At 41.9% G+C, this 71,917-nt stretch overlaps 2 protein-coding genes across 5 annotated transcripts; one reads left to right on the plus strand and one right to left on the minus strand.

Moving 5' to 3' along the window:
- Positions 1 to 10,451: 10,451 nt before the first annotated feature.
- LOC115273158 (ER degradation-enhancing alpha-mannosidase-like protein 2) lies at positions 10,452 to 40,275 on the minus strand. Of its 3 annotated transcripts, XM_029916083.1 has the most exons (13): positions 40,091 to 40,275; positions 39,770 to 39,880; positions 38,088 to 38,127; positions 34,594 to 34,699; positions 29,727 to 29,852; positions 26,934 to 27,145; positions 25,042 to 25,183; positions 24,570 to 24,608; positions 23,675 to 23,799; positions 17,020 to 17,164; positions 13,888 to 14,009; positions 13,075 to 13,169; positions 11,605 to 11,763 (listed from the first exon to the last, which is right to left on the minus strand). In XM_029916083.1, exons 1-13 carry the CDS (start codon positions 40,195 to 40,197, stop codon positions 11,697 to 11,699), a joined length of 1,437 nt encoding a protein of 478 aa, XP_029771943.1. In that variant the 5' UTR covers positions 40,198 to 40,275; the 3' UTR covers positions 11,605 to 11,696. The 3 variants fall into 3 exon arrangements, with proteins under 3 accessions (XP_029771941.1, XP_029771942.1, XP_029771943.1); XM_029916081.1 differs by lacking the exon at positions 13,075 to 13,169 and having other exon boundaries at positions 10,452 to 11,763; XM_029916082.1 differs by lacking the exons at positions 13,075 to 13,169; positions 24,570 to 24,608 and having other exon boundaries at positions 10,452 to 11,763.
- A 16,585-nt stretch (positions 40,276 to 56,860) lies between these two features.
- PROCR (protein C receptor) lies at positions 56,861 to 60,796 on the plus strand. 2 transcript variants are annotated; one of them, XM_029919280.1, is made up of 4 exons: positions 56,861 to 57,087; positions 59,219 to 59,470; positions 59,908 to 60,186; positions 60,433 to 60,796. In XM_029919280.1, exons 1-4 carry the CDS (start codon positions 57,009 to 57,011, stop codon positions 60,546 to 60,548), a joined length of 726 nt encoding a protein of 241 aa, XP_029775140.1. In that variant the 5' UTR covers positions 56,861 to 57,008; the 3' UTR covers positions 60,549 to 60,796. The 2 variants fall into 2 exon arrangements, with proteins under 2 accessions (XP_029775140.1, XP_029775141.1); XM_029919281.1 differs by having other exon boundaries at positions 60,532 to 60,796.
- The last annotated feature ends 11,121 nt before the right edge of the window (positions 60,797 to 71,917 follow it).

Raw genomic sequence — 71,917 nt, forward strand, 5'->3', positions numbered from 1 at the left:
ATCCGACCTGAGCCAAAATCTAGAGTCGGATAGTGACTGAGCCACCCTAAGTGCTCCTTGATGACATTCTTTGAAGCACAAAAGTTCTTAATTTTGAGGAAGTCCAATTTATGTGTTTCTTTGTTTGCATGTGCTGCTTTGTCATCTAAGAACCCATTTCCTGACCCAAGTTTACAAAGATTTATGCCTATGTTTTCTTCTAAGAATTTCGTTGTTTTAGCTCCTATTCAGGTGTTTGATTCATTAACTTTTTTTAATTAAAATTTTTTTTAAGTTTATTCATTTGTTTTATCTTTTTTAAATATTCATTTATTTTTGGGAGAGAGAGAAAACAAGTCGGAGGGGAAGAGAGAATCCCAAGCTGGCTCCATGCTGTTAGCACAGAATGCGATGTGGGGCTCAAACTCACAAACCATGAGATCATGACCGGAGACAAAATCAAAGGTTGGGACACTTACCTGAATGAGCCACCTCTAGGTGTTCAGGTTTTTGTGTGATGTGAAGTAGCGTCCAAAGTCTCTCTTTTGCAGGCAGATACCCAGTTGCCCCAGCAACATTTGTTTAAAAATTTGCTCCTCCATCGGATTGCCTTGACACCTTTTCCAAAAATGAACTGACCATAAATATTTCTAGATCCTTGGTTCTTGACTCGGGGATTATTTCTGGACTCTTGGTTCTATTCCATCAATTTATATGTCTATCTTTTGCCAATACTACACTGTCTTGACTGTTGTAGCTTTGTAGCAAGGTTTGAAATCATGATGTATAAATCCTCCAATTTTGTTCTTCTTTGTGTGAGAAGTCAGAAGATTCATTTTCAGAAATACCAAATGAAATTGTGCTCTCTAGTTACCAAAAGATTTACAACCAATTGGAATACACATGAAGTCCCCCTCCCCCTGTGATGGAGTCCCAAACCCTTAGACATTTCACTTCCTGGTTCTTCTTTCCTTCTCCATTTCACAGGCTTATTTTTCATGGGCTTTACAATGAACATGCACCAAAAAACTGAAGTCTCTGCATCACCTCAAAAAATGTACATGTGTTCCATTCAGACCACTTTTTGACCTTACATGGGCATAAGCAACTTCCAGGTAAGGGTGTAACTTCTGTAGTACTTGGCCAATGAGGAATCAGAGGAGGGACTTCACGCTGGGAGATAAATTGCCTACTGTCACTGCTGCAAGTGTGCCTGTCCATCAGACACCCGCTCTTGTAAGAACTTTGATTAAAGCCTCACTTCACTGTGCTCTGAGTCTCCGTGTCCCTCCTTTGATTAGGGGCAGTGGGCTTATTTCTCACATTTGTCAAGACTATTTTGGATATTCTCAGTTCTTTGAATTTCTGTATGAATTTTAGGATTAGCTTGTCAATTAAAAAAAAGGCAGCTGGAATTTTGATGGGGATTACATTGAATCTGGAAATAATAATGTCATATTAACAATACAGCGTCTTCTGGGGAGCATGCGTGGCCCAGTTGGTTAAGCATCTGACTCTTGAGCTCATCTCAGGTCTTGATACCAGCTCAGGTGGTGTCCTCATGGTCATGAGTTCAAGCACTACATCAGGTTCCACACTAGCAGTGCAGAGACTGCTTGGGATTCTCTCTCTCCCTCTCTTTCTGCCCTGGCCCCACTCGTGCTCTCTTCCTCTCTCAGAACAGATGACCATTAAAAAAACCAATACTATATCTTCAAATTCATAGACATAGAAATACTTTTCCATTTATTTAGGTCTTTTAGTTTCTTTTAACAATTCTTCATAGTATTCTCTGTATAAACTTTCTTATACCTCCTTTCGTTAAATTTTCCCCAAGTAATTTACTCTTTTTTATGCTATTGTAAATTGAACAGTTTTCTTGATTTCATTTCTGGATTGTTAACTGCAATTGTACAGAAATAAACTGATTTTTGTGTATTGATCTTGTGTATCCTGAAACCTTGCTGATCTAATACTTTTCTCTCATTTAGGAGGATGTGAAGTTAATGATTAACTTCAGACTTTAAATTAAGAACATACACTAGTCAATAATGGTCTCCTGAGAGAAAACAGATAGCTCATTCAAATTAGGAAGTTTAGAGGCAGGTTTAATAAAAATACTATATACAAAGGTATGGGCAGAGTGTGGGAGAACCACAAGGGATAACTCAGTAATGTGAGGCTAGTAATAGCATGGCCATTACCATCCCTAGGCTGAGGGAACAAAGGAATTAGAAAGGTGATCATTACAAGAAAAGACAGAGTTGAGAGAAACAGTGATTTTCAACTGAGAAATTAGCCAGCCTGAAGCAGCCCTGCCAGATGGGAGCCAGGGGAATACATGTCTTGACCACACTCTACTGTCTCCCTCTAATCTCCTGTCTGGACACCCCACTGGCTAATCCTGGGTGGAAGCCAGAGAGCAAGTGAGCCTACTGATGCAGTTCGTGCAGGACTGCAGGAATAGAGAACATCTCACTTTCTTGGGGTGAAGAAGGTGGACAGTACATCTAGGAGGACAAATGGAAGATATCCTACACACTAGGTTATACCAGAGTAACAGCACCCTCACCAGACTCCCTCTAACAAAGTAGAAGGGAGGAAATAATAAAATAAAAGCCCAACATAGGACAAGAGAAAACAAACACACAATGTACAGCAATAACCAAGTCAAAAGTTCGTTCTTGAAAAAAGAATAACAAAAAGGGTCAGCTAAACATACGGTGGAGTAGGAGGTCCCTAAGCTCCCCTCCTCCAAGGGAGACACCTAGATAACACTCACATCAGCGAAAATAACCCAGAAAACGACCTGATGACTGGAAGAAGAAAACCAACAATCAAATGATAGGAGGCCACAGTGAAGAAGGTAGGAAGGGCAGAGATGCAGTCTGGGAACAAATGGACTGGGGCCATCCACAGTGGCATGGAGAAAGATGGAAAACAGAGAGGACAAATCCCCATATTTGCCTTTGAAAGCGTGAGTTCCTACAACCATTGGACTGAAAGCCTGGAATTTAAAAAAGAATCTGCCCTAGGCTCTGGGAGAGCCAGGAGGCCTTAGGAAACAGTCTTTGCCCTTAAAGAGACAGCAGGACAAATAGCACATGCAGATACAGTGCAGAACCAGCAGCTTGAAAAATGCCAGGATCAGATGGCACGGAGAGTGATTTGTTAATCTCAGAGCATGCCCCAGAGAGACAGGGGTCATAAGACCTGTCCATGAACAAAGGACCTGGCAGGCACCATTTCCCTTCCCTGCCTCTCAGCATAAACAACAGCCACCTGCGAGAACCAGGCAGCACAGGCATTGGCTACCTAACTTGCTTACACCAAGCCCCACACTTCAGTGGATCGGCCCTTCTCAGTCGTACTTGCCTTAGTCCCACACTGTGGGCCCTCACCCAGAAGACCAGGGCAAACCCTACCAACACCACATCTCCCAACATGCACGTTTTGTAGAATCCCAGTTCCTGCAGCAGTCGGGGAAGGTCTCATTTCCCAAGCTGATCACAACACAACTTGTTCAAACAAGCCCTGGAGTGCCTGAGTGGCTCCGTAGGTTAAGTATCTGACTCTTGATCTCAGTTCAAGTCTTGATCTCAGGGCTGTGAGTTCAGCCCCATCTCGGGCTCTTCACTGGACCTGGAGCCTACTTAAAAAAAATATGCCTCACTTATGCTGGGGACAAAACACTGCCCACAATAGGCAAAGAGAGCCTCTGCAGACAACTAGACTGAAAGAAAAAGAAGCCAAGGCTCAATAGCTAAGCACACGCAACACACATAGAAAACACTCCCTGAAGTGCCAGGCCCTGGGGAACAGGGGACACTGTACTGTTTTTCATAAGGCTATTATTGTTAAGACCAAGAGAAACAGTTAACATTACTAACACAGAGAAAAAGACACAGAAAGTAAGTTAAAATGAGAAGACAAAGAAATATCCCCCAAATGAAAGAACAGCACTATAACACAGCAAGAGACCAAAGCAAAAACAATTATAAGCAATATGCCTGATAGAGAATTTAAATTAATCATCAAAAACATACTCACTGGACTTGAGAAACAAGTGGAGGACAGCAGTGAGACCTTTAATACAGAGATAAAAAGGAACCAATTAGAGATACAGAACACAATAAATGAAATTTAAAATACACTTGATGTAATAAATAGCAGGCTAGAGGAAGTAGAGAAAAAACCCTAAGAACCTGGAAGACAGTAATGGAAAGTAACCAAGCTGAACAAAGGAGAGGAAAGAATGTCATGCAAATTGAGAACTGTCTTAAGGAACTCAGTGACTCCATCAAGCATAATAACATTCACATTATAGGGATCTCAGAAGAAGAGAGAGAAAAGGGGGCAGAAAACTTATTTGAAGAAATAATAGCTGAAAACTTCCCTAATCTAGGGAAGGAAACAGATGTCCAGATCCAGAAGGCACAGAAGCCTCTCCCCTAAAAATTTAACCCTAGGAGGCCCACACAAAGACATAGTAATTAAAATGGCAAAAAGTAGTGATGATGAAAAAATTTTATTTTTCAAATTTTTAAAAATGTTTATTTTTGAGAGAGAGGGAGACACAGAATCCAAAGCAGGCTGCAGGCTCTGAGCTGTCAGCACAGAGCCTGATGTGGGGCTCGAACCCACAAACCATGAGATCATGACCCGTCCAAAGTCAGATGCTTAACCAACTGAACACCCAGCCACCCCAAAGAAAAAATTTTTAAAGCAGCAAGAGAAAAGAAGACAGCTACATACAAAAAAATCCCATAAAGCTATGAGTGGATTTTTCAGTAGAAACTTTGCAAGCTGGAGGAAGTGGTATGATACAATCCAAGTGTTGAAAGGGAAAAGCCTGCAGCCAAGAATACGCTATCCAGCAAGGGTACCATTCAGAATAGAAGAGATAAAACAGATAATGAAAACTAAAGGAGTTTATGACCACTAAACAAGCCCTGCCCTACAAAAAATATTAAAGGGGACTTTGAGTGGAAAGGAAAGACCACAATAAGTGAGAGTATGAAAAATAAAAAATGCAAAAACAATAAGCATTTCTGTAAAAATCAAATGATTCATAAAATTAAAGGAATATGACACTATATACCTAAAAATGGCAGGGAGAGGCGTAAGAATGGGCTTAAACTTAAGCAAATCATCAACTTAATATAGACTGCTATATGCAGATGTCATATACAAACCTAATGGTAACCACAAATCAAAAATATATGCAAAGAATAAAGAGAAAGGAATCCCAGTATACCAGTAAAGAAAGCCAACAAACCATGAAAGATAGCAAGAAAAGAAAGGATCAGAAGAAATCTATATAAATAACCAGAAAACAAGTAAGAAAATGGCAATAAATATATATTTATCAATAGTTCCTTTGAATGTAAATGGACTAAACACTCCAATAAAAAAATCATAGGATGACAACGTGGATAAAAAACCAAAACCCATCTATATACTAATTTGAGACTCAAATCAGACCAAAAGACACTGGCAGATTGAAAATGAGGGGAAGGAGGGACACTTGGGTGGGTGGCTCAGTCTGTTAAGCATCTGACTTTGGCTCAGGTTATGATCTCACAGTTCATGAGTTTGAGCTCCATGTTGGGCTCTGTGTTGACAGCTCAGGCAGAGCCTGCAGCCTGATTCAGATTCTGTGTCTCCCTCTCTTTCTGCCTCTCCCCTGCTCACGCTGTCTCTCTGTCTCTCAAAAATAAATAAACATTGCAAAAGAGGGGATAGAGAAATATTCATTATGCAAATAGATGTCAAAGAAAGCCAGGGTAGCAATACTTATAATAGAAAAAATAGACTTTAAAACGAAGACTATAACAAGTGACCAAGAGGGATACTATATAACATTAAAAGGGGCAATCCAACAAGAATACATAACAATTGTAAATATTTATGCACCCAGTGTGAAAGCACTCAGATACATAAAACAGTTAATAACAAACATAAAGGAAATAATCAATAGTAATACAATCATAGTAGGGGACTTTAACACCTATTTGCATCAAGGGACAGATCATTCAAACAGAAAATCAGCAAGGAAACAGTGAATTCAAATGACACACTGGACCAGATAGATTTAACAGATATATTCAGAACATTTCACCTTAAAACAGCAGAATACACATTATTTTCAAGTGCACATGGGATAGTCTCCAAAATAGATCACACATTAGGCCACAGAACAAGTCTCAACAAATGTAAAAACATCAAAGTCATACCATGCATCTTTTCTGACCACAACTCTATAAAAGTAGAAATTGACCATAACAAAAAAAGTCTGGAAAAACCACAAATACATGGAGGTTAAATAACATGCTACTAAACAATGAATGGCTCAACCAATAAATCAAAGAAGAAATCAAAAAGTACATGGAAACAAATGAAAATAAAAACACAATGGTCCAAAATTTGGGGGATGCAGCAAAAGCAGTTCTAAGAAGGAAGTTTATAACAATACAGACCTACCTCAGGAAGCAAGAAAAATTTCAAACCAATGACCTTACACCTAAAGGAGCTAGCAAAAGAAGCATAAAACCCAAATCCAGCAAAAGAAAGGAAATAATAAATATTAGAGCAAAAATAAATGATATAGAAACTAAAAAACAATAGAACAGATCAATGGAACCAGGAGATAGTTCTTTGAAAAGATTAACATAATTGATTAACCTCTGGCAAGACTCATCAAAAGAGGGAAGGAGTGAGAGAGAGAGAGAGAGAGAGAGAGAGAGAGAGAGAGAGAGAGACCCAGATAAACAAAATCACAAATGGAGAGGAAATAATCAACACCCCAGAAATACAAAAATTATAACAGGATATTATGAAAGCCTATACTGTCAACAAATTAATCAACTTAGAAGAAATCGATAAATTCCTAGAAACATACAACGTACTCAAACTAAAGCAGAAAGAAATAGAAATTTGAACAGACCAATTACCAGCAATGTAATTTATTCAATAATCAAAAAACTCCCAACAAACAAAAGTTCATAATGCAACTTCATAAGCAAATTCAGAAAAACATTTAAAGAAGAGCTAATACCTATTCTTCTTGGGCTCCTGGCTGGCTCAGTTGGTAAAGCATATGAATCTTGATCTTGGGTTGTGAGTTCAAGTCTCATGTTGGATGTAGAGATTACTTAAAAATAAAATCTAAAAAACAAAAACAAAAACAAACAACCCCTATTCTTCTCAAACTATTCCAAAAAATAGAAAATGAAGAAAAACCTCCAAATTCATTCTATGAGGCCAGAATTACTCTGGTACCAAAACCATAAAGACACTACAAAAAAAAAAAGAGAACTACAGGCCAACATCTCTGGTGAACACAGAACACAAAAATCATCAACAAAATACTAGCAAACCAAATCCATGATACATAAAAAAAAAAAATTACCATGATCAAGTGGGATTTATTTTTAGAATGCAAGAGTGCTTCAAATTTGCATATCAACCAACATGATACATCACATCAATAAGAGAAAGGATGAAAACCTTATGATCACTTCAATAGATGCAGAAAAAGCATTTGACGAAGTACAGCATCCATTCATGATAAAACTCTCAACAACGTAGGTTTAAGGGAACATACCTCAGCATAATAAAGGCCTTATATGAAAAACCCAGCTAACATCACACTCAATGGTGAAAAACTGAGAGCTTTTCCCCTCAGGTTAGGAACAAGACAAGTATGTTCACTCCCAAGGCTTTTATTCCATATAGTACTGGAAGTCCTAGCCACAGCAGTTAGGTGACAAAAAGAAATAAAAGACATTCAAATTGGAAAGGAAGAAGTAGAACTTTCACTATTTGCAGATGACATGATACTATATACAGAAAACCATAAAGACTCCACAAAAAACTTCTAGAACTGATAAATAAATTTAGTAAAGTCATAGGATGCAAAATCAATGTACAGAAATCTGTTGCATTTCTATATGCTAATAATGAAGCAGCAGAAAGAGAAATTAAGAAAACAATTCCATTTACAATTGCATCAAAAGAAGCAAAAAATACCTAGGAATAAGCTTAATGATGAAAGAGCTCTACTCTGAAAACTATAAAGCATTGATGAAATTGAAGAGGACACAACGATATGGAAAGACATCCCATGTTAATGGATTGGAAGAACAAATATTGTCAAAATGTCTAAACTATCCAAAGCAATCTACACATTTAATGCAATCCCTATCAAAACAACAAGAGCATTTTTCATGGTTCTAGAACAATAATCCTAAAATCCACAAATAGTTCCAAATAGCTAAGGCAATCTTGAAAAATAAGACTGGAGGCATCACAATTCCTGACTTCAAGTGATATTATGAAGCAGTAATAATCAAAACAGAATGGCACTGGCACAAAAATAGACAAAAAGGTCAATAGAACAGAATAGAAAGCCCAGAAATAAACCCACAATTATATAGTTAATCTTCTACAAAGGCAGAAATAATATTCAATGGGAAAAAGATAATGTCTTCCACAAATGGTGCTGGGAAAACTAGACAGCTACATGCAAAAGAATGAAACTGGATTGATTTCCTACACCATCCACAAAAATAGACTCAAAATGGATTAAGGACCTAAACGTGAGACATGAAACCATGAAAATCCTAGAAGAGAGTACAGGCAGTAATTTCTCTGACATCAACCATAGCAACTTCTTTCTAGATATGTCTCCAGAGGCAAGGGAAATGGGCAAAAATAAAGTATTAGGACTACATCAAAATAAAGGGCTTCTGCACAGCAAAGGAAACAATTAACAAAGCTGAAAGACAACATACTGAATGGGAGAGAGCATTTGCAAATGACATACCTGATAAAGAGTTAATATCCAAGATATTAAGAACATAAAGAATTTATACAACTAAATGCCAAACCCCCCAAACAATCCAATTTAAAAAATGGAAGAAGACATGAACAGACATCTCTCCAAAGAAGATAAGAGAAATAAAGAGAGAGAGAGAGGAAGAGAGAGAGAATTCCAAGCAGGCTCCACACTGTCAGCACAGAGCATGACACGGGGCTCGAACTCTTGAACCATGAGATCATGACCTGAGACAAAATCAAGAGTTGGACACTCAACCGAATGAGTGTGCCCAGGTGTCCCCATACTCTTAACTATAGAAAACAAACTGATGGTGGGCCACCTGGGTGGCTCAGACAGTTAAGTATCCGACTTCAGCTCAGGTCACGATTTTGTGGTTGGTAAGTTTGAGCCCCGCGTCGGGTCCTGTGCTGACAGCTCATAGCCTGGAGCCTACTTCAGATTCTCCCTCTCTCTCTCTCTCTCTCTCTCTCTCTCCCTCTGCCCCTCCCGTGCTCATTCTCTCTCAAAAATAAACAACAATAAAAAAAAGAAAACAAACTGATGATTATCAGAGGGGAGGTGGGTGGGGGGTGGATAAAATAGATGTTGGAAAAGGCAAAACTACGGGAGCAGTAAAAAAAAAAAAATTAGAGGTTTCCATGAGTTGCAGTGAGAAAGGGATAAACATGAGAACACAGAGGAATTTAGGGCAGAGAAACTCTGTATGAAACTGTAATGGTTTCATGTCATTATACATTTGTCAAAATCCAGAGAATGTACAACACCCAAGAGTGAACCTCCGTGTAAACTGTGGACTCTGGATGATGATGACATGTCAACGTAGCATCTCGATTGTAACAATGCTAAACTTTGGTAGGGGGTGTTGGTAATGGGGGAAGGCTATACAGGTGTAGGGGCAAGGGGTATGTGGGAAATCTTTGCACATTCTGCTCAAGATTCATGTGACCCTAAAACTCTTTAAAATATAAATTCTCCTAAAAACTAATAAATTCAGTTCTTTAGTCACAGTGCCACATTTCTGGGGTTCAACGGCAGCCACATGTAGTTGCTACTCAGTGCAATCATTCAAATATTTCTATCAGAACATTCCATCATCCCAGAAAGTTCTGTTGGAGAGCACTGTTCTGTATCTTGATTACGGTGGTTACGCAGGTGTCTACGTTTGCCAAAACTTATGAAAATGTATGAAGTGGATGCAGGTTACTGTATGTAAATCATCTCAACAAAATTGATTTTTAAAAAAACAAAGGAAGAGGCGCACCTGGGTGGCTCATTTAGTTAGGTGTCCAACTCTTGGTTTTGGCTCAGGTCACGATCTCAGTCGGGTGGTGTGTTCAGGCCCCACATCAGGCTTGGTGCTGACAGTGTGGAGCCTGCTCGAGATTCTCTCTCCTCTCTCTCTCCCCCCCCTCTGCCCCCTCCCCCAATCACACAACATGTGCTCTGTCTCTCAAAATAAATAAACTTAAAAAAATTAAAAAATAAAGAGAGAAAGAAAGAGAACATGTATAGACTAGAAGACTTTAGAGATAGATCAACTAATTGCAAATACCTGTACCCTATTTGGATCCTGATTCAAATTATATTTATAATAAGCAATACAAATTTTGAACATAATTAAAGACTTGGAGATTATAAATGGAAAATTTTTTATTTTCATAGGCGTGTTTGGAGGTATATTCTGAAATACCTATGAAATGATATTTGGGATTTCACTCTAAAAAGATGGCCATGAGCTGACTATCTTTGAAGCTGGCCTTGCTAGAGTTGGGTGATGAGCACATAGGGCGTTATTATCTTGTTCTCCTCACTTCTGTTTATTGTTAGTTTTCCATAATTAAATGTTTAAAAGCTCACTTCTTCAGAGGCCTTCCCTGACCACCCTAAGGTAGACTTCCTCTCCCTACTATTTTCTAGCATACATCCCATTATCTTCGTGGCACTTCCCACAATGCTATTTTACGTACCTACTAGTTTATTTGTCTCCGCTAGAATTTTGTTTTCCAGAGAATAAAAACTGCCTAGTCCACACTGAACACTAAGGCTGAAGCTGATGCACAAAGGTGCTTCATAAGCATGTGTTGTTGCTTGGACAGACAGATGGGCGCGTTCAAGGGCAGAAGCTCAGGTGGGAGCAAGATGTGACGAACACATTCCTAACAACACCCTCCTTGGACATACTGGAAGCGGTGAGCCTTCAAAGGAAGGGAGATTCAACCATCAACCCTTGGGGTCTGTGGAGTGGGCTGATTATGAGTTCAGCTGTTTCTTCAACTGTATGAGAAAAATAAACTAGACTCACATTGTTTTAAAGCCATGAATAATTTCTTTGAATGAAATCTCCTGAGACAATCCAACATGTAAAATAGAAAAAACAGAGCCATCAAAAGCAGAGTTACTGTCATAGTTTAGATCAAACACAAAACAAAAAAGTCATCCAGTGGTTATGAGGAGTCCAGGAAAACCTGCCCCAGCAACGCCAGCTTGGAGGTAAAGGGCTGACTCGGGCAGCTGAGGAGTGGGACTTTCTGCCTGCTAGGCCTCTTTCCCCTTGCCTCGTCTTGGTTTTCAGACGAGGATGTTCCCGGCCGTGCTGGAGGTTGCCATGGCCCAGAGCTCACGGTTTTTTTCTGAAATCTCGACCTGTTCCGTTTGAGAGAGTAAAATTCCCTCATCAAGTCTTCCACTTCCCACTGCTCTTCCTTCAGGCTCTGGCAGCAGTGCAGGGCGGCAGGGTCGATGGGGTGTGCTTCTGTGTTGAATATGTAACCCCCAGCCCCCAGGATGCACTCCCCATAGGGGGTCATAACTGCGTCAAAGGCGGAGCCATTGTTGTGAATGAAGTTGGTTGGGTCAAACAGAAGGTAGAGGTATTTCACAGTCTCGGCCAGGAAGAAAGACTCCATGCGGTTGTCGAGCTTGTGGTCTCGCAGATCTTTGATCTGCCACAAGGAAAGAGGTAGCAAGTCAGAAGTGGTATCACAGGGCAGCAGAGAGGGCCAGGGGACTGCAGTAGGAGCTCCTGCCCTGCCACAGAGCAGCAGAGGGCCTTCGGGAAAATCACTTTACGTTTCAGAGTTTCATCTTTTCCCAAGCCTGGACCACCGACTCTCACCCGGATTGGCACATCTTCCAGCAGGGCTTCCTGCTTCCTTCCTTAACCCTAAAGTTTATTTATACAGTAAGTCTTAGCTGTCGCTCCTCCACTGAAAACCCTCTGTTGACATCCCACTTCATGGTAGACTAAAAAACCAAAGTCCTTATCATGGCCTAATGGGTCCTCATGGCCTGGACCCTGCTCTCTCCCTGACTACTCTTCCACTCCCTCCCTCGTTCTTGTGGTCCAGCCAATGACCGTCCTGTTCTGTGAGCAATCGTGTGTGTACACTCCGCCCGGGTGCTCTGCATGGCTTGTTCTTTCAGCCTGGACCATTCGTCCTTCCTACAGCTTGCTCTCTCCCGGACCCTGGGCCTCTGCTGAAATACTGCCTGATCACCGGGTCTCCCCTAAACTCCCTAGGGACAAGACAATTCCTATCCCCATTAACCTGCTTTTATTGTGACCATACACATACACATCTAATCATCCCCTTTAATGGCACTGTAAAAATGTAGCATTATTTACTTAACAAATCCAAGTTTTTGCTACCATAATAATTAGAAGTGTTTATAAAGAAAAATCCACACTAAGTTTACAGTTGTGGATACGTAAGTTTACTTCCTACATTTATTTTAACATCTCAGAATTTGAGATATATTTTCTTAAAACTAATTCTCAGTGGTATCTATTTTTCACAATGTGATTAAAATATGGACTTGATGTACCAAAAATTATTATTGTCTTGCCTTCTTTGTCAAAGGCCAAGGAGTCCGACGCCTATTCCCATCATTTGCCTTGGAAGACCTCCAGAGGGCTTTCATTTCCAAGGAAATCAGTCAAATATTCCTAAGAAGGCCCCAATGGACTTACCCACTTTGGCTTTTCACAAAATACAACATATTTAGAAACTAAAACAGATCACTGCTTTATTTTCCCTCTACATATATAGGTCTTTTCTTTAAACAGATGTATATATATTTTACTTACAGAATATAACCACAATACAAAATTTTTAGAAAGAAGGAATTTTTTTTTCTTGGTCTTTTTTAATCCCATACCCTAAAAATCCTCTGTAGACTTTTTGGTGAATTTTCTTCTGGACAATTTTCTTACACATCTGTTTTCTACATATCTGTAATGATTGTTTATTTACATCTTGCCTGCTTGGGTGCTCCAAGGATGTGACATGGCTCTTCCCTGGTTTGACCCTTTCAATCCCCTTTCCACAGAGCAGCCAGAGTGATCGTTCTAAAATACAAATCATACCAGGTCACTGCTCAGCTGTCAGTCCCACCAGGCTTCTTGTTCTAAGCAGAACAAAATGCAAATTCTCCTCCAGAGCTTATACAAAGCCCTACATGATACAGCTCCTGCCTCCCTCTGGAACATGATCTCTTCCCCTTTCCTCCGTGTTCATGTTCCTCCAGCCATACTGGCCTTCTGTCTCCCAGATACACGTTCGTTGTTTTTCCTAATAAAATGTCAGCTCAGGGACTTGGTCTTTGTTCACTGCTAGAACCACTGGCCAAACATGGTGCCTGATGTATAAAAGACATTTAATAAACATCTGTGAAAACACTAGGACAGTTTCATTAAGGACTCCTGGGTTTGAATATAAGGCCATGAACTTCCTATTTCCCTTTTAAAATCTACCTAATAGGCCTTTCCACAAAACTTCTCACAAAATTCATCCTGCACAGTAGCCTGTAAGACAGTTTGAGGACTCCTGATGCAGGGACAATGACAAGAGCATAGAGTCAAGATCCCTGAGAATGAACCCTTAGCTCCACCTCTACAAGCTTTGTGAACTTTAGCAAGGCCCCTGGCTTCTCTGTTCTTCAGTCCTGCCATCTATAAAATAGAGGTATAGGTACATCTCTAAGGTCCCTTCAGTGCTAATATTCCAGAGTCTCTTTATCAGCAGGGGGAGACATTTCTCAACTTTTGGGTCTGTGGAAACACTTACTGTTGCAAATCCACACTCCACCTTGCTGATTTTTTCAATGGATTCCACGGCATCTCTTCCAAGTTCTAAGAGGGTGGGATCCCCCGTGGCACGGTAGAGGTACATTGCGCTCTCAATGAGTTCTGTAAAGTCCAAGGCAGACCCTTTTCATCCAGGGGCTGAGCAGGGAAGGCTCCCGGTCCAGCTCAGGGGGTGAGACTCCTCCCCTCCCTACCTTGTCCACAGGGCCCCAACCAGGAAGAACACGGGACAACTCAATGCGGAGTTTTCGAAGCCAATATACCTGAAGCCTGAAGCTTAGGGGAGATCAACATTAAAACTGACCATGAACTCCCATCCTGAGGGAGAGACGGCCAGCTAGGCTCTGGAATAGAGAGGTGGCAGAGGCCGCTCCCTGTCTCCCCATATTTGTCCCCTCCTTCTTCCTTAGTAACAGAATCCTTAACTATAGCCAAACACACAACTGCTTAGACTGACAACTATTCCCAGCAGTCAGGTGTGGGATTAAGGTCCCTGAAACCTTAAAGGCCATTTAAGACCAAAAGTGAGAAAGAAAGAAATGTCTATCTTAATTAAGTACTACTCATTTTCTGTCACTAACAGCCTAACCTAATCCTAAAACTTAAAGAATATGAACCTATTATTATGAGGCCCTTTCTGAGATGGGATGGACAAAAAGTTGAAGGTTAAGATACTCAAGAGCTGATCTTCGATCTAACAAAGAAACAGCGACCAGCTCACTGGGCCCAGAATGAGGCAATAGTCTTGTCCTATTCTACAGCCACAACTGGAATTTGACAGGGATGGGCTCCATTTTCAGATGAATATTAGCCAATGGGAGTTTGTCCTGAAGAGAACGTTTATTCTGGAGAAAAGAAAACTTGGGAAGCTATGTTTACTTCTTTAAAATATCTGAAGAGCCAGTGTGGGAAAGAAAGATTTGACTTCTAGGGTGGCCCCAGGAGGTGGAAGCTGTAGCTCAATAGACATTTCTACTTTTCCACCTGTCTTTTCTCAGAGAGGAGAGAACTCTCTCCTTCCTAGACCAACCTCTCCTCCCAATTTCCTTCCCTGTTTCTTCCTGGGCCTTTACCAGCACTTTTCTCCCTTTTGATTTATTACTGCAAAATCTCTTTCTTCCTTTCAGAAAAAAAAAATCTCTGCCTGTCTCCCAGTTCTCTCTTACCTATCCCTTTTACCCCACAGGTCCACAGACAATTTGCTGATCTAACTGCTCATATTCTAAGACAGAGATTGGCGTACATTTACTTGTAAGTGAACACACTATGTGTGTTCAAAGAAAGAAAAGAGAGGCACCTGGCTGGCTCAGTCGTTTAAGCATCTGACTTCAGCTCCCATCAGGATCTCACAGTTCACGAGTTGGAGCCCCGCATCAGGCTCTGTGCGGACACTTCAGAGCCTGGAGCCTGCTTCAGATTCTGTGTCTCCCTTTCTCTTTGCCCCTCCCCTGCTCACGCTCTGTCTCTCTCTCTCTCCCTCTCAAAAATAAATAAACATTAAAAAAATTAAATTCAAAAAAAGAAAAGATAGTGCCCCCGGGAAGCCTCTTCTGTTGCTTGCAGCTGGCTGGCTCAGTGCACCCAGGGCCAGCCATTTTGTTTTCTCTTTCTCACACATGGGCCTACATATGCTATCACTGCTTTAATTTCTTGTAGATTGGCCAACTCTCTAAAACAGGGTGACAGCTCAAGGCTTAGATTTGGATTTAGGGGGAAGTAAAGACCCTCAGAGACCTTTAGGCTTGGTTCTGTGTTTCAATACTGTGGATCAGATACATGTACCAGAGCGTAACACACTGGCCAATTTAATGAAAGAGAAATACCTTATCTCCCATTGGCATTGTTTCAGGGTAGGAAGGGTGACTGGACTAAGGCATTATTGGATTCCTAGCTGTGATGCCTTACTTTCCATTGACGCCTTCCTGCAAGCCTATCCTGCAAATGGAACAGGGTGCCTCTGTAAGTAGTGAGCTCCCTGTCACTGGTGCTAACTGAACAAAGACTAGAAAAACACTTGCCAGGGCAATGACAGGGCGATCCCATTTAGAAGGCCTCTCAGTTTCCCTCTAACTCGGAGAATGCACAAGCCTATGTCCTACTTCTAGTCCCAAACTGTCTTCATTTTATCTGTTGGTAACACTGGGTCCAACACCTTCTGAGAGCTTTCTCTTAAAAACAAAAACAAAAAAGCCATGAGAATGAACACATGAGAAATACGAAGAACAGTAGCCTCTAGGAATCAAAGTGACTAATTTATTCTTTACAGTTACTGTTCTACTTCCTCTTGTGTTCCCCCTTCCTCAGCTCCCACAACAATCTCTTGATCTAGGGAAGGAAGGAAATAGGGTTGGGGGAGCGGGGCACAGAATGGCCAGAAGCCACCAGAAGGCCTGTCCCACAGCTCAAAGGCATTCAGGTGGGAAGGTGGGAAGAGTCTAACAATGCAAGTGTAATCCACTTTGGGGTGGGGGGTGACTGTGCGTGCTGACTAAGCTTCCTTCCTCTGGCCCCCTTTCCCTTCTCCTCCTCACAGTGTTTAACTTTCCTGCAGTGAATCAGAGGATCAGGGCTGGAAAGGAACTTTAAGACAGTTATCAAGTGTGTAATACCTTCCTTCTCTGCACCTTGACTTCTGAGCTGCAAATGGGGTGGTGGACGAGATCGGATGATTCATTCCTAAGGTCCATTGCAGAGTTCTAACATTCCATACTGTAGAAGCACAATTCACCTGACCCAGTGACTTAGGAAGTTTGTTTATACTTCTGAAATCCTGACGGCAGGAACTCAAAGAGAGTCAAACTGGCTCTTGCCTTTGTACTCATTTGCCGGAGTTTGAAGGAGCCTAAGATTTAGTTAAGCAGTCTGGGTTCCAGTCCTACCTCCATACTTAGCCCTGGGCAAGTCATTTCAGCCCACTAGGCTTCAGTTTCCTTATCTGAAAATATGGGGATATATAAGTCCTGTCAGGAAAACCACCCAGAGCCACTGGAAGCAGAACAGGAAAAATGAACTTGTGAGCACTTGTGAGGCAGGAAGCCTTATAGAAACATGAGGGTCTGGGGTTCGGAGAACAAGAGGCTACAGGTCGTGATGGGCCGGAGATACTGCTTACCTGGCCGAAGAGGGTACCCCTCTCGCTTCTCCACTGTGTATCCCTGAGGAATGTTGTAGAATTCCGGGAGCCCCCCAAACTGCTTCCATACAGTGTAATAGTTGAGGAAGGTCCTCATGGCATTATCAATGTCCCCAATGAGACTCTATAGGAGACAAGCAGTTGTCAGGCAGATAGCCACCAGGCATAAAAACCCACATACAAAACAACTCCACACACCAAATCCCACATACAACCTCAGGGAAGAGACAGCAAAAGCTCTTGGAGACAAAAAAAGCCTGCAAATCAAACCTGATTTGCAGGTTTGGCCTTGGGCCATACACTGACCATCTCTGAACCTCATATATCAGATGCAAAATAAATACCACGTATTTCATTACGTTATCATGAGGGAAAGAGGTTGTATTCTAAGTCCCTGCTCAGTCAATGAAGGCCGCTACGGTTTTTAAATAGCCACCTGGTTCAGATTTTTAAGAATAGGGAATTGATTTTACTAAGTCTCACTCCTACCCTATACCCCAAATCACTCTGTATTAGTTTATAAGCATAAATATGTGTGACTATAGATTATTTTTCCCAGATTAAAAAAATAGCTTATTAAGTATACCGTTCTGCACTTTCATTCATTTAACAATAGATTTTGATTTTTCCATATAAGTATATAAAAAGCTCCCTCCTCCTATTATATAGTTGCATAGTATTCCACTGCTTGGATCATAAGTTAACTAGTTCCCTATTAACAGCTGGTTGGATTGGTTCCAATATTTTGTTATTTGCTGTAAGAGGTAATAGGGTAGTAAATAACATTGTACATATGTTACCTCACACCTGCAAATTTACCTGTAACCTGTATGACAGATGTGCAGAATTAGGATTGCGGGGTCCAAAAATATATGCATTTGTAATTTTACTAGCTGTTGCTAAGTAGCTATTAACACAAGTTTGCAGGGAAAGAGCTGACCCTTTTTGACATCTCTGAATGCTTCACAGATAGAACAAACGTAACGTTTCCCAAACAGGATTCTTGGTTCCCTCACTTCCCCACAAAGTTGCCTCCCTATCATCATCTCTCCCTTAGTAAATGGGACTTAGCAAATGGCGGTCATCCTTGATTCCTCCCTTTGCTCCACCCCCACATCCATTCCCTTAGCAACTCCTGTCAATTCCATTTTCCAAAACATCAAGATTTATCTCGCTTTATCTCCAGTGCCTGGTTTGGTCACCAGCATCTCACGCTGGGATGATCTCCGCCGTCTTCCCACTGCCCCCACCACTTGCCCTCATGCTACTCTCCCCACGCAGCCAGAGGAACTGCCTTACTGCATACAACAGACCTCAGGGCGTCCCGCGGGTTCTGCATAAAGTCAAGACACCTCCCTGTGGCCCTCAAAGCCTTGCATGATCTGGGCATTGCTGAACTTCAGTGATAGATCTTTCCCTCCTTTGGACTGTGGCCATACTGCTTTTCCTTGTTTCTGATAAACACCCAACGCTTTCCTGTCTCAGGACCTTCACACATGGTATTTCCTCTGTCCGGAACATCATTGCCCACATCTGATTCTTGAAGTATCAGCGCTGTTATCACATCTCTGGGAGGCATTCTTCTCTCAAGTGAGGTCCCCATCCAGCATTGTCTCTCAGCCTCTCATCTGTTTCCTTCATTGTAACTTATGCATTTGTCTGTTTAATTTTTTTCTCTTGTGCCCTACCCTCTATAATCTACATGAGGAAAAGTCCTAGAACACAGCAGGCATTCAAATACTGATGAATAAATGAATGAACAAATTAAACAGATCTAAGCCTCCTTTCATCTATAAAGAAACATTTGCCTCCATGCGTTGTGATAATTCTATGTAAAGTGCTTGGCATATAAATCATTTGCTCATAAATAATTCATTTATCACCTCCATGTGTCAGATAGATTACCAGGCACTGATTAGATGTTCAATAAATGCTGGTTATAGTGTGATTATAATCTCACAGAGAAAGAACCCATGATCCTTGCTCAGGCCAGGAAAAGTACCATATAAACGGAGATGAAACTCTTTCCTTATCAAACTCTCTCTTTTATTAATTTTTATTTTAGGAAATTTGAAAAATAAAGGTATATTGGGGTGCCTGGGTGGCTCAGTCAGTTAAGCATCAGATTTTGGCTCAGGTCATGATCTCACGGTTCATGAGTTTGAGTCCCGTATCAGGTGAGCTTGATCTCCACTTCGGGTAAGCCCCACTTCTCATGAGCCCCACTTCTCTCACTCCCTGACCCTGTCTTCCTCTCTCTCTATCCCTTACTCACTTGCACCCTCTCTCTCTCAAAATAAAAAAGAAAGGTATAAGTGACCTTTAACCTCACCACACAGAGAAAACAGTTTTGATATCTACCTTTCCAATTTGTATTTTTTTTTAAGTTTATTTATTTTGAAAGAGAGAGAGGGAGAGAGAGAGAGAATGCGTGAGAAGAGGAGAGGCACAGAGAGAGGGGGAGGGAGAATCACAAGCAGGCTCTGTGCTGATAGCACAATGTCACAGGGCCTGATCTCATGACCGTGAGATCATGACCTGAGCAGAAATCAAGAGTCGGACACTTAACTTGACTGAGCCACCCAGGTGCCCCTCCAATTTGTATTCTATTCAGAGTTATATAAATTATTTTTAAAGCACAGAGGAATAAAAAGATAATTATCTTCTTAATCTTATAGTATCAGCCATTTACATCTTTGTCTTCTTCTGCTCCTTAACACACAAAACTAAAATTCTATAGCATTGTAATCAGAGTACACCTGATATAATGCCTTCATTTTTTGTTATTGTTAAAGCTAAAGAATCAAATTAAAAAAAAATTTTTATGTCTTTATTTTGAGAGAGAGAGAGGCAGAGAGCAAGTGGGGGAGGGGCAGAGAGAGAGGGAAACACAGAATCTTAAGCAGGCTCCAGGTTCTGAGCTGTCAGCACAGAGCCTAATGCAGAGCTTGAACCCATGGACTATGAGATCATGACCTGAGCTGAAGTCAGACGCTTAACCAACTGAGCCACCCAGGCGCACCAAGAATTAAAAAAAAAAAAAAATTATCACTCCAAATTTCTCACTATAGTCTAACAGTACATTTCATTCCTTCATGTTTTCTTAATTCTTGTTCACTACCTCTTCCTGTAACATAGGAGTTTATATACAAATTTTTAAATTAAAGTTGTATCATGACCCATTCTATTAAGATGCAGTCATTTATTTGTTCCTCCAATATAGGGTACTGGATCATTTCTAGGTTTCCTTTGTCATGAACTTCGCTGCTAGGAGTATCTGCATGCATCTTTTCCTCTGGAATTATTTTCTTGGGGAACATCACAGAAATGGAATTCCAGAGTCAAAGGGTGTGATCTGTGGTATGGTTGGGTTGTACAAGAAGGTTTCCCAAGAGGAATGTCGTCACAAATAGTTTTAAGGCAATAGATTTCCCGATCCTCTGCTTTCCCAAAATGGATCTTCCCGAGAAGATGCTTGTAACACAAAGGCAGGCAACCTTTTTATTTTATTGTTTTATTTATTTTTGAGACGGAGACTGAGCACGAGCGGGGGAGGGGCAGAGAGAGAGAGAGGGAGACACAGAATCTGAAACAGGCTCCAGGCTCTGAGCTGCTAGCACAGAACCCGATATGGGGCTCAAACCCACAGACTGTGAGATCATGACCTGAGCCGAAGTCAGACACTTAGCTGACTGAGCCACCCAGGCGCCCCAAGGCAGGGTATCTTTTATTACTGTTTTCTTTACAGTTACCCTTCTGCCATCTTCCAAAAGCAAGGTGTACCTACCAGCATCCTCTAACGACCCTGCGGAATAAAGATTTCCTGAGCACCAAACTAGGTTAAATTTAAAATATCAGTGTACACATTCTTCTCAAAGCTAGAACAAACAATCCCAAAATTTGTATGGAACCACAAAAGACCCCGAATAGCCAAAGTAATATTGAAGAAGAAAACCAAAGTGGGAGGCATCACAATCCCAGACTTTAGCCTCTACCACAAAGCTGTCATCATCAAGACAGTATGGTATTGGCACAAAAACAGACACATGGACCAATGGAATAGAAGAGAGCACCCAGAATTGGAGCCACAAATGTATGGCCAACTAATCTTTGACGAAGCAGGAAAGAGTATCCAATGGAAAAACGACAGCCTGTTTAGCAAATAGTGCTGGGAGAACTGGACATCAACATGCAAAAGAATGAAACTAGATCACTTTCTTACACCATGCACAAAAATGAACTCAAAATGGATGAAGGACCTCAATGTGAGACAGGAAACCAACAAAACCCTCAAGAAGAAAGCAGGAAACAACCTCCTTGACTTCAGCTGCAGGCATTTCTTACCAGACACATCACCAAAGGCAAGGAGATTAAAATAAAGACCTCATCAAGATAAAAAGCTTCTGTACTGCAAAGGAAACAACCAACAAAACTAAAAGGAAACCAACAAAATGGGAAAAGATATTTGCAAATGACAAATAGGATAAATGGCTTGTATCCAAAATCTATAAAGAACTTTAAAAACTCCACACCTGAAAGATAAATAATCCAGTGAAGAAATGGGCAGAAGACATGAATAGACACTTCTCCAAAGAGGACATCCAGATGGTCAACAGACACATGAAACAATGCTCAACATCACTCATCATCAGGGAAATACAAATCAAAACCACACTGAGATACCACCTCACCCCAGTCACAGTGACTAAAATGAACAAATTAGAAAACTATAGATGCTGGTGAGGGTGTGGAGAAATGAAACACTCTTGCACTGTTGATGGGAATGCAAACTGGTGTAGCTGCTCTGGAAAACAGTGTGGAGGTTCCTCAAAAAATTAAAAATAGAACTACTCTATTACCCAGCAATAGCACTACTAGGAATTTACCCAAGGGATACAGGAGTGCTGATGCATAGGGGCACATGTACCCCAATGTTCATAGCGGCACTTTAAACAATAGCCAAATCATGGAAAGAGCCTAAATGTCCATCAACTGAGAATGGATCAAGAAGATGTGGTTTATATATACAATGGAGTATTACATGGCAATGAGACAGAATGAAATCTGGCCGTTTGCAGCAATGTGGATGGAACCAAAAGGTATTATGCTGAGTGACACAAGTCAGTCAAGAAGGACAGATATTATATGTTTTCACACATATGTGGATCTTGAGAAACTTAACAGAAGTCCATGGGGGAAGGGAAGGGGGAAAAATAGTTACAGAGAGAGAGGCAAACCACAAGAGACTCTTAAATACAGAGAACAAATTGAGGGTGGGGGGGACGGGGGAGAGGGGAAAATGGGTGATGGGCATTGAGGAGGGCACTCGTTGAGATGAGTACTGGGTGTTGTATGTAAGCCAATTTGACAATTAATTATATTAAAATAAAATAAAATATCAGTGCAGGGTTGAAAAAAAGGAAGGCCTCTAAACACTGTGTGACAAACTCTTTTGCATACCAGATGGTTTCCAATTCTCTGCCTTCAAAAAAAGCTGAAAGAGGATCTGGTCAAACTGTCAGCAGAGAGATCATTAAAAATGATTTGTGATGACAGATTATATGATTATTTTTATCATATAAAGAAAGAACCGTATAATACTGCCCTTTTTGAATGGCTGAATACTGGTAGTTTTATACGGTTTAATCTATTTACTCAATGACTACAAAGAACTGAATGATAATGCAATAATCAAACTCCTTGCATTTCCATCTACTTATTTATGTGTATAAGGCTCCTCAGTACTTCCATCTAAAAAAATGAAAACAGGAATGAAACTTCTGATACACAACCATGTCCCATTTCTGCAATATGTATTATTTACACACAAATACACGAACTACTTAAAAATTAAAAAAAAGCCCCCTTGGGGCACCTGGGTGGCTCACTCGGTTAAGCATCCAACTTCAGCTCAGGTCATGATCTCTCACAGTCCGTGGGTTTGAGCCCCGTGTTGGGCTCTGTGCTGTTGACTCAGAGCCTGGAGCCGGCTTCAGATTCTGTGTCTCCCTCTCTCTCTGCCCTTCCTCTGTTCTCTGTCTCTCAAAATAAAATAATAATGATATAAAAAATTTTTTAATATAAAAATTTATTGCCATTTATACGATAAGACCTTTTCTTAGGATAAAAAAAAGAAACCAGCTTATAAAAATATGGTGGCATACATAGGGGCTGGTTAGATGGACTCCAAGATCCTGCCTTCCTCTGTGACTCCTTCAGATCACGTAATGGAAAATGATAATGATGGCACACACAGCAGCCCCAGCTGCTTTCACACCCTTCCTCAGGCCTGCTGTTGAGGATGAGGGGATGTGACAGAAACGTCCAGTGGAGAAACAGTTGTTGCCAATGGCTATTACCACCCAGCCCGGAAAGACACTCTCCACTTTAAGTGGTATAACATTTCACAGCAAATTGGAAGTTCAGTACCTGATACCTTAATGCTCCCCTTGGAAAATTCAGCTTGGCAGAATCTGAATTTTGTCTAATTCACTCCAACACTCTCTTCTATCTCCAACCCACCCCTAGGAAACAAGTACTCCAGCCACTGAAGCACCTTATTTGACTTATACCTGAGAATGAGCTTGCTTTGCCAGTTCCAGAGAAAAATGGCCCCTTCTCTGATCATTCCTACCTGAAGACCAGGCCAGTAGGCCTCCAGGGACTGGAAGACTGGCATGGACACAGTCCCCTTGTACATCTGCACCCACAGGTACCAGTCATCGAAGCGGGTATAATTCCGAATGGCTTTGTTATATTCTGCAGAGGAGATGCAAGAAGACATGTCAGCGATGAGGGAGATGAAAGGAGCAGACTTAGTCTTCCAGAAGCACAGATTTACACTTTTGAAAGACTATATGATGGTATAGCTTCAAAGCACCCTAGGATGCAACAAGGCACCGAGGAAGGCGCATGGGTCCTGGAGCCAAACGTCCAGACTCAAATTCCTATGACCTTGGGCAAAATTTTCCTTCCAAAGTCTCAGTCGTATTGTCGCTAAGGTGGGGAGAGTAATGATATACACCTCATGGGATTGCTCAGTCACTCATTCGCTCAACAATACTCACTGCACATCTACTAGGTACAGGCACCTACGGGGTGGCAAACAAGACGAAATCCAGTCCTCAGGGCATTTACATTCTAGTAGGCACTTGCACTTTCACCTTTCTCTAGATTGTAAATCCACAAAGGCCAGGACTTTGTTTTGTTTATTGCAGAATCCTCAGCACTAAGATAGTGCATAATAAGTATGCACAGCAAGTTATTATCTGAACAAAGTACCAAATACACATGCAAATAAATGAGCCAATCTCAAACAGTGTAAGGATTAAATGAAACAGTCCACATTTGGTGCTTGGCATGGCACTTCACGTAATGGTATTCAATAAATATCTGCTGAATAAAAGAATAGTAGCTGTAATAATATTTATTATTTGGTGCCCAACAACTCCCCAATATCATTATTATTAGTGTCCAAGGGTCTGGAGAGTAAAATGCTTTTATTTGACAGGCATGAGTCGACTACCTACCTCGTTGTGGGAAGCAGAAGGATGAAGAAGGCATGGACACTGTGTCAGGAGGAAGAGCTGTGACTGTGGATGACAGCTGATGGCACAAAAGGTGCTGAAGGCCCTAAATTCTAAGGGAGGATCAAGCTACTTCGTGGGCAAGGTGACATTTCAGCTGGGCCTTGAAGGGTGAATAAAATTTGGATACATGAAGACAGGAAAAAGGTATTTTTGGCAAAGGAAACATATGTGCAATGACCAGGAAATAAGAATCCAGGGTCACACACAGAGTGCACATAGTTCACTTGGCTCTTGCAGGAAGGCCTGAAGAGGTATGGTGGGCAGCAAGTAGGCAGTGGAAGTCCATGGTGGCTCTGAATGCAGACTCAGATACTCAGAACTGGTTGTATAGGCACTTGGGAGCAACTGGAAGTTTATACACATGTCAATGGGAAAAATCATGGCAAAAGCCTCCCTACCCCACCCTTTTTACCTAGGAACATGGCCATGAGCTTCTTATCCTGAAGCAGGATGGCTCCTTTCACCAGATACTCAAAGTAGGAGTCCACGCCAGCCCCAATGCCTGAGTCCTGGGCCACCCACTTTCCAGTGAGCACATCAATATGGTTGCCAACCTGAGAGAGAGTGAGTGAGAGAGAGAGAGATTGAAGAGATGGCTCAAGACCAAACAAGGATCTCCCCATCCCCCTGACTGGCCAGCCAGATGCAAGGCAGGCACCCCAGTGCTCTCGGGAAACATGCAGGCTATCGGGATGTGGTGTTGGGAGACCACAAACTCTTAACAGTTTCAATCACTGATTGCTGCTCCAGGTAGCATTAAATTCTGGAACTTCCAGCTAAAGGCATGAAGAGCAGGCTCCAGGCCAGAGAAGGCCCATCAGGAAGGGGACACTGTCAGAAGACAGGACAGGTGCACAGAGAAATGATAAGGGCTGAGAGGATATGGAGTTCCCTATGGTTCCAGTGCTAAAGAGAAACCTGCTTGCGTTGGACCTGCTAAGGGAGCTCCACAGGTCTCCAGAGTGGCATCTTCTTAAGGGATTTTTAAGAATTCCTCATATAAGTTTCACTTTCAAGCTTAGAACCAGACTTGCATAAAACGTGTCTCTCCCTGAATACTTTCAGACAACTCAGTCTTTGCAAGTCATAATGACTCACCAGAGGAAGTATTAATACATCAACATTTCTGTTCAAGTAAACTGACGATCAGAGAGTTGAGTGACTTGTCCAGGGTCACATAGTATCGATGTAGCAAGGCCCGGGGTCAAACCCAATTCTGACTAATCTAGTGCTATTTCCTGGACACTTTTGGCTCCATTACTGTTAGTTTCACTGGATTATCTGATTTGAGAGATGAAACCAACTTTAGAGATCATCTGGCCCAAAGAATGTTCAATTTCCATGGATTAATAGGTCATGAAGAAGAAAAGGAAGATCTGGGGTCAAATAAGCTTAGAAAATGTTGAGTTAAGCACAGTTAAATAGATTTTATTTGCTGTAGGATTTCATATAACCTTTAACCTGCTCATGTTCACTATGACTCTCCAAAATAAAGGATGCTACAGTTGACCCTTTAACAATGCAGGGGTTGGTGCTGAGCCCTGCACAGTTGAAAATCTGTGTATAACTTTTGACCATCAAAAAATTTAACTACTTAAGAGCCTGCTCAATTGGAAACTTTACCGATAACATAAAAGTCAATTAACACATATTTTATATGTTATATGTATTATATACTGTATTTTTATAATAAAGTAAGCTAGAGAAAAGAAAATGTTTTGAAGAAAATCATACAGAAGAGAAAATGTTTATAGAACTGTGCTGTAAAAAAATGTGTGTATAAGTGGACCATGCAGCTCACAAATGTGTTTCTCGAGGGTCAACTGTATATTTAGTATTCCCCAGACTTAATTAACCAGGAATTACTTGTGCATACAACAGCCAGCTATTCGACATCTCTCAGCACTGGTGTTCTAAAAAACACAGTTTAACAAACACAAATAGACCCTGAAAATGAGGGTTAGATGGGCTGGCAATCTAAGGTCGCCACGTGAGCCAAGGGCATGAAGCCTATGAACCGCTTCCTAGAAGTAAGAGAAGCTCATGGAATCGAACCTCTATAACACAGCTCCCTTTCCCTGGCACAGGATGTTCTCTCTCTCACGCTCTCTTCCCCTGTGCCAAAACTTGCATTGGAGGCTTGGTTAACTTTCAATGTCCTGATGCTAAGTCCTAGACCACTGCTGAGGTCACCCTAAATGTCCCTTGGCTGGGTTCCAACCTGTTGCTCAGAGCCCCAAATCCTACAAGCAGGGGCTAAGGTGGCCTACTTGTCACAGACAGCAAGAGTGGCAGCCGACCTACCAGCCCAATCTCTGACCGGCTCTCCCAGAGGCGCATGAGAGCCACTCTGGCCACGTCTTCGAACACGGGGTCACCAGTGAGGCTGCTCAGGGTGGCAAATTCTACAATGAAGGTCCCGATCCCTGCTGTACAGGTGACAGGGGTTTCTCCTGGGTTCACGCCATGAAGCAGGTTCACCGTTCCATATGGCATGCCAGTGGGGGTCTGAAATGCTGAACAATAGCAAAATTATGATCCCAGATTGGAGCGGGGACACAGGGATGGTTTGACACAGACCCAAGCCTGAGGCCTGAGCCACCACTTCCCTCTTTATCTCCTGGGTGATCTGCTAGAGACTGAGCCAGAGAAGGATACAGATCATGACTGGAGGGTCCGTAGTGGCCACCTAACCCACGTGCTGTCAAGCACTGAGCAACGTGACCCTCGGGCAGTAGCCTATAATGAGGAGGAAAGCAGTGGGCTGTGTTCCAGGCTGCCACACCCACACATGCTCTCTTTAGCTAGAGCAGCTCTATAATTATTTCATTTACACGATGCTCTCAGAGGCGAGGCAGGTAACTCAGTGCGAAGCAGGTGGGGTTTAAACCACAGGAAGTCATAAGACTTGTGGCACACTGAAGAGCATGTCCCATTAGAACCCATTCATACACTTTTCTATTTTTGTTTTGAGTTTTATTGAGATATAGTTGACATAGAGCCCAGTGTGAGTTCAAGGGGTGTGGTATAGAGACCTGACAACCTATACTGCAAGATGATGAACATAGTGAGTTAACATCCAACACAAAAAGAAAAATTTGTTTTTTTCCTTGCGATGAGAATTTTTAGGGTTTATTCTCCTTGTAACTTTCAAATATACTACATAGAGTGTTAGCTATAGTCATCACGTTGTACATGACAGCCCCGGTACTCACGTTTTTTACTGGAAGTTGTATCTTTGACCACTTTCATCCAATTCCCCTCATATACTTTTCCAAGTGCAATTATGACCAAATTAAACCTATCTGCAGGCTCTAAACAGCTCCAGAGGAGCCAATTTGGGATCCCTGCTCTAAACAGTTTACAGGGAGGGGCACCTGGGTGGCCCAGTTGGTTGAACGTCTGACTTGGGCTGAGGTCATGATCTCATGATTCATGAGTTCAAGCCCCGCGTCAGGCTCTCTGCTGACAGCTCCGGAGCCTGGAGCCTGCTTCCAATTCTGTGTCTCCCTCTCTCTTGGCCTCACCTCCACTCATGCTCTCTCTCTCTCAAAAACCAACATTAAAAAACAAACAAGTAGTTTAGGGGGTAAACTTTTTTTTTTAAGGATATAAATCACTAAATGACTGATGTGGTCTAATCCTCAATTTACAGATAGGAAAAGTCATGCCCGTAAGGAAGTGACTCAAAAGTCATACAGAAAGCGGCAAACAGAGCTGGGATGGGAATGCCTGCCACTCGGCCACTCCTTTATGCTCTGCCCATCCCACCCTGGTGCCTTCCACTTCAAGGCAAGGAATTAGACAAACAGCCAGAGGTGGAGGTTTCCTCTCTAGGCCAAAAGATCAAATGACCCCAAGGCAGCCTGTGCGTCACCAAACTGTGAACAAAGTTTTCAAAACTTCCAAGAACCGTAAGGTCTGGCTACTGGGTTGTACATGATAAATCTAAGTGGCAGCACCAGTGGCAAGAAATGAGAATGCAAGTCACAACCAGAAGGGGCTCAAAGAAATATTTCAGAAAAGTCAGGCAGTGTTAAAAAGAGGGGAACTGACAAAATCCTATTTCTTTCTTTTTTTCTTTTTTTCCTTTTTACTTCTTTTTAAATATGGTTTATTGTCAAATTGGTTTCCGTACACAAAATCCTATTTCTTGACCTGAATGGCAGATACCCTGGGACTTGCTCCAATATGTACTTTCCAATATGTATATTTCTCAATACAAAATGTTTTTTTTAATGACCGCCCCCCCCAAAAAAGGGAGCAATTAAGCAGTGTGCGCTATGGATGAATCACACAGGATATGATGTTTGGAAGGAGCTGCTCAGGCCATGAGCCATGAGTGGATCTGCACCCAGCTCACTCAGTGTCCTCCGCTCATATCCAGAAAGGGAGAATGGTGATGGCCCAGAGGCTGGTGAAAGCACAGGGTGATGTGTTTGGGTGTGAACAGCCCCAGAGTCTCCACCACGCCCTGAAGAGAACGCAGTGTCCAGCTGATGCTATCGAGCCCAGCTGCTGCCCTACCAGACAAACACACTGAGGCTTGACCTACAGCTCTGGACACAGCGTAGCTCCAAAACGTGTCCCTCCCATTTCAGTGGTGTTTGAGGTTTTCCGGGCACTTTTTCCTTTCTGACCTCATTTTATGTCTCTTAAAAAGCCAATGGGGCAGGCAAGCAGGAATTATGAGTTCCTTTTCAGAGATGGGGAAACTGAGCCAAGGAGAGAAGAGTGGCTTGGTCAAGACACTGGCTAGTCCAGAAGGGGGGCTCCTAAGATCAAGGCTCTTCTCTGGAACCTTTTACTCCGGCAGTGTGGGGGCCTTAGAGGGGGAAATAGGAACTCAAATAGGAACAAGAGTCTTCCGCCCACCAGGCCAGGCTTCAGCCTCTCCTGCAAACAGTAATGAGGTCGGCTCATCCATCCTGGGTCCTGACAAGCCCTCAAAATACCCAGGACTCTCCTGATTTCCTTTGTGGGTGCTGTTTGGATGAGGAACAGCAGAAAATAACTCGGCATTGCCACTCTGGTCTCCAGCAAGAGAAGCAGGACCTGGTGGACTGCATTTCTCCCGCATGTCAGTGTGGGTCTTACCTGGAAGGAGTTTTCGGGCTGCCTCTTCAGCCATCCTCAGGAGAGGTCCAGAGCAGGGCCATCCGGCCTCTACTTCCACGCCAGCCTTTTTTGATAGCAGGTGAGCAGACAGAAGTCCTCCTACCACTACAGATGGTACAAAACACATATGTCAGAGTCCAAAGGACCAAATTTTCCCTTGTGTCAATTAAACCTACTCTGTTGTGCAGGTCGCTGGGAAGGGGCTAGAGGCACCTAGTGAAAGAGTCCCCTCATCCCACATAGTGGTGCAGTAGTAAGTTCTCAAATTTTCTTTCTTTTGGTGGGTCACAAAAACAATGGCTATCACTTTTTTTTTAAGTCCCTACGGTATACCCAGAACTAGGTACTATTGTCTCTTCTTCAAACAAAGATACTGAGGTTCAGAGAGGTAAAGTGACTTGCCCTGGGTCATCCAACTTATAAGCAACAGGGCCAGGTCTGTCTGGCTGCAAAGCGTGTGCTCATTCCCCTCGGTCCCTCTGTCTCCCAATTCCCCAAGACCTAGGGTGAGGGGCAGAGTAGTTATTACCTTCATTGTATTAATTAATCTGTTTGAATTTATTACACAATATTTAGGACTTATAAAAAGCCACAAATGTTCTGTATCTGGAAATATGGCTAAATAGATACCCTAAATGGCCCTCTCATTGCACAAAACGTGTGATCTTGAACTTCAGCTTTCCCTTCCTCTTGGCAGAGGGGGAATAAGAGACAAAGCAAGACCTACCGAAGTGGAGAGTCTGATAAAAGATACCTCCATAAAGCTGGGACCTGAAAGAATTATATATTCTGTGTGTAAGGATGGATTCAAAATAAACCCTACATACATTTAAGGAAAACTGCAGGCCTCCAATCTTGAAGCCAAATAAAGGGAAGGGGGAAAAAATCTCTGCTAAGCATTAGTAACCACAGGATGGTACTCACTAAGCTTTACAGCCTAAATTCATACCAACTGAGTAGTCCAGGAAAACTCACACCTTTAGCATAAAGTGGTTTTTGGCAGACAATGCCAGCCACATGGCAGAAGGGAACAAAAACTCTAGCTGGAAGGATTTACCTTCAGTCTAGGCCTCAAAAGAAGCCCAGAGACAGAGTCTGGGAATGACAGCACATTAAAATCTAAAAAAATCACAAGACATATGAAGAAACAAAGCAATAGGAATATGAGCCAGCAAAAATGACAGTAAAACAAGACTTACCAGTACATTAAATACAGGAACTATCAGACACAGAATACAAAATAGTTATGTAGATATGTTTAAATAAATAAAAGAAAAGCTTGGAATAGATGAATAAGTGGCAAAAAATCATAAAAATGATGAAGCCTACATACAGGTGCCTGATTGGCTCAGTCAGTAAGCGTCCGACTTCAGCTCGGGTCATGAGCTCATGGTTTTTGAGTTTGAGCCCCGTCTTAGGCTCTGTGCTGATAGTTTGGAGCCTGGAACCTGCTTCAGATTCTGGGTCTCTCTCTCACTCTACCTCTCCCCTGCTCACGCTTGGTCTCTCTCTCTCTCTCTCTCTCTCTCAAGAATAAATAAACATTAAAAAAAATTTTAATGACCAAAACTATTTTTGAAAGAAGCAAACAGCATTTCTAAAAATGAAAAGTAGGGGCGCCTGGGTGGCTCAGTCGGTTGAGCCTCCAGCTTCGGCTCAGGTCAGATCTCACGTTCATGGGTTTGAGCCCCGCGTCAGGCTCTGTGCTGACAGCTAGCTCAGAGCCTGGAGCCTGCTTCCGGTTCTGTGTCTCCTTCTCTCTCTGCCCCTCCCCCTTTCATGCTCTGTCTCTCTCTGTATCAAAAATAAATTAAAAAAAAAACATTAAAAAAAAAATTTTAAAAATGAAAAGTATAATAACTGAGATTTAAGATTACATAGGCAGGTTATTCTTTTTAAGTTTACTCATTATTTTTAAAAAAATTTTTAGGGGCACCTGAGTGGCTCAGTCAGTTAAGTGTCTGGCTTTGGCTCAGGTCATGATCTCACAGTTCGTGGGTTTGAGCCCCACATCGGGCTCTGTGCTGGCAGCCAGCCTGTTTTGTATTCTGTATCTCCCTCTCTCTCTGACCCTCCCCTGCTCGCACTGTCTCTGTCTCTCAAAAATAAATTCAGTAAACATAAAATAAGATAGGTTTATTAGCAAACAAGATCTATCTGAAGAGAGAATTAGTGGATTTGAAGACAGAGTTTAAAAAATTACCCAGGATGCAACATAGAGAGACAAAATTATTTTTAAAAATACTAAAGAGATTTGGAGGATACACTAAGAAGTTGTAACAAATATCTGGCTGGAGATTTAAAAAGAGAAGAGGGAAGAAATGTGGGAAAGGCAATACTCGAAGAGAAAATAGTTAATGAACTTTCGAAAACTAATGAATGACACTAATTCTCAGATCCAGGAATGCCAAGCAAGATAATAAAAAGAAATCCACATTTATGTACATCACAGTAAAACTACAGAACACTAGAGTAAAAAAAAAAAAGATTTCAAAAGCAGAGACTATGATTGTTTTAAGGCTAGGTGATGGGTATATCCAGTTTATTATACATATTTTCTCTACTTTTATATATTTTGTAAAACTTTCATAATAAAAAAGTTTTTAAAAGAAGGGGGCAGGCAGCATAAATAAAACCAATCATCTACAAAATAACAATTATATTTACTGATTACTTCTCAATAATGACAATGAAATGAGAAGACAATGGAACGGTTTCTTCAGTGTACGAAGAGAAAATACCGTCAAGTTAGAACCATATGCCCTGCAACGTAATCCCTCAAAGACCAAACAAAGGCAGTGACATAAGACATGTTATACAGGGGCTCCTAGGTGGCTCAGTAGGTTAAGTGTCCACCTCTTGATTTAGGCTCATGTCATGATCTCACAGTTTGTGAGACTGAGTTCCATGTCAGCTCAGAGCCTACTTGGGATTCTTTCTTCCCTCCCTCTCTGACCTCTCTCCCCCACCTCCTCTCTATCTCAAAATAAATAAATAAACTTTAAAAAAAAAGACATTTTATACAAACAAAAGCTGAGAAAATCTTCCCAAGAACACACCTGCTCTAGAGAACATTCTAAAGGAAGTAGTTCAGATAGAAGGGATCACAGATGTAAAGTCTCAGACACAGGTAGGAAAGATGGTCAAATAAAGAAATATAGAAATAAATACAGAAGTGAATCTAAAACCTCAAATGTATAGAACAGCAACGACGTATGGAGGGCTTAAAACAAAAAACTAAAACACATACCGATAGCACGTGGGTCAGGATATTCTCAGAGCCAGGTTTTGTATTATTCAGGAGAATAAAGACTTTCATTAACACTTTGCAATGTTTGTTAAATTTGTAATGTTTGTTAGATTTTCCAGGAAAACTATTTAAAAAGCCAGATACTGAGCATTGTCACTAATAAGAGGAAAATGGAATAAGGGGGAAAAAATCAATCTAAAGAAGGCACATACACACACAAAAGAGGATGAAAAGAACACAGAGAAGATGGGACAAATAGCACAAAATAAAACCACAGAAATGATTGCAAATACCTAAGTATTTATAGTAAATGTAAGTGGATTAAATGCTTGAGTTAAAAGATCATCAGAATGGGTAAACATAATACAGTATATAATTTATAAAAGATATACCTGATGATAAAAATACAGAAAGATTGAAAGTAAAAGAGTAGAGGGAGATACCAGTCAAATGCCAATCAAAATAAAGCTGGTATAATTATATATAAATATATAACACATTGAATATATGAATATTAGGAATATACCAGCATATGTGTGTATATGCCGGCATATTTATATCAGCAACAAAGAAATATTCATGTCAGCAACAAAGGTATAAAGAACACAAAAGTGTAAGGCAATCTTAGCTCACAGAAGATAAACTGAGGCCAGTGGTGAGTGGATCCCATCTGATCCCTAAACCAGGATTTTATATCATGCTGTCCCTTTGCTCCTTAATTTTTTAAAAAACTGCTATCACATGTCTGTAATACAAGTTCTGTTGCTTTAAAATACATACAAAATAAAGATGAACAAAATGGGGGGGCGGGGAATAACTTAGCCTCCAGAAGTGACAGTTGGTTAAGCCACTGGCAGTCTAGGAGTTCACTGCAAATAAGGGTTGTACTAGCTTTATAAGAATCACGGGAAACCTGCTAAAAATATTAATTATAGGACCCAGAAATCCAAACTCGTTAGGCTTAGAATGAAACCTAGACAATTCAACTTTTTAAAAGGTTCCAAACAGTTCTGATGGGCAGCAAGCTTTGGAAACTAATGCCCTAGACTTGTACTATGTAATACGGTAATCATGAACCACAAACCACGTGTCACTATTTAAGTTTAAATTCATTAAAATTAAATAAAATGAAATATTCAGTTCCTCAGTTACAGGAGCAACTTTTCAAATGTTCACCAGCCAGGTGCAGCTACTGGCTACAACACTGGACAACCTGGATACAAAATATTTCGTCATCACAAAAAGTTCTATTGGGTAGCGCTCCTTAGGAGATAAGCTCCAAGAAGGTGAGGATTGCATCTTTCTTGTTCATGGCTGGATGCCTAGCACCCAATACATGTTAAATATGTGAATAATTCTGGCACATCTCTGTCCAGTCTTTTCTCTGTCCTCTGCTCATGTCTGAAGCTCATGGGGATCCTGAGGCCTCCACACCCCACCCTCTTGGAGGAAAAAAGACCCCTGTTCAGTCACTGGTTTTGGCCGAGTGCCCTGACAGGGTTAACACTTAAGATTCTATTTACCACCTCGTGGTTTACCCAGAGGCAAAAACTCCACACTCTCTTTTCGTCCAAAACCCCAGCAGGCAGCCCTCACCTCGGATGTTGGTTTCGAACACAGAGGCATTCACATCAATATCAAAGTCTACGTTGTCCTGGAGCACTTCAACCACTCTTTGGAATTCTGAGACATTCCCCAAAATCTGGAAGGGAAGAAGGTCTTGACAGTGAGGCTCTCTCAGGCTTGAAGGCACTGAAGATGTTAGATCGAGAGTCTGGGATCCTATGCTGGTATGGTCCTCACTTACTCAACTAAGATCTATAGTTTCTGGTTCTAGTATTGGTGAACAGGAAAAGGAAACAGTGATATCTAGAAATCACGGAGGCCCAGTACCAAGACACTGCTTAGTCAACTCTTAGTTACCAATTCAAGAGTCCTTGGGTAGCCATCTAATGGAAACAATATACACTGTAGACTGCACAAGGAGATCCTAGTTTGACTACTGCAGCAGGTATCTGTTATTTTTAAGCTTCTCTGGTCACATTCATCCTTGTGGAAAACACTGCAGGTTGGTTGGCCTAACACAGATTCCCAGTCTCCTTTACCCTGGTAGGCACCCACTGTAAAGGCTGAAAATCCAGATGCTTTCAGCCTCCTTTGCTGGTAGAGGTGACTCTGTTACCCGGCCAATGCTAACCCTTGAGAAGTCTACTGGGAGCACTTCTGGGGAAAGATTCCATTTTCCTAATAAAAAGGGACAGATATCACTGGCATCGTGTTTACTCTTCTTCTGCCTCAAAAGCAGACTTTACTTCTAGAGCTGTGGCAGCCATTTTAGACCATAAGGTACTAAGCATCAGAATGAAAGCCAATACGCTAATGAGAGTAGAATGGAGAGATACAAAAAGCCTGGGTCTCTGAAGGGACAGCTAGCTGAGCAGCCAGTCCAGTGCTAGAAATAACCTCCAGACTTTCTTTTACTTGAGAAAATTAAACCCTTTTCACTTAAACCATAAGCCAAATGCAATTCTGATACCTTTTATTCTGGTAGTAGCGGCCCAATTTGAGAGATCACTCTTCTTCCACAGTCACTCTTGCAGTTTGGGAGAGGCTGACCCCAGTCCCTCAGCAGCAAGAATGGGCACCTGATCTGGACCACTAGACTGTGCCCTAACTAAGCCAGTGACTGGTTCAGGAATAAGTGTGTGACCCAAGCCAGATCAGTGAGATTCAGCTCTTGAAATTAATGCAAAAGGGCTGATTTTTGCTCCCCTCAGGTTCCTGACTGAGGGGGAAGTAAATCTGGAACTCCTGATGGCTACTCTGCCAGCATAAGGAGAGTCTGAGAACACAGCCAACAAAGAAGGCAGCGATAAGAGATGGAAAGATTCCTGAAGACATTGTTCGTATGCCTGGATCCAGCTGGGTCTGAGGCCAGTCTTTACCTGGACTTTTTAGTTATCTGACCCAGTAAACTCCCTTCTTTGTCTATATCAGTTTGAAGGGGAACCAAACCAATCCTGACTATCTCAGTATTCAAGGCCCTCCATGATTTGGACTCAAACTAACCTTTCTGACCATGTCTCTCACTGTTCATCTAACCTATCCTCATCTATTTCAGGGAAATTATACCCACTATTTTCCACTTTCTTGCCTTCAGACATGCTGTTCCCTTGCCAGAAACCCCTCCACCCTAGGTCTGCCCTTGTCCAAATCCAATCTATCTTTGACTGTCTAAATGTCATGTCTCTAGGGAGTCTCTGATCCCTCCAGCCAAAAGGAACCTCTCCATCCATTAAAAGACTCCAGTAACTTTATCCACACACCTATATCTTAGGGCATCTATTTCCTTCCACATACAGAGAATCTTGGCCGGGGAAGGAGCCTCATTCTTTCCTGCATTCCCCCAGGGTGCCAAGCACAGCCTATGAAGCAATTACTCAATGTTTACTGAATGATTACATGAATCTTTTTCCACTTTGCAGTTAGTAATCTTCTCAAAACAGAAATCAGCATTTCCTGTCCCCTACTTTAAATATTTCAGTGGCTTTCCATTGCTCTTAAATTAGAAATCAAAATCCTTAACACGGTGAACAAGAGCTTCCATCACCTGGTCCTCAACTAGACTCCCACTCCACTTTGCTTCCTGTATTTCCTTATCCAATCCCCAGACATAATGGCCCTGCTTCAATTCACTGCCTTTGCCACACTCGCTCCTGCAGTAGGCCCGTGTACAGGCTATTCCCTCCGCCTGGAACACTCTATCCTCCCCGACTTGCCTAGATGACACTTGCTTTTCCTTCATATCCCAACTTAAGTGTCATTCTCTCTCCCTTCTTCTCTCTCTGCCCCTCCCCTACTCGCACTCTCTTTCTCTCTCAAAATAAACTTAAAAAGAAAAAAGAAAAATTATATCTTCAAGGTGATCATAATAATGTAAATAAATACTATTAATATATAAAAATGAGAAGGGGTGATAGAACCAGAAATGGTGAAATAGGGAGAAAGTTGTTAAATCCTCTCTTGTGGCCTTTTTAAGGAAGATGATTAAGATTGGAGTCCTACAGAATTAAACTCAAGTCCTAGTTCTGCCATTTCATAGCTGTGGACCCTAGCCAAGCCATTTTACCTTTTATCAAAATTTATTTTGAGAGAGGCAGAGACAGTGTGAGTGGGGACGGGGCAGAGAGAGGGAGACAGAGAATCCCAAGCAGGCTCTGCAATGTCAGCGCTGAGTCCAATGTGGGGCTCAACCCCACAAAACCGAGAACATGACCTGAGCCAAAACCAAAAGTCAGACACTTAACCTGCTGAGCCACCCAGGCGCCCCTGCCATCTTACCTTTCTAAGCAACAGATTTCCCGACACGAAGAAGGAGTAAAGGTGTACCTTATGGGGTTGTCGGAAGGGTTAAACAAGATAATACACATAAAGTACTTAGCACAAGCCCTACACATAACACACTAACTAGTTACTGCTGCTATCTTTATCACTGAACATGTCTAATTAGAATGTAAGCCTCTGAAGGGGCACCTGGGTGGCTCAGTCAGTTAAGCACCTGACTCTTGATCTCAGCTCAGGTCATGATCTCAGGGTTCATGAGATCGAGCCCGCATTGGGCTCTGTGCTGACAGCGTGGTGCCTGCTTAGGATTCTCTCTCTCCCTCTCTCTCTCTCCCTCTCTGCTCCTGTCCCCTGAGCATGCATGTACGCACACTCACTCTCTCAAAAACAAGTAAACTTAAAAAAAAAAAAAACAACAACACGTTTATGTTTAGAATGTAAGCCTCTGAAAACAAGAACAGTCTCAGTCTCTGTATCCCCCAGAGAGTTGCACAGGCCCATCACAGCTCTGTGTTCATGACAGGCGTTCTGTAAACATCTGCTGAATAAAGGACCCTGAATACATATGGAATTCATCGTTTTCCTGTATCTAGCTGGGCAACCAGAACCTGAAGCTTCAGAATACTGAGATGAAAATAAAAGGCCCAAGTGAAGAACTTGTTTTTCACCCACAGTGAAGCTGCCAAAAGAGGAAGTATATTGGTTGCACAACCACAGTGAGGTAAAGGGACAGTCAAGACACTTACCAGCAAGGTGTCCAGGGCATCAATTAGCGTCAGAGAAAAACTGTAAAAGGGCAGAAATCCCAGCTGCTTAGTAAGAAAATCAAACGCAAGATATCAAGGCTGCCCCAGATAAGATACCCCAAAAACTAGTAAGTGAGGCACAGTGATGCCTCTTCCCGTCCCAGTTTCCAGTCACAACAGAGAAATGCTAGCAAAAATTACCAAGAAGTTCTGACCCATTTAATGCACCAGGGAGGATGGGCTCCCAACTGTAGCCCAACTGTGGTTAAACACATCACCTGTGTTCACGGCAATCCTTCTCTGCCATGGGGAGGCAGTATAAGATTGTAGCAAAGAGCACAGGCTTTCCACATCTAGGAATTTATCTCAATGTGCACAGAGCTGTATGCTTGAGAATGAGCATGGCTGTGTTGTTTAGAATAGCAAAAAGCTAGAAATACCACAAACATACACTCGTTGAAAAGTGATGATCTAAATTGTAGTACATTTCAACAGAGCAAAACTATGAAGTCGTAAAAAAAATTGTTATCAAGCGTTCTGTGGGCTAATGTTAAAATATTCAAGTTATATAGTTAAATGAAAAAGACAAAGGATAGAATAGGAAGTGAGGTATGTTTCCATCTGCATTTTCAAAAAGAGATATATAGACAAAAAGCAGATTAGCTGTTGTTTGGGCCAATGGTGGTGGAGGAATGAACTATAAGGCAGCACAAGAGAACTTTTTAGGATGACAGAAATGTTCTTGATCTTGACTGTGGTTGTGGTTATTAGATGCCTCAAATGGGTTCATTTTATTACATGTAAGTTATGCCTTTAAAAGTTAATTTAAAAAGATACACATACACATATGATGGTAGAAACTGAAACTATTTTTGAGAGGATACACAAGAAAGTTAACAGTGGTTGGAGATCTAGAGTATGCAAGAGACTAACTTTATTGTATATGATTTTGTACTGTTTGAATTTGCCTTTTGCTTACATTTTTTCAGCTAAAAAAAGGCAGCACACATTGTTTTGAGTTTATAATTTCTCCAATCCTTAGCATACTCATTTGTAAAATGGACAAAACAACACTTAACCTCCAGGGGTGTTAAGAGAATTAAATGAGAAGATACAAGTAAAATGCTTAGCACAGCGTTTAATCAATGCCAGCCTCAGCTAAATACAATGATCTTTCACTCAGCAAGGAGCAAGGAGGAGAATTCCACCTCATAAGTTCTTATTCTAGTGGAAGTTACGAAAGACTTAGTAGCAGGTGAAAATGATAGTATCAGAGAGTGAGAAGTGCTAACAAATAAGTAAACAAACAAACAAACCAAAGGGGTGATTTGCGAAAGCGACCTGTAGGGGGTGGGTAGTTAAGGGAGCTGATGCTGAGGTGACATTTTGAGTTGATTTTGAGTTGAAATCTCAATAAGCAGTCAGTAATGTGAGGGTAACGGGGGAGGTGTGTTTCAGTTACACTAACAGATGCTCTCAAGAGTTACATCCCCTCCTGGTACTGTCGTGGTTGGAGCCCAAGGTGGATCCCGGTGGATTGGAGGGAACGTAGCCTCACCCTCGCTAGGAGCTTTTCTGGAATTAGCGAGGAGACCGTCAAGCCACCAGCCCCAGCTGACCCGCCCGCCTAGGAACCGGACTGCCAGACCCCAGCCGTCCCCCTTCTCCTCCACTCGCACTACCTGCCCCAGGTATCGTGCCCGTCACAGGTGAGAGGTCGCAGCTCGTCGTAGGGAAAGGCATTCTCGAGGTAGCTGTCGTAGGCGTGGTAGAACATGGCCTTGACTCGCTCCCTGGTGCAGGATATGAAAAATGAGGCCGAGGAAAGGACAAGAAATCGGGCGAAGAATGGGAATCGCCACCTGAGCCCAGTGGAGGGGTCTGAGCAGGTCGGGGGGTGGGGAGCTGGCGGGGGAGTCCTAGAACGGAGGGAAAGGAAAGGGAAAGGGTCTGCGCTTCCCCTTCCCCAACTCTGGAAGGCAGAGGAGCCTGATCCCCTTCACCTGTAGTGGGCGGGGTCGGGCGCGGTGCCATCTGGACCAGGCGCACCATGGTGCAGGGGCAGCAGCGCGCATAGGAGGCCGAACAGGACAAGTAGCCGGAAAGGCATAGAGCTCGCGTCTTGTCAGCGCCACCACAGCAGTAGCAGCCACCGCCACTCACTCATCCTGGGCGCCTCTGAAGGTTGTTCCGGGAATCCGCGCCACTGCGCCTGCGCGCCCGGGGGAGATGGAGACTTAGTCACCCATTTCCGGACTACAAGTCCCAGAACACAATGGGAAGCGGAACACCAACAATGAGTATCTGGGACAGTCTCTGAAATGGAAATCAACGTGGCCGAAAAACAGTGGCTACTACAGATACTATGATTAATTAATGTTTTCGTAACAGCATTTGTTGAGCGCTTATTGTGTACTAAGACTGTTCTAAGTACTTTAAATTTTTTTTTCCCAGCCGCCTTATAAGCATAAAGACAGTGGACAGCAGGGACTCGATATTTGTTGAGTGGATGTACATAAAGAATGGATGAATAATGTTCAGACATTACCATTATTTAGGCATATTGAGTTTCCCAAGGCAGTTCCCTGCTGTTTGTGTGAGGTAAAACTTACTTCCATTTATTTATCCAAAGCTGCTACTCAAGATTTCCAGAAATCCCTTTAAGTTCTAGGAATTAATGAATTCTTGTTATTTCTTTCCTCCCATTTGGGATGAGGTCACATAAGTATGGTTTTTTCAGTCTCCATCCCAACTCAGAAGCTTCCCTCTCCCAAACCCCTGGATCATCTCAGTGGTTGCAGCCATTTAGAGCATCCCGGATGAGAATGAAGACCCTGGGGCACTATAGCTTTGAGAGGGTTTGAGACCCATGTTTTCATTTTCCTTTTGGCAATTCCCCAGACTTTGGACAGTAGTTTAGCTCATAGCAACACCCATGAGCTTAGGCAGCGTTATGTGCAGTAGGATCAATCCTGGATTTGAAGTGAGATCTGGACTTCAATTTCAACTTTACCACTTACAGCCTCTCTATGTAACCCTGGGCAAGCCTCTCCCCTTATCTGGACCTAGCATTCTCATTTAGAAAATGAGGAGTTTGGGCAAATGGATATCTGAGATCATTTTAACTTGAGCTCTCTGTGATGCTAGGATTGGCCATGCTCTTTGCTGAAAAGTGAGACAGAAGTGGCAGCTAAGGTCCTTGAGTTGGAATGAAGATGAGTTTATTCCCCTTTGGTCTATCGTCCTTCAAAATATCCCTCAGATATATGTCCCAAAATGCCATCAGTTGATATGAAAAGTAAAACTCGGGGGGCACTGGGTGGCTCATTTGGTTAAGCATCCAACTTTAGCACAGGTCATGGTCTCAAGGTTCATGAGTTTGAGCCACACACCAGGCTCTATGCTGACAGCTCAGAGCCTACAGCCTGCTTTGGATTCTGTGTCTCCCTCTCTCTCTGCTCCTCCCCACTCATGCTCTGTCTCCTCTCAAAAAAACAATGAACATTAAAAAAATAAAATTAAAACTTCGACTTAACTGAGACAGCTTGAGGTAGTACAGTATAGAGGTTTAAACTGTGGGCTTTAATTTGTGGCAATGTGGATGGAACTCGAGGGTTTTATACTAAGTGAAATAAGTCAGGCAGAGAAGGACAGATACCATATGTTTTCACTCCTAGGTCTAACAGGAGAAACTTAACAGAGGACCATGGGGAGGGGAAGGGGGGAAAAAGAGGGAGAGAGAGGGAGGCAAATCATCAGAGACTCTTGAATACTGAAAACAAACTGAGGGCTGAAGGGGGAAGGGAAGAAGGGAAGGGGGGAGATGGACATGGAAGAGGTCACTTGTGGGGAAGAGCACTAGGTGTTATATGGAAACCAACTTGAAAATAAACTATAAAAAATAAGAATAAATAAACTGTGGGCTTTATATTGAACAAACCTGAGTTGGAAGACTACTAGCTCCATCACCTATTAGGAGTGTTGCCCCATCAGTTTTTCTTCTGAGCCTCATTTTACTCATCTGTAAAACACAAACAATATTAGTACCCTCACCCCCAACAGTATTATAAGGATTCAGTGAGCTAAAGTGCTTGTAATAGTGCCTGGATGAGGAAACAAACACACACACAAAATAGGATGTTTTTGGAAACTCTTCTTGGAAGTGCCAGACGGTAGAGAAAAGAGACAACAGTAAACTGAGACTTGGAAAACAGCATAAGGGCATTGCATTAGTTTCCTGGGACTACTGTAACAAATTACCACAAACTTAGTGACTTAAAGCAACAGAAATTGATTCTCTCTAGTTTTGGAGGCCAGAAGTCTGAAATCAGTTTCACTGAGCCAAAATCAAGATGTTGGCAGGGACATATTCCCCCTGGAAGCTCAAGGCGAGCCTTACCTCTCCAACTTCTCCTGGAAAAGAGAAAGTTGCTGGCGTTTTTTGGTCTGTGATCATATTACCCCAATCTCTGCCTCCATCTTCACATTACCACCTCCTTCTCTGTGGTGTGTCTCACTACTCTCTCCACTTGTCTCCTGTAAGGACACTTGTGATCGCATTTGGATTCCACCTGAGTAATACAAGATAACCCCCCACACACACCCCTGCCATCTCAAGAGCCTTAACTCAATCACAGCTGTAAAGACTCTCTTCCTGAATGGCGTAACATGCACAAATTCTAGGGATTAGGACCCACTTATCTTTAGGGGCAATTCTCCAGCCTAGCACAGGTACTAAGCATTATTCAGATCTGTCCTTTTCCATGCTATGGAAGTTACCTAGGCCTAATCGTCCTTCCCATTATACATCCTATAGCTGATCTTTGTCTCTCTTTCAAAATTCTAGTATGGACAAAATGTTTTCAGGGAGATGGTAACCAGGTTGCTGGATTTGTTCCAAATCCCAATGGTTGGAAGACTGAAATACTCATAATTTTTCTTTGTTTTCTTTTTCTAGCTTGATGAAAATGTGCATTTTCTACAGTCACAGAAAAATACAACCATAACTTTTATTTCCACAATTTATTTGGTTGATTTCATGGTTCCCTCATGAGAAAAAAACATTTTTTTTTTTACTCTCAGGAAAGCATTAGGACTCTTCCCTCCCAATTTTGCCTCTTACTCTGTGATTATCTTATTGGATTCTAGAAGGCTTTAGTCCACTGGAGAAGTTTCAAACTTGAACATCTACTTGTGAAGAGATTCAGAGTGAATTGTCTAACCTGTCTGAACCTGAATTTCCTAACAAAAAAAAATGGAAATTGGGGTGCCTGGGTAGCTCAGTTGGTTAAGCATCCAACTCTTGATTTCTGCTCAAATCATGACCTCATGATTCATGAGATTGAGCCCCATTGGCTATATATATATATATACATACTCACACACTTATATATACACATATATATGATATATATCCCACATCTTCTTTATCCATTTATTAGTCGATGGACATTCCATATACATAGATAATGCTGCTCTATGTATCCCTTTGAATTAGTGTTTTTGTATTCTTTGGGTAAATACTTAGTAGTGCAATTGCTGGATCTTAGGGTAATTCTATTTTTAACTTTTTGAGGAAACACCATACTGTTTTTCACAGTAGCTATACCAGTTTTCATTCCCCCCAACAAAATGCAAGAAGATTCTCCTTTCTCCACATCCTTGCCAACACCTGTTGTTTCTTGTGTTGTTGATTTTAACCATTTTGACAGGCATGAGGTGATAGTTCATTGTAGTTTTGATTTGCATTTCCCTGATGATGAGTGATGTTGAGCATCTTTTCATGTGTCTGTTGGCCATCTGTGTCTCCCCTTTGGGAAAACATCTATTCGTGTCTTTTGCCCATTTTTAAATTGGATTATTCATTTTTGGGGTGTTGAGTTTTATAAGTTCCTTATATATTTTAGATACTAAGCTTTTACCATGTATGTCATTTGCAAATATCTTCTCCCATTCTATAGGTTGCCTTTGAGTTTTGTTGATTATTTCCTTCACTGTGCAAAAGCTTTTTATTTTATTTTATTTTATTTTATTTTATTTTATATTTTATTTACTTAAGTGATCTCTTCACCCGATGGTGGGCCTCAAACTCACAATGCTGAGATCAAGAGTTGGATGCTCTACTGACTGAATCAGCCAGGCACCCCAGAAGCTTTTGATTTTGATCTACTCCTAATAGTTTATTTTCACTTTTGTTTCTCTTGCCTCAGTAGACATATCTAGAAGGTGCTATGACCAATATCACTGACTGGGATACCTGGCTGGCTCAGCTGGTAGAGCATAAGACTCTTGTTCTTGGAGCCATGAGTTTAAGCCCCACATTGGGCATAGAGTCTACTTTAAAAAAAAAAAAAAAGCTACTGCCTGTATTCTCTTCAATGATTTTTATGGTTTCAGGTCTCACATTTAAGTCTTTAATCCATTTTGAGCTTATTTTGATGTATGGTGTAAGAAAGTGGTCCAGTTTCATTCTTTTGCATGTTGCTCTCCAGTTTTCCCAGTGCCATTTGTTGAGGAGAAAGTCTTTTTTCCACTGGATATTCTTTACTGCTTTGTTGCAGATTAACTGACCACATATCTGTGGGTTCATTTCTGGGTTTTCCATTATGTTTCATTGATCTATGTGTCTGTTTTTGTGCCACTACCATACTGTCTTGATTACTACAGCTTTGTCATATAACTTGAAGTCTAGAACTGTGATGCCTCCAGCTTTGCTTTTTGTTTTCAATGCTTTTGCTACTCATGGTCTTTTGTGGTTCTATACAAGTTTCAGGATTGTTTGTTCTAGCTCTGTAAAAAAAAAATGCTGTCGGTATTTTGATAGGGATTGCATTAAATATGTAGATTGTTTTTGGGTAATATAGACATTTTAACAATATTTGTTCTTCTGATCCATGAGCAGGGAATGTCTTTCCATTTCTTTGTGTCATCTTCAATTTCTTTCAACAGTGTCTTATAGTTTTCAAAGAACAGGCACTTGCCTCTTTGGTCAGGTTTATTCCTAAGTATCTTACTATTTTTAATGCAATTACAAATGGATTTGATCCCTTAATTTTTCTCTCTGCTACATCATTATTGGTGTGTAGAAATGCAGCAGATTTCTGTACGATGATTTTGTATCCTGAGACTTTACTGAGTTTGTTTATCAATTCTAGCACTTTTTTTTGGTGGAAACTTTCAGGTTTATAGTACCAGAGCATCTGTCCCCCATTTTTTTATTCGTTTTGAGAGAGAGAGAAAGAGCATGAGTGCAAGGTAAGAGAGAGAGGGAGACACAGAATCTAAAGAAGGCTCTAGGCTCTGAGCTGTCAGCACAGAACCCGACAAAGGGCTCAAACCCACGAACTGTGAGATCTTGACCTGAGCCAAAGTTGGAAGCTTAACCGACTGAGCCATCCAGGAGTCCCTGCCCTTATTAATACAAGGTGTTGTAGGCAATAATTTCTGCCCTCAAGAGCTTGAAGGACAGCGTGTGGCATACAATAAAAAGTCCAAAGTAGTCAAGCCACAGTCTTTTCCCTTGAAGTACTTGCAATTTTGGTAAAAAGGAAAGGTGTCTATTGGAGAATACTTGGAATCATAAGAGTGTTCAAGTCTTCCTGCGGTGAGTACAGTTTGAGGATGCTCAGATTGTATCAGTCCCCAAGGTGAATGTTCTTGGTCTCTGTGCCAAGCAGAATAGGCTTTGGACTAGTGGGCAAGAAGCCCTTGGTTCTGTATGGTTTGGCCATCATTTCTTTGTGATCTTGAGCAAGGAGTTCTCCCTTGTGGGGATTCAGTTTTCATATCTGAAAAATGAGACAATGAAGCTGCCACTTAGCACAAGGAAAAAATTAACAGATTCATGCAGAGTTACAACAAAAAAGTTGGAAAACAGAATTTCACACGCATCAAATGCAGAATTTTCTTCCAGAAACAATCATAAAGCAGAGTAAAACTGTAAGACAGCATTTCAAAGGCATTTGACTATTTTCCAACTGAATAATAACCAGAATAATGCTAATAAGAAAATGGCCAAAATACATTGATAATAGAAATCACTTATATAGCAATTTACTATGTTTCAGGCACTGTTCTTAGTACTTTACACATATCAACATGATTAATTATAACTGCAACCCTCTGAGACAGTATTATTATCACCTCACCATTTTACAGATTTAAAAAATGGAAGCACAGATTTGAAAAACTGGAGAGAGATTTAGTAACAACCACTTCACACTGAATAAGTGGTAGAGGCAAGATTTGGACCCAGTCTATCCTGCATTGATGAAATTAATCACAAAGGTATAGATAAAAGGCCAATATGAATAAAGAAGTACAGATTTGATTGACTTCTACAATGTTCTCCTGTCTTAGCTTTATATGATTCTACATTCAACATTCCTTTCCTTTTTGCTGGAAAGTGAGAGTAAAAAAGTTCAATTCCCTGAAGTTGGAAGTTGAGACATTTTAGTTCTCTTTTGACCCAGTTCTCTTGACTACTTTTAGCAAGAAAGTCTCTGGGAATTCCTTTTCTAGCATCTGGGGGCCATGTAGTTCATGCAGATTCTCCCAACTCCCAGAGAAGAGCTTGTATATGACATACTTTGGGTCTGCCAAGAAATAACTAGTTATATTCCTGGGAAACATTCCATCTGTTGCTTTGTAGAAATGTTTGGATTTCCGCTCTCTCCAGCATATCTATACATTTAGAACACTGATTCCTTGGTCAGAGCCCTAGGAACATGTTTTACAATGCTTGTGTCCCAAGTGAACTCAGACCCATGGCTAAATTTGCCTGGAGAAACCTAGACATCCTGGGTGTATTTAGGCAAAAGTACAGAATCAAGAAGTGACCACAGGTGGTGTCACAGTCTGGTCAGTGTCAGGCCCTGGACCAGATTACAATCTTTGAGATCTCAAGCCTTACAAATGGTATCCATCCTTGATGTGCAATTTTAAATGATAATAATCCTATACTATAAAATAAATGGAAGCAATAGACAAAAAGTGGGAGTGATGCAAGTGTCCACTGATGCACAAATGGATAAACAACATGCAATATAAATACAATGGAATATTCGTCACCCTTTAAAAGGAAGTTCTATGTGCAACGACATGGATGAACCTCGAGGACATTATGCTAAGTTAAATACGCCAACCACAAAAGAACAAATATTGCAGGATACCACCTATATGAGGCATCTAGAATAATCAAATTCATAGAGACAGAAAGTAAAAAGTAGTTTCCAGGGACTTGGGATAAGGGAAATGGATTACTGTTCAATAGGTACAGAGTTTCAGTTCTGCAAGATGAAGAGTTCTGGAGATGGATGGTGGTAATGGGTGCACAACGTGACTATACTTAACGCCACTGAACTGTGCATGTAAAATGGTTAAATAGTAGATTTTATGTTATACATACTTTACCACAATTTTTAAATTTAAAAAATGGAAAAAATAAATGGATTGTGATCCAACACATTTCTGACTTTTCCATCATCTACTTCACTGCTCTTTGGAAATATCCAGTTCTTTCAAAGAAAATATGTCCTTATGGGGGTGGTGGTACCCCCTCTGCGGATGTCCAAAGCAGATCCTTCTCTCTGCCTATTTGCTGATATAGAATCAGCCAGATACCACCCCAGCTTAAGGGAGGGAAGAACATAGGTATCCTGCAGGGTTTCTCCCTCAGCCAATCTGCCCCGTAGGCCCCAAACTCTGCCACTGGAGAGAAGGAAAACATCTAATCAAATGAAAATCCTTTCAGCAAAAATTCATTGAAAGTTTACTTATTTATTTGTTGGTTGATTAGTTGGTTTACTTGTTTATTTTGAGAGAGACAGAGACAGTGTGAGTGGGGGTGGGCAGAGAAAGAGGGAGAGAGAGAGAATCCCAAGCAGGCTCCATACTGCCAGCGCAGAGCCTGAGGCAAGGCTCAAACTCATGAAACCACAAGGTCATGACCTAAGCTGAAACCAAGAGTCAGATGTTTAACTGACTCAGCCACACAAGGGTCCCCAGCAAACATTTACTGAGAGCCTTAATAATAACAGCAGTTAATATCTATTCAATTAAACTTATCAGTGTTAAGAAAACTATCTGAAACTGTTACTAAAATAAAAAGACGACTGTGTGACTTTTTAATGTCATAATAAAGACTTGACTGTCAAGTCTACTTAAGAGTCATCTGTAATGCCACATTATTTACACAATTGGTTAGGGTGCAGACAGTTTACAGTTCTGTAAAGTAATAAAGTGTGATGATTTCCTTTTCTGCCTGTAGAGAAGACAATCCCAAAGGTTATGGCTTTATTACCCTGTAAGACACTAATCCATTTTGTACATAATTTAACAGTCTCACTTTTACAACGTTTTTTCTTTTTCATTGACTATAAAAGCTTCAGTTTTTATCTTCTATTTTGAACTGGCTCTGTCATCCTGCTAGTCCCTTTATTAATGAGCTAAATGAAACTCTGGCCCAGGCTCCCTGTCTATTTGTATGAAAGTGATGTGTTTAGCATGTTGAGAATTATCCTTGACACTAAATATAAGATCCAGGGTTAAGCAACTCACAGACCCTTGAAACCCCTTTGAGATTATTTCTATCCTATCCCCATTTTCCAGATGAGAAATCTGAGGCACAAAAAAGATTAGATAATTTTTAAGGGGCAATTATGTGCCAGGCATTTTGCGAGTCACAGTTTTCTCTCCTTCCCTGGATGTCCTATTAATTTTTCATTCATCCAATAAACATCTATTGAGCACTTACTATGTGCCAAGTACTGTGCTAGCCTGGTGATACATAAATGCTAAAGTACAGTCCCTGCTGTCGTATAGCTTTTGGTGTGTAGGACAGATGCTCAAGCAGACAATCATCATGGAAAGAATTAAGGGCTATGATGAGGGTAAAGAGAGGGCTATAGTAGAACAGGAAGAATATCCAACTCAAACTGTGGGTACAAAGTAAGGGAAAGCTTTCTGGAGTAGGTGGCACCTACTCTGATGGTAGTCGGGGGACCAAAGAACGAGGTGAGAATCACCTCAAGATAAAGTCTCAATTCCTTAGACTCTTCATCAGACTCCTGCCTGCCTCTTCATGTCGCATCTCCCTCCCACCACTGTTGTGTCTTGGCCATCCTTAAGTGCTACTAATGTCTCGAGCATATTGTATTACTGCTCCTTTCATATTATATTCTTTTGCACCTTCTTTTCCCTCTATCTGAAATGCCTTTTCCCACACCTTCTGCCCTATCCCCACTCCCACCGCTCATGTGTTCTGCAGGACCAGCTTGGGTATCACCTCCTCTAAGAAGTCTTCTCTGACCTCCAGGCTAAATCAGAGGACTCTATTCTCATAACTTAAATGCCCCCCCCCACACTTCTCAGCCCCCGTCTCCACCTGCCTGGCCCTCTTAGTACTTAGTCCACTGTGTTATCATTATTTATTTATATGTCTCTCCCCTACTTGATTGTCTTCTTCCTAAGTGGAGATCTTGTCTGTTTCAGGTCCTAGTACACCGTTAAGTGCTCAATAAATGCCCACTGAATAAAAGAATGAAGAAGCATGGGAACCATGTTAGAGGAAATAAAGGAAGAAGAGAAGATGGCATGCAGAAACTTTTAGAAATAACTTGTCAGGGGCACGTGGGTGGCTCAGTTGGTTAAGCTTCCGACTTCAGCTCGGGTCATGATCTCATAGTCTGTGGGTTTGAGCCCCATGTCGGGCTCTGTGCTGACAGCTCAGAGCCTGGAGCCTGCTTTGGATTCTGTCTCTCTCTCTCTGCAACCCACCCCCGGTCGCACTCTCTCTCTCTCTCTCTCTCTCTCTCTCTCTCTCTCTCTCTCTCTCAAAAATAAATAAACATTAAAAAAAAAGAAAAAGAAACTATAAAAATTAGAAAGGAAGAAATAAAACAGTCACTGTTACAGTCACTACTGATGAGACTATGCATATATAAAATTCAGAAGAATTTACAATTAATTATTAGAATAAATAAAAGTTTATTAAGGTTTCTAGATATAAAATCAGTGTAACAAAATTATATTTCTGTGCCGGCAACAAGCTGTTAAACATGACACTTCTTTTAAATACCATTTTCAATAACAGTTTAAAATATGAGAGTTCCAGGGGAAAAACTCTATCAAAGGGTGAGTGGGATGTCTAGAGATAAACTTACAAAACTCTGATGGGGGGCACCAAAAAAGATATAAATAAATGAAGAGATAGACTCTATCATGCGTTGGATGATTCAATATTGTGAAGATGTCAATTCTCCTCCAAACCATTAACAGCACATCCAATGTGATACCAACCAAAATCCTATCAACCGGATAAAGTGATTCTAAAATTTAAGTATAGAAGTTCAAACATAGCTAAGACACTCTTGCGGAACAAAGTGGGAAGACTTGATTTGCAAGATATGAAAAGGTATTATTATAAAACCATACTAATTAAGATACCAAGACATTGGGACAGGGAATAAAAAACAGGCTATTGACACAGAATGAACACATTTACGGTAAGTCAGAGATGACACAGCAGATCAGTGAGGAAGGGCAGAGTGGTGCTGAGAAAACTGGATCTCCACATAAAAGAAACTAATGTTGACCTTTACTCCACACCATATACCTAAAGGTAAGAGACAAAACTATAAAGCTTTTGTTGTTTTTTAATTTTTAATGTTTATTATTTATTATTGAGACTGAGAGAAACAGAGCATGAGTAGGGGAGGGGCAGAGAGAGAGGGAGACACAGAATCTGAAGGAGACTCCAGGCTCTGAGGTGTCAGCACAGAGCCAGATGCAGGGCTTGAACTCACAAACTGTGAGATCATGACCTGAGCCAAAGCCAGACGCTTAACCGACTAAGCCATCCAGGTGCCTCGAAAAGCTTTTGAAGATAAATTGGAGAAAATATTTATGATCCTAGGGCAGGGATGGATTTCTTAAACAAGGCACAAAAAAGCATGAACTAATGGAAAATATTTATAAAGTTAACTATCTTAAAATTAGGAACTTCTGTTTATCTAAAAACATGATAAAGAAAGTGCAAAGATAATATTTGTGTGCTCTTTGTTCAGGAAACCAGGAGGAGCAGATCTGGCTGAGACTGAAATACATGGAAAGATAAAGCTGGAAAGATAGGCAGGAGCCAAGCCAGGAATACCAGGTTCCTACCACTTGCTGGGCAGGCGAGAGCTAGAATCAGTCTGACTTTATGGGGCTTCTCTTCATTTTCCCCAAGCTGGGGTGTGTTGGTGTCTACAAGGGAAAACTATGAGTAAGATTCATATCTATTTCTTGCCTCCTCTTCAGGATTATACTTAATGCCAACCCTCCATTCTTCCTGCCACAAGGTCACTTCTGTTTATTCAAGCCCCTTTCTTATCTCTTCCACGGAATACACACTGGATTCTGGCACTTTATATGAGTCATTTATCTTCATAGGACAGTCTAATAATTAAGAAAGCATGTTCTGGGCAAGAAGGTCAGTTCACTGTTCTCTGTCTCTGCATCCTCTTCTATAAAGTGAGAATAGTGGCCGTTTCTTTGTACTTTTCATAGGGCACTAGTGAGAATAGACTCATCCACTCTGCTAACTTAATACAGTGCCAAGCACATGTGACTATTCCACATCTTAAGTTGGAGGGGATCTCTGAAGGGACCACACTCGTTGTTATCTGAGTTGGTCTGGTTGGTTAAACTGTGCCTGCCTTCAATAGCTAACAGGGCAGGGAGAGGCCTGGGCCTCTGACGTCCAGCTGGGCACACCGCCAGTCCTGGCGCAGTCCAGCCCCTCCTCACCCACTGGGGCTGCACCAGCACTGGCCCCTGCTCTGCTTCCTGTCTCCCTTATCTTCACCTGGCATGTGCTCTCTGGAGTGGGAAATGCTACCACTAGCTTCCTTCACATCCCTCTGCTAAATAGGACCTTTATTCTTTAAAAATTTCTTTAATGTTGATTTATTTTTGAGAGAGAGAGCAAGCAGGAAAGGGCCAGACAGAGAGGGAGACACAGGATCCAAAGCAGCTCAGAGCCTGAATTGGGGGCTCAAACTCACAGACTGTGAGATCATGACCTGAGCTGAAGTCAGACTAAGCCCCAGGACCTTCATTCTTTACATCTTAGTCAAATCTCAGTTGCTGGCGCTATGCCCACTCTGCTCTGTGATTTTCTGCCCCTCTCCCACCCAGGCCAGATGCAGCATAAGCTCTGGTTCCAACCACAACACACTGTGTCTCTTCCCCATCCCAACCCGGGGTTTAGAAGGGAAAACAGGGATGCCCCTCAAGCTGCCCCCACTCACCAGCTTCCCTACCCCCAATACTCTTCTTCATGCTCCCTATACTCAAACCCATACCCCTTCATTTTTTAGTTCAAATCCCTGCTCTGCACTTTCATGGTATGTGACCTTGGGCACGTCACTTAGCCTTTCTGGGCTTGAGTGATCTCATCTGCAACATGCACACAATAAGTTGGTGCTATCTTCCCCAGAGAAGATGGCAAAGGCCTAGCATACAGTATGAATTTTGGACATGTCTTATATATAAGTACTCAAGAGTGTTAAAGTATGTGTTCAAAAATGTATTGATGGAGAGTGATCCTCCAAAACTTTTGAGATACTATGTGGTGATTAAATCCACAAACTTTGGCATCAGAGAGACATGGGTTCCACTTATAGTTTTTGCTGTGGGACCTTAGGTAAGTCACTTATCCTCTCAGAGCCTCCGTTTATTAGTAAAATGGTGATGTTAATGAAACCCCCCTTGGAGGGCTGGCATATGGATAAAGTGAGATTATTTACGTAAAGAGCTTAACGCTGTCCCTGGCTCACTGTAATTGTTAGCTATAATAATTGCCGTCTCTGCTGTTTAATTTTCAGCCCGCTGGTGTGTGAGGAGGACGCTCGGGAAGCAGCTGTTGTGGTTGTCACCTCTGTCTCTGACAGAGCTAAGCTGGGTGGGAAAGGCCTGTCTGTGACTAGCCCTGTGGGAGGCGGTGTGGACCACTCTAACCCTGTGATGCAGGCCCTACTTTGTAGATCAAAGACTGACCGCTTTCAATTCCAAATTGGTTCAATCATATGCTTTACTACCCTCCAGCCCTAGGCACCCTCCAACCCCTCAAGGGAGTAAAAAAAGGCAAAGAAAAATATGTACAAACTTACTAGGAATCAGATAAAGCAAAGTGAAACCAAAACGAAGTGCCATTTTACACCCAACCATCTGACCGTGCCAAGGGTTGGCAAGGATATGGAGCGAGGGCCCTCTCAGGCGCTGTTGGGAATGTAAATTGGCCCAAACATTTTGTAAAAACAGTTTGGCAATTTTTAGTAAAATTGAAGATGCGTATACCTATGACTCAGCCATTCCATTCCCATGTTTGCACCTACGAAAATTCTCCCACATATGCACAAGAGAACATGTACAAGAACGTCTTACCAGCACTTTGTAATAGTGAAAAACTGGGGAGGCGGGGAAGCTTGGACGGGAGAATGGATAAATAAATTGTGGGATAGTCTAGATGGCATATTATAAAGCAGGAGGAATTAATGGACCTACACATAACAAGGTGGATGAATCTTATCAATATGTTGGGGGGGGAAGTATGTTGCAGAGGAATAGATGCACTTCAATACTATTTATACAAAGCTTGGGGCACCTGAGTGGCTCAGCAGGCTGAGTTTCCAACTCTTGATTTCAGCTCAGGTCATAATCTCACAGTTGAGCCCTGAGTTGGGCTCCATGCTGGGCGTGGAGCCTACTTAAGATTCATTTTCTCTCTCTCTCTCTCTCTCTCTCTCTCTCTCTCTCTCTCACCCCTTCCTCTGCCCCTTCCCACCTCTCAAAAAAATGCTACTTATACAAAGTTCAAAAGAGGCAAACCATCAATACCTGTTGCTTAGGGATAAATGCATATGTAGTTGTATTTCAGAAATGAGGAAACGAAAAAAGAGCAAATTCTGATTAGTGGTTACTTTGGTATGGGGCAGGAGGAGAAAGACACAATCAGGGAGAAGAAAGGCGCAAACAGGGTCTTCAATTATATTGGTAATATTTTACTTCTTACACTGAGTGGTGAGGAAAAATGTGTTTGTAATGGAAATTCTTCAGGCATGAAAAAATTCTTCAAATGTGGAATATTTCCTAATAACTTTTTATAAAGCCAAGACAGGGCAACTGGCAGTGATTTAATACCTTCCATTCTTCCTAAGTCCCAGTCCAGGAAAACAAGGCCCCCATTCTTCTTCTGACTAGACCTTCTTGACGAGCTGGAAAAACACTAGGTTATTTCTAGCTGGTCGACAACAATTGAGAGGTGAGCATATATTCAGTTCAGAGAACGGAGCCTGGTAGATGTCTGGGGTTTGCCCCAACTCCACTAGGATGTCAACTTTCCCTCCAAGGAATGGTTTATAGAAGAAAGAAGCTAACACCCCCACTTCAGCCCTCGATCTGATTCCATTTCCCAGAGGTAATCTCTATTGACAGCCACCTTCTGGCATTCTTCCCATGTATATACAAACATACAGATACGCATATCATTTTTTAAATATGAAAATGGAATTGTATGTATTACTCAAACAGAAATAAAATTTTTAACTAAAATTAGGTGGACTTGTACTGTGTGTATTGTCCCACATTCCCCTTCTCATTTATCCACGTCCCGTGTCAGTACATCCACTCATATGACCTAGCAACCCTACCATAATCTATTACTTAAACTAAAAAAAATTTTTTTTGTTTTATTTTAGAGAGAGAGAGAGAGAGAGAGACAGCATGAGCGGGGGAGGGGGAAGAGGGGAGGGGAGAGAGAGAGAGAGAGAGAGAGAGAGAGAGAGAGAGAGAGAGAGAGGGAATCTCAAGCAGGTCTGATGCCCGATGTGGGGCTGGATCCCATGACACTGAGACCATGACCAAAGCAGAAATCAAGAGTCAGATGCTCAACCAACGGAGCCACCCAGACACCCTTTAAACTTCTATTTTTAATTCAACAAAAGATACATGATCACATTTTAGGTGTAAAATTTTCAAACAATACAGACAGATTAATAGACTGAAAAGGCCTTTCACAAGATTGCCACCCCTAACACACTAACACACACACACCACACACACACATGCATACACACACTGCACATATACACATGCATGCCCACACGTACACAAACACACATGCACATTCATATATATACGCACGTGCATACACACACATACACAAAAACACACACATATACTTTTAACCTCAGGCTCCTCCCTGATAATCACTGGAGATAAATCACTGCTATATTGGATGTATATCTTGCCAGATTCATTTACTCCCATAAAGAAATAGGTTGTCTAGATGCCATGTGTGTGGCTGACATAGAAATGGTTCTAAACGGTACCTAATATTCTGCAACTTACTCTTAGAGATTTGTGCATATCCTAACTATCTTATTCAGTCATCTGTTAGCTAACATTTATTATTTATTATATTATTTATTATGTGCACTATTCCAGGCCCAGTAGCAAACAAGATGGACAGCCTCTTGGGGCTCAAATTCAGGTGGGACATTCAGACAATAAACATGTAAATGAATAAGTAATACAATTTCTGGGGTTTATATTTATAATTTCAGGTAGTGCTAAGAAATATGAAAACAGAGACGAGATTAGGCAGGGGAGGGTTTTTTTTTAAACTACTACCTAGTATTCCACAGTTCAGATTACCATAGTTTGGGGGAGTAACTTCCAAGTTTTTCTACTTGCTTCCTACAGTAAGAAATAGATGTTATTTGTTTTTTTATTAAAAAATTTAAAATGTTTTTTTTTTTTAATTTTTTTTGAGAGAGAGAGAGAGACACAGAGTCTGAGGCAGGCTCCAGGCTCTGAGCTGTCACCACAGAGTCTGAGGCAGGGCTCAAACTCACAGGCTGAGAGATCACGACCTGAGCCAAAGTTGGATGCTTAGCTGGCTGAGCCACCCAGGTGCCCCAAGAAATACATTTTAAACTGCTACTCAAAACCCATCACAGAAACATACATGAAGAAAACTGAAACATAAACGTGTACAACTAAACAAATATTTCACGGAATAATGCTTACCCTGACCCAGAAGGATACACTGAAAATTTTTATTTTGTTCTATTTCATAAAAATAATAACAAAAATAACAACAAAAAAACCCCTTGCTAATCATGCCTGCTAAATTGTTTTCATTATCCACCAGTAAATTGTGACCTCAGTTTGAAAAATATTGCTTTAAGTGACCAATCCTTTAATGAGATTTAGATTGTTCATAAATCTCTCCTGTTACAAACAGCTGCAGTGAGCTGTTTTATACTCATTTTGTAACGACGTATTTCTGAGAGTAAGATCCCTGATTGTGTAACTACCAGTAACCTAAAATTCTGATAAAATGTAGCCAGCACGTTGGAAAACCAAACTCTAATCCCCAATCTGTTACCACCATGACGTACAAACTGTTGGGCAAGTGCCCGCACCTCTCTAGGCCTCAGTTTCCCCATCAGTAACCTGCTGATCTCTACACCCTAGAAGTCTGGTCTAAATTGAAAGCAGATGCCCCACCCCCTGAGTCAGCATGGGCAGAACTTCTCTCTGATCCCAGCTCCCCCCTTTTCCGCTCCCTGTTTGGAAGAGGCCCAGGGAAAAGGGAAAAGGCAGGTCTGGGCCCGAGGGCCAATGCAGGGCGGGGCAAGGGAAGGGCAAGAGGGAGGCCAGCCCCCTAGTAGGAAATGAGCCGGGGTAGGATAACACTTTATAAGTCTGACGCTCTCTTCCTCCTCCCGTCCCCTGGCCACCTTCCAGCCTCCTCTGTGCAGCCTCCTCGCCTTCCAGACGGTCCTTACTTCTTTTCTCCCTAGGTTGCGGCCAGCCTGAGCCCTCTGTCGCTAGATCCAGGAGCCCAGGTGGAGTAAGAACCTCAGCTCCAGGATGCTGACAACATTGCTGCCACGGTTGTGTCTACTGCTCCTGCCGGGCTGGGCCTTTTGTAGCCAGGAAGCCTCAGCTGGTGAGTCAGGGGTACATCTCCTGCCTGGGGATGATTCTGGAGACTCAGCCTGTCTGGGTACATGGGAAAGACCAGAGGAGAGTTTATCCCACAGCGTCTGTGCCTGCAGCCAGACAGATCTCTCTGTAGGGTTGGCAGGGTCCTGGGCACTGACTTGTGTCCCAAAGCCAAGGTGAGGAAGTATAGTTCGGCCCCAGGGAAGGGAGAGATGGAGGAGGCAGAGGTGGAGGGTGGGGGGATGGAAGGAGGGAGAAGGGTGGAACAACTGGAAAAATGGAAAGGGATGCGTAGAAAGGATAAGGGAATTAGCCTCAAGGAGAGGTGGTGAATCTGGAGAGGGAGAACTGAGGGTGATGGTGGATGGGGGTACGTCCAAGGAAGATGGGAAGAGGTGAGAGATGGAAGGAATGGGAAGCCACCTGAGAGATGGGGGCTGAGATAAGTGAGGCAGAAGAGGAGACTGGAGAAGGTGTAAGATGGGTGGCAGCTGGGGGGTGAGGGGGTCGGAGGAAGAAGAAGCTGTGGTCATTGGGAAAACTCAGGGGGTCAGGCCGCCTGAAGTGGCTGTTTAAGCAGAGAAAGGAGTTATTGCCCTGCATGGTGACCACACAGGTGCCTCTTCTCCCCTTTCCCACGGTCTCTGTAGCCTCAGTCTCCCTCTCTGAGGGAGCAAATCACCAGTATTCAAGGAGCACTCACCACGGTTCATATGCACACTGACACATCTAACTCCCATAATATCTCTACAAGGGAGGCAATATGATTATCTCTCTTTTACAGCGGGGGAGACTGGGCACAGGACATGTAAGAGCCTTATCTAGGACTACCCACACGGATATACTTATTCACACCTGCAGACAAAGAGCACACCTTTTCAAATGCAAAGGTGGACAAGACATACCCACACAGAAATTTACAACCCCAGACTCATTCCCTTCTCACACATTCTCTGGGCATCAACCCTGTGCCAGGACCTTAACAGGTGTAGGAGGCAGAGATAACCAGACATGACTCTATAGCCTAGGGGAGCCCAGTAGAGTCTGTATTTGGAGATCGTTACATGGAATCTGGGATCACTGAAACAGACCGGCTGTGTCCGGGAGGGTGAAGAGGAGAGGCATCAGGAAAACTCCAAGAAGTGGGCGACAGAGCTGAGTCTTGAAGCAGGAATAGAAATTTGCCTGGAGGCAGAGAGACCCTGACATGGTATTCCTGTCAGCCAAAAGGCAGCACGAGGAATTCCAAGTAGTTTACTACAGATAAGTACTAGAAGAGGTTAAATATGGCAGTTGGGGTCTGGTCTCTGGCAGCCTTGAATGCCAAGCTAAAGACTTTGGACTTCATTCTGTGGACAGATATCTTACGGGGAGGCAATATGGCTGGGTGGTTAAAAGTGCTGGAATCACACTGCCCGCACTCAAATCTTGGTTCTGCGACCCCATTTTAGACTGCTTCCCTTATAGACTGAGGTTCATCACAGTAGCTACTGCATTAAGGTAATGGGAGGAAGGCACAAATAAGATAATAATGTGTGTATGGTACAGTGCTTGGGTCATAATAAGTACTTAATAGCCATTATTATTATTAATTATTTTGATAGGGAAGTGTGTCACTGGAGGATTTTAAGCAGGAGAGAATAATCTTATTTCTGGGTCAGTTAGAGGGCAGATTAGGAGTGAAACTGAAAAATGAGGGCAGGGGGGTGAGGAAGGACATTACTACCCAAGTCGAGATGGGAACCGATGAGGCCTGAAGTGGGGCAGTGGCAGAGAATAGGAGATGGAATGGGATTTTACTGTAAGTCAGGATTTGTTGACCGACTGGAAATGGGGGTAGTTACAGGGGTGAGAGACGGAAATATGGGAGTGGCTCTTCCACTGACTGGATTACCCTGAGGCAAGTGGCTTCTGCTCTTTCTAGCCTCAGTTTCCATATCTGTAAAACGAAGATAATAATCCCTCTCCTGCCCTCCTGACAGGGTTACGGGAGGAAGAGTGGGGGAACACTTTGTAGTTTATGAACGGCCGAGAAGGTGGGCGGCTGGCCTTTAGGTAGGGGGTTATTATCTCCAGCTACACGCCAAGCCCTGCCAAGCCTGGCCAAGGCCTGACGCGCTGACACCACCTGGCAGGCCTTCGGAACCTCCACATGCTCCAGATCTCTTACTTCCGCGACCCCACTCAAGTGTGGCACCGGGGCAACGCGTCGCTGGGGGGGCTGACGACGCACGTGCTGGAAGGCCTGGGCACCAACGTCACGATCCGCCAGCTGGAGCCTTTGCAGGAGCCCGAGAGCTGGGTGCACACAGAGAAAAGTCTGAAGACCTACCTGCAGCAGTTCCAGGGCTTGGTGCTGCTGGTGCACCAGGAACGGGGCTTGACCTGTGAGCGGCGCGCGCGCGCGTGGGGGGCGCGGCCAAGGCGGGAGGCGCGGCCTGTGGGCGGGACTGGATGGGGCGGGCCTGTGCCGGGGTGGGGGGAAGGGGTGGAGCCTTATGGAAGGGACAGGGCTCCTGGAGGGGTCTTGTGGATGGCTTGTTCTTGTGTGAGCCGGCTGCTCTAAGGAGCTCAGTGATACCAGGGCACCTGCCTTTGCTAATTGCTGGGTGGGAGCTTGAGCCTGAAGAGGACTGGGTGTCCTAGTTGCGGGCCCTCCGCCAGTCCCTCTTTTTGCTGACATGACCTCGGGGCAGACCCTGTTGGGAGGCCCTGTCCGTGATTCACCCAAAACCCCGAAAGTTCATGTTCCCCCTGGTGGATTTTCTCCCATACCTGACATCCTCTCCATACAGCCCTCTCACCCTGACTCCCCCCTCCACAGTTCCTGTGATCATTCGCTGCTTCCTGGGCTGTGAGCTGCCTCCTGAGGGCTCTACAGCCCGTGTCTTCTTCGAAGTGTCTGTGAATGGGAGCTCCTTTGTGCATTTCCAGCCAGAGACAGCTTTATGGGTGGCAGGGCCCCAGGCAACCTCCAGGGTGGTCACCTTCACCCTGCAGCAGCTCAACGCCTACAATCGCACTCGGTTCGAACTGCGAGAATTCCTGCAGGACACCTGTGTGCAATATGTGCAGCAACACGCCACTGTGAACAACTCGAAAGGTATGATGGGATTGGGAATGGGCCTGTGTGCTGTTGGGTGGGTTCCAGGCAAATGGGTAGACCTGAAGGATGGATACCTTGAGCAGCAGGAGGCTCCGGGATGCGGGATTGGGACAGAGTCTACACAGCTTACCTCACTTGGTGAACTAGCCCCCTTCCTTTGGGGTAGAAATCCTTAGGGTTTGACTTAAACCATGGACTTCTTGTGGGTATGGTCTTCAGGCTAACTCTGTGCATGTTCTGCAGGGAGCCAAACAGGCCGCTCCTACACCTCGCTGGTCCTGGGTGTCCTGGTGGGCAGTTTCATCATTGCTGGTGTGGCTGTAGGCATCTTCCTGTACACAGGTGGACGGCGGTGTTGATTGCTCTCCAGACCCCTCTGGAAAAGGGCTGGACTGATGGGGGCTGACGAGGGAAGATCTCAGCTCACTACAAAACCACACAGATTCCTCATCTGGGACATTATATCCCAGAAGGTTTGGAGTGGCAGCCCCTTTCTTCTCCCTGATCTGCCCACCAAGAGTTTGGGGGAGGGAAAGGGAAAGGAAGAAGCTAAGTAGACAGAGCTCTTGGTTTGCTAAGCACCTAAGAACTTGCATGCTTTCCTGAATTGGTCTGAGAAGTGAATGCTTATCTATCTTTGGAAAACAGATGATGGAGTTGGGTGGGGGTGGAGGGTGTCTATGGCATGTCCTCCAAAGACAGAATCACCCAAGGCATTCAAACACCTAACAAATACAAGAAGTCCATCAACCAAAATAAACACCACTCGATGCTTCCAGGCATATCCAGGCTTGGGAAGGGATGCTGGTATAGTAGAGGTAGAAAGAAATAACCAGAGAAATGATGGGAGTATAAACTAAAATATGGGAGCAAAGAACTATTAGTTCATTAATAATATTGTTAATAAATTCCTTACTTATGTAGATGGCATTATTCTTTCCTCTACTTTGCAAAACTTCTGGAAAAGTAGACTATACCTTTTGTCTTTATTTTATTTTGAGAGAGAGACAGAGTGTGAGCAGGGGAGGGGCAGAGAGAAAGGGAGACCCAGAATCTGAAGCAAGCTCCAGGCTCTGAACTGCAGCACAGAGTCTGATGTGGAGCTCAAATCCACAGACTGTGAGATCATGACCTGAACTGAAGTCAGATGCTTAATCGACTGAACCACCCAGGTGCCCTGTAGACTATACCTTTTCTTCTACTTCCTCCTCTCCCACTCACTCTTTTTTTTTTAATAGTTTATTGTCAAGTTGGTTTCCATATAACACCCAGTGCTCTTATCCACAAGTGCCCTCTTCCATGTCCATCACCCCCCTTTCCCTTCCTCCTCCCCCTTCAGCCCTTAGTTTGTTTTCAGTATTCAAGAGTCTCTCATGATTTGCCTCCCTCCCTCTCCCTGACTCTTTTTCCCCCTTCCCCTCCCCATGGTCCTCTGTTAGGTTTCTGCTGTTAGACCTATGAGTGAAAACATATGGTATCTGTCCTTCTCTGCCTGACTTATTTCACTTAGCATGACACCCTCGAGTTCCATCCACATTAGTACGAATGGCCAGATTTAATTCTTTCTCATTGCCAGGTAGTATTCCATTGTATATATAAACCACATCTTCTTGATGCATTCATCAGTTGATGGACATTTAGGCTCTTTCCATGATTTGGCTATTGTAGAAAGTGCCGCTGTGAACATTGGGGTACATGTGCCCCTGTGCATCAGCACTTCTGGAGCTCTTCGGTAAATCCCTAGCAGTGCTATTGCTGGGTCATAGGGGAGTTCTATTCATAGTATTTTGAGGAACCTCCATACTGTTTTCCAGAGCGGCTGCACCAGTTTACATTCCCACCAAGAGTGTAAGAAGGTGCCCGTTTCTCCACATCCTCGCCAGCATCTATAGTCTCTTGATTTGTTCATTTTAGCCACTCGGACCGGCATCCCACTCACTCTTAAACTACTGCAGCCTGACTCCCTATAAACTGCTCTAAGATCACCAATGACCTCGAATTGTGAAATCTCCATCCCACATGATATCTGCAACATTTTCCTTTGTGGACTAGAATTCTCTTTTTACCCTAACTCCTGAGATTCCATACTTTTAAATTTTAGAAACTGTTCTGGCCACTCGTCAATCCCTTTGCCTTTGTCATCTTTCTCAATTCACCTTGAAATCGTGGCTACTTTAGACTTCCATTTTTTGGCTTTTTGGTGTCATTTAAGCTGTACCCTTTGTGGATGACCTACTTATAATCATGGCTTCAAATGCCATCACCTATCTGTGGTGTTTTCCATGGGGAAGCAATATAATCTTGTCTTTGGAAGCAGGTGTTTCGCCATCAAACAGATTTGAGTTTTACTCCTTTGAACCAGGCATTTAACTTCTTCAAGTCTCAGTTTCTTCATAAAGAAAGGGTATAATAAAATGTACAAAAAGGGTATAATAAAAATAATACCTACCTCATAGAGGCATTATGATATAAGAATATATTAAGAATATATATGTATACTCAATAAATGTAACACTTGCTGCTGACCTCCAGATCCCACATTTGCATTGATTTTTGAAAATCATCTCCACCTTAATATTTCACAGACATTTTGGGTCAACAGGTTCTAAATCAAGTTCCTTATCTTTCTCCCCAAACCTGTTCTCTCCTCTGTTGTTTACTATCAGTTAGACAGAATTACTATCAAACCATAGCAGTGTAGAAACCTAAGTGTTTCTAACTTTTATTTACTCCCTCTTTATCCCCACCTACAAAATATAGTATCTGTAGAATCAAATCCTTCTTTTCCACTCTCTTGCTTTTTTATGATACATGGTAATTCAGCCCTTTCTCTGCGGTAGGTACGGAGGTGTACCACCCAGTTCTACTGGGTGTTTAGCTCCAGGGCGCTTAGGCAGCAGATAGCCGCAAGTTGCTTCAGTTCCTTCCGTGTCTGCCTCACCTGCAGAGAACCGTCCTGCACAGGGTCCTGTTCCTCTTGGGGCTGTCCTCATGCGGTGACTGAGCAAAGCAGGGGTGTAAAGGCTCAGCCAGTCTCGCCCACTGCAGGGCAATTCTGATAAGTACTATTCACTCCAGAGCTCCTTGCCAGGTTGGCTGGGTATCTGTCACATCTATACTGCAGTTTGACTTCTCCCTCTATTCAGTCCCTCTCCTTTCCCTAGTTAATATCGTCTACCTCAAACTGTCTCAGCATCTGCTTCCAGAAAACCTAAAATGTGACTGACAATCTTTCTTTTCTTCTTTTCTCCTCCTCCTCCTCCTCTCCTTCTCCTTCTCCTTCTCCTTCTCCTTCTTCTGCCTGTCTCTAGATTGAGCAACTGTCTCAATCCTGTATCTGGACCATAGCAGTAGCCTCCTCCTAACACTTCTGCTTCTGCTGGTTTCTAATTTCTCTGAGTTCTAATTCATCTACATGGCAATAAAAAAATAAAAATTAAAAAAAGAAAACATAGATCTGATCATGCCATCATTGTTCTGCTTTGTAAATTCCCCACACTTAGAAGCTAACTTCAGACTCCTCAAAATGACATTCAAGGACTTGTATAATCTGGCCTCATCCTAATTTTCAAATTGTATATCCTACCACTTTTCTTCATCCAACTGTGCTTTAGGTAATCAATTTTTAAAGCATATATATATATATTTTTAAGTTTTTATTTATTTTTGAAAGAGAAAGAGACAGGGAGACAGGGGGCAGAGAGAGAGAGAGAGCGAGAGAGGGAGGGAGACAGAGGATCTGAAGTGGGCTCTGCGCAAAGCAGAGAGCCCCATGTGGGGCTCAAACTCATGAACCACGAGATCAAGACCCCAGCCGAAGTTGGATACTCAACCAACTGAGCTACCCAGGTGCCACCAAAAGCATATATTTTTTAAAATATTTATTTATTTATTTTGAGAGCAAGAGAAAGAGAGGGCGAGAGAGAGAGAGAGCACAAGAGAGAGAGAGAGAGAACAATGAGGGGAGGGGCAGAAAGAAAGGTTGAGAGAGAATCCCAAGCAAACTCTACATTGTCAGTGTAGAGAATAACATGTGGCTTGATCTCACAATCATAAGATCATGACCTGAGTGGAAACCAAGAGTCAGATGCTTCTTAACCACTAGAGCCACCCAGGCTCCCTTTAGATGACAGAAGAACTACAACAATACTAGCAACACAGAGATTTACAAAGAAAGTTTGACAAAGAGAAAAATAAAAGACCTCAGCTTTCCCTTTCTCCCCAACCTTATCTGAATGGTTTGCCAAGATTCTTAGTTTCAAGCAACAGAAACCAACTCTGCCAACTTAAGGAGGAAGTAAATATATTGGAAGGTTATCAAGTAATCCTCAGTTTGATAAGAAGGCCAGCTAATTAAGCTCAGAAAATAGAACCAGGAACCTCAACCCAAGTCACAATAGAGGAATGGTCCAGTGAAGTATACCACAGCCAGAACTACTACCTCCATCTCCACTGCTGGTGCCATCTTAAGTGAATTCTATTCTGTCCCCTGTTTGCTTTTTTTTACACTATTTATTCAAGACTCAGAGTCCTGGTGGGAACGTCCAAATGATCAAGCCTTTGCCTTAGCTGCAAGAGGGGGAGAGGGAAACTTTGTGAGACATAGCAAGATAGGGGGAAATGTATAGCTATAAGTGCCTATATTAAAAAGAAGAAATATCTCAAGTCAATAACCTAACCTTCCACCTAAAGAAGGTAGAAAAAAAGGAGTGATCTAAACCTAAATCAAGCATGTAAATAATAAGTCTCAGAGCAAATAAACTAGAATCTAGAAAAACAAGAAAGAAAATCAGCAAAACTTCTTTTGTTGAAAGATCAATAAAATTGACAAAACTTTAGCTAGACTTACCAATAAAAAAGTGAGAAGATCATAATACAAAAATGTTATAGAAATTACATTAGGAATAAAAATGTTTATAAGGAATTCTACAAACAACTATGTGCCAACAAATTAGATAACTTAGATGAAATGGACAAGTTCTGAGAAAGACACAGACACAGAAGAAATAGAAAATCTAAGTAGATGTGTAACAAATAAAGATATTGAATTAGTAATTTTAGAACTTCTGCAAAGAAAAGCCCAGGCCCAAATTATTTCACTGGTGAATTCCATCACATTTCAAGAAGAATTAACATCAATCTTTGATAAACTCTTCCAAAAAATAGAAGGGAACACTTTCCAGGACATTCTATGAGGCCAGTATTACCTTGACACTAAAACCGTATAGACACATCAGAAGACACCACAAATATCTCAAGAATATAGACACAAAAGTCCTTAGCAAAATGCTAGAAAATTGAATCCAGCAATAAACAAAAGGTATTATACACTGTGATCAAGTGAGATTTATCCCAGAGATGCCAAATTGGTTCAACATAGGAAAGTCAGTCAATATAACACCATGTCAATAAAATAAAGGACAAAACCTACATGATCATCTCAATAGATGCAGAAAAACATTTGATAAAATCCTAAAGTATCATGATAATAATACTCAACAAACTAGGGATGCATAGGAATTTGTTCAACCTGATAAAGGTTATCTAAAATCCTACAAGTAACATCATATTGAAACATTCCCCCTAGAATCAGAAACAAGACAAGGATTTCTGCTCCTTCTACTTGATTTCAACATGTACTATATTAGAAATTGTAGCATGAGCACTCAGGCAAGAAAAAGAAATAAAACCATCTGAATTGGAAAGAAAAATAGTAAAGGTATACCTATTCAGAAATGACAAGATCTTGTATACAGAAAATCCTAAAGAATCTACCAAAGGCGGGGAGGGAAACCTGTTAAATCTAACAAGTTAGGTAAGGTTTCAGGATACAATATCAATACATAAAAATCAATTGTATTTCTATGCATTAGTAATGAACAATCCAATAATGAAATGTAAAAAAGAATTCCATTTACAGTAACATGAAAATATTACATACTTAATAAATTTAACAAAAAAAGTGTAAGATGTGTACACTGAATATAAATACTTATTGAAAGAAATTAAAGATAAATAAATGGGAAAACATCCTGTATTTATTGACCAGAGACTTAATATGTTAAGACAGCAATCCTTACCAAACCAATCTACAGATTCATTGTAATTTCTATTAAAATCCCAGCTGCCATTTTTTTGCAGAAATTGATAAGCTGACCCTGAAGTTCATATGGAAGTGCAAAGGACCCAGAATAGATCCCAAAGAAATCTTGAAGAAAACAAAACAGAAAAGCTGAAGACCCATATTTCTTGATTCTAAAGCTTACTAAATAATTACAGTGATCAACACAGTGTTCTACTGACATGAAGACAAACATGCAGATCAATGGGAGAGGACTGAGAGTCCAGAAATAAACCCTTGCATTTGTGGTCAATTGATTTTTCTACAAGATGCTAAGAAAGTTTGATGGAGAAGGAATCATCTAAGTGGTGCTGGAACAACTAGTTATCACCATGCAAAAGATGGAAGTTAGAATCCTAATTCAAAATGGATCAAAGACCTAAATATATGATCTAAAGCCATAAAACTCTTGGAGCACCTGGCTGGTTCAGTCAGTGGAGCATGCAACTCTTGATCTCAGGGTTGTGAGTCTGAGCTCCATGTTGGGTGTAGAGATTACTTAAAAAAAAAAAATCCTTCTGGGGGCTAAGCATCCAACTTCGGCTCAGGTCATGATCTCATGGTTTGTGGGTTCGAGCCTTGCATCAGACTCTGTGCTGAGAGCTTGCTTTGGATTCTGTGCCTCCCTCTCCCTCTGTTCCTCCCCCACTTGCTCTCTCTCTCTTTCAAAAATAAAATTTAAAAAACATTTTAAAAAAGAAATTTAAAAATAAAAATAGTTTTGAAAAAGAAGGAAGGCATAAAACTCTTAAAGAATAACATAGTGGGGCACCTGGGTGGCTCAGTTGGTTAAGCCTCCGACTTCAGCTCAGGTCAGATCTCACGTTCATGGGTTTGAGCCCCGCGTCAGGCTCTGTGCTGACAGCTAGCTTAGAGCATGGAGCCTGCTTCTAGTTCTGTGTCTCCTTCTCTCTCTGCCCCTTCCCCTCTCATGCTCTATCTCTCTCTGTATCAAAAATAAATAAAACATTAAAAAAAGAGAATAACATAGATGTAAACATTTGTCTTAGATTAAGCAATGGTTTCTTAGCCATGATACAAAAAGCACAAACAATAAAAGAAAAAATAGATAAATTGGAATTCACCAAAATAAAAGTACTTTTGTGTTTCACTGAATAATGAAGAATAGAATATTCTATCCCTCAGAATAGAAGAAAATATTTGTAAATCATATATCTGATAAAGATCTAATATCCAGAATATATAAAGAAATCTTACAACACCACAACAAAAAGATAAATAATCCAATTTAAAAATAGGCAAAGGATTTGAATTGGCACTTCTCAAGATACACCAGTGACCAATAAGCACATGAAAAGATGCTCAACATCATTACATGCAAATCAAAACTATAATGTAGTACTAATTCACACCATCAAGAATGGCTATAATAAAAAACACAATAGCAAGTGTTGGTAAAAATGTGCAGAAAGTGACCTTCATACATGGGGATGGGGATGTAAAATGGGATAACCATTTTGGAATACATTTGAGAGTTCTAAAAAATTCAACATAGAGCTAGTATAAGACTCAGCAATTCCATTCCTGTTACATACTTAAGAGAATGGAAAACATATGTCTACACAAATACTTTTGTACATGAATGTTCATTGAAGCATTATTCATAACAGCCTTAATATGGAAACATTCCAAATGCCTATCAATTGATGAATGGATAAACAAAATGTGGTATATTCATACAACGGAACATTATGTATCCCCAAAATGAATAAAGTACTGATATATGCTACAACATGGATGAGCCTTGAAAACATTGTAAGTGAAAGAAGAAGCCAGTCACAACAAACCACATCTTGTAAGATTCCGCTTACATAAAATGTCCAGAATAGGCAACTCATAGATACAGAAAGTAGATTAGCGATGTCTCATGCTGGAGGTAGGAAGTGACGACAGAGTGACTGCTAAAGGGCACAGGTTTCCTTTCGGGGTGATGAAAATATTCTAAACTTATGATGGATTCACAGTTCTGAATATAGTTTAAAAAACATTGAATTGCATATTTTCAATAAATGGATTTTATGGTGTGTGAATTATATCTCAATAAAGATGTTACAAGGTAGTAATAGTAAAGCAATCTTGAATATGAAGAAAGTAAGCAAAGCTGCTGAAATCAGTAGCCATCAAAAAATGTTAATAATTATTTCTTAAAAATATGGAGAGAGCCTCTGGAGTTAGGTTGGGGTAAGTTAATTCCCTTTTTGTGCTTTCTCAGTCCACAGTCCGATTAATCTTCTACTATGTCTACAGGGAGAATAAGGAGGTAAAATTATCAATATTAGACTGAACACTCTTGTACCGAGGGTGAAACTGAAGCTGGAAAGACTAAGCAGCCTGTCCAAGCTGCTGTCTTACCTGGTATAAGAACTGGAACTAGAGGGGCACCTGGGTGGCTCAGTTGGTTGAGTGTCTGCCTTCGTCTCAGGTCATGATCTCCCGGTCCTTGAGTTTGCGCCCCGCATTGGGCTCTGGGCTAAGAGCTCAGAGCCTGGAGTCCGCCCAAGATTCTGTGTTTCCCTCGCTCTCTGCCCCTCTTCCACTCACACCCTGTCTCTCTCTCTCTCCCAATCTCTCTCTCTCTCTCTCAAAAATAAATAAATATTAAAAAAAAAAAAACTGGAAGTAGAACTTGAGGCTTTTGACTTTTGTTCCTGAGCTATTGTTGTGACAACACTCTCTGGGAGGGGGCAGGAGTCAAAAGTTCTAGGGGTAACAGGATTACCTGCCAGGATTCTCTGAAAAGTTCATGTCCATATCCAAAAGCTGGAGAGAACAAAGAATCCGCAAAACAGTGGGATGAGTAACTCTTGACCTTTTAGGACAAGAGGTGTGATGCTCATTTCCAGGACATCCTACAACAGAGTAGAGAGTGGATAGAAAGCTCATCTGCCATGCATAGACCTATAAATATCGGTTCATAGCTGTGTGACCTTGGGTGATAAGTCAGTGTCCCTCTCTGAAAGGGAATACGTAATTTTTTTAGGTTTATTTATTTATTTTGAGGGGGGAGGGACGAGAGAGAAAATCCCAAGCAGGCTTCATACTGTCAGTGTGGCGCCCAATGTGGGGCTTGATCTCATGGAAACAAGAGATCATGACCTGAGTCAAAATCAAGACTTGGAAGCTTAACCAACCCAGGTGCCCCAGGAGTTTGTAATTTCTAAAATACCTTCCAGTTCTGATAACTAGGATTCTAAGTTCCTAAACCCCGACAGCTGGCATTTGGGCTGTCTTACCCAGCTGGGTAAGTGTCCTAGAAGTGTCCTTCTTCCCAGAATGACCTCAGAATATTTGGTTTAAGCCTGTCCCCTGACAGACAGACAGACAATTGGAAGTCATGTTGGAGTTTTCACAAGAAATAAACAAATCTGGAATAAATCTAAACAAGTGGCTCCCTGACGTATTATAAAAATCTCTTTCTGGGTGACTTGGCTTACTGTACTCTTCCACCTTTGAATTCAGTTCAATGTGTATCTCTTGATTTTGTACTTTCTGCCAGGTGGCCTGAGGTTTAGGTTTTTGTACCCAATTCAGCCAACTGTTGTTGAGGCCTATTTGATGCAAGGCATTATGCTAACTGCTCTCAGGGATGCAGAAAGGGGTAAAACACGATCCCTGCCCAGGAGCTCAGAGTCTAGAGGAAGAGCCATACAAACCACATCATTTTAACACAGAAGGAATGAGAAAAGTACAAAGTAACTATAAGCTATATACTGAGGAAAGGGGATCAAGGAAAGCTATACAGAGGCCATATATTTATCTGAGCCTTGAAGAAAGAAAGTTTTACTAGGTGAAGAGGGGAAAGATGTTTCTCCCCTCTTAGGCTAAGATCTTTGAGAAAAGAAGAATATCTGATGTATCAACATGTTCTTGACATCCAGCCTAATACCTAACATAAGGAAAGAGCCCAGTACATCTTTGTTCAATAAGTGAATAATGAGTGGATTCTGGACTCATAACAGCACAAAGGCAAAGGGGTGAAAGTGCACCATGTGTTTTTGGAATGATAAATGGTCTGATGTGGCTGCTCTGAATTCAGTTTATATAAGGAAAGTGGGAGATAAAATGAGACATTTGGGTACCAGATTAAGAATGGCATGCTAAGAAGTTCTACTTAATTCTAGAGGCTAACTATATAGATTAACTATTTCCTCTAGGGAAACATTACCTTTGCTCCTCCTTCTATCCTTAATATCTAGAACATGACAGGGATTTAGAAGATGATACTAAATGGCTGGGTAAATGGATGAACTCAAGAGTTTTGAGAAAGGATGCTATTTCATCCAATCTTAGTTAACTACTACTAGTAATCCTTCACTTTTACACACAATTTTATAGTTACAGACACACTTTAGGTCTATTATCTCATTTAAAAACTTGTTGATCCACCCAGCAGTTTATTAGGAAAGAAGGCAGATATTATTCTCATTTCCTGGCCAATTTTGTGACACTGAATGAAACCTCATTTAAAATGGAGCCAGGAGGAGCGCCTGGGTGGCTCATTTGGTTAAGCGTCCGGCTTCAGCTCAAGTCATGATCTCACAGTTCATGGGTTCAAGACCTGCGTTGGGCTCTGTGCTGACAGCTAACTCAGAGCTTGGAGCCTGTTTCAGATTCTGTGTCTCCCTCTCTCTCTGACCCTCCCCTGCTCGCACTGTCTCTGTCTCTTAAAAATAAATAAAAGACATTAAAAAAAAATTTTTAATGGAGTCAGGAGACCAGCTGGGGGAGCTCTCATCCCTTGCGAATTCATTGTCCACTGCAGACCCCAACATGAAGGCACATATCATACATTCCCAGCAGCAGGAAGCCTGCTTGACTACTCCAGCAAGAGGAAGGAAGATTTTTCTCCTGGCCCAGCTCAGCCAATGCATAACCATCATCACCCTGAACTCACACTTTCCTCAAATGGACTTCCCTTCAAGGCAATCCCTCCTGACTTCCTCCTTTTTCTCTATAAAGTAACATTCCTCTCCTTTGTTCTCCTGACTTGCCTGTGGTTTCACCCTAGTTTGCTGGTCCCAAATCTGCAACATTCAAAAATCAATGAATGTAATTCACCATATTGACAGACTAAGAAAGAAAAAACACATGATAGTTTCAATTGATGAAGAAAATGCATAAACAGAATTCAACATCTATTCATGATAAAATCTCTCAACACTTAGGAACAGAAGGAAACTTCTCTCACCAAAGGGGGAAAAAAGGTATTTACAAAAAAGCATCATACCTAATGGTGAAAGCCTGAATGTTTTCTCCCAAAATCGGGAACACAAAAGGATGTTCACTCTTGCCACTCCTATTCAACATTATCCAGAAAGTTCTAACTAATGCAAAGGCCAGGCAATGAAAAAGACATATGAATTGGAAAGGAAGAAACAAAATTGTCTCTATTAGTATCTAAAAATGATTGTCTATGTAGAAAATCCTATTTAATCTACAAAAAAGCTCCTAGAGAGGCACCTGGGTGGCTGTCAGTTGAGTGTCCAGCACTTGATTTGGCTCAGGTCAGCATCTCACAGTTTGTGGGTTCAACCCTTGAATTGGGCTCTGCGCTGACAGTGCGGAGCCTGCTTGGGATTCTCTCTC

The sequence above is a fragment of the Suricata suricatta genome, chromosome 12 (assembly GCF_006229205.1).
Source record: "Suricata suricatta isolate VVHF042 chromosome 12, meerkat_22Aug2017_6uvM2_HiC, whole genome shotgun sequence".
Lineage (NCBI taxonomy): Eukaryota > Metazoa > Chordata > Mammalia > Carnivora > Herpestidae > Suricata > Suricata suricatta.

Excerpts from the sequence above, each read along its gene's own strand:
- LOC115273158 (XM_029916081.1), bottom strand. The coding sequence starts at position 40,197 with ATGCCTTTCCGGCTACTTGTCCTGTTCGGCCTCCTATGCGCGCTGCTG. Across the intron at positions 29,853-34,593 it reads GTTCGAAACCAACATCCGAG|TGGTAGGAGGACTTCTGTCT; the intron begins GTGAGGGCTGCC and ends TACCATCTGTAG. Across the intron at positions 11,764-13,887 it reads TGGAGTGTGGATTTGCAACA|ATCAAAGATCTGCGAGACCA; the intron begins GTAAGTGTTTCC and ends TCCTTGTGGCAG.
- PROCR (XM_029919280.1), top strand. The coding sequence starts at position 57,009 with ATGCTGACAACATTGCTGCCACGGTTGTGTCTACTGCTCCTGCCGGGC. Across the intron at positions 57,088-59,218 it reads TAGCCAGGAAGCCTCAGCTG|GCCTTCGGAACCTCCACATG; the intron begins GTGAGTCAGGGG and ends ACCACCTGGCAG. Across the intron at positions 59,471-59,907 it reads CCAGGAACGGGGCTTGACCT|TTCCTGTGATCATTCGCTGC; the intron begins GTGAGCGGCGCG and ends CCCCCTCCACAG.